The 71051-nt window shown below is 43.2% G+C and overlaps 5 protein-coding genes, 1 non-coding gene and 1 pseudogene across 7 annotated transcripts; 2 read left to right on the forward strand and 5 right to left on the reverse strand.

Moving 5' to 3' along the window:
• Positions 1 to 10775: 10775 nt before the first annotated feature.
• On the forward strand, positions 10776 to 13709 carry Taf7 (TATA-box binding protein associated factor 7). Of its 2 annotated transcripts, XR_007208665.1 has the most exons (3): positions 10776 to 11054; positions 11170 to 11256; positions 13204 to 13709. XR_007208665.1 is itself a non-coding variant. In XM_048331383.1 (2 exons), exon 2 carries the CDS (start codon positions 11525 to 11527, stop codon positions 12572 to 12574), a length of 1050 nt encoding a protein of 349 aa, XP_048187340.1. In that variant the 5' UTR covers positions 10776 to 11054; positions 11170 to 11524; the 3' UTR covers positions 12575 to 13193. The 2 variants fall into 2 exon arrangements, 1 of the variants encoding a protein (XP_048187340.1); XM_048331383.1 differs by lacking the exon at positions 13204 to 13709 and having other exon boundaries at positions 11170 to 13193.
• A 2411-nt stretch (positions 13710 to 16120) lies between these two features.
• Positions 16121 to 16226, reverse strand: LOC125340229. The gene has a single exon (XR_007208713.1). It is a non-coding gene; the product is annotated as a U6 spliceosomal RNA (small nuclear RNA).
• A 4444-nt stretch (positions 16227 to 20670) lies between these two features.
• On the forward strand, positions 20671 to 22564 carry LOC125340005 (mitochondrial ornithine transporter 2-like). The gene has a single exon (XM_048331384.1). The coding sequence runs from the start codon at positions 20671 to 20673 to the stop codon at positions 21574 to 21576; it is 906 nt and encodes a 301-aa protein (XP_048187341.1). The 3' UTR covers positions 21577 to 22564.
• Positions 22565 to 39738: 17174 nt separating this feature from the next.
• Positions 39739 to 41106, reverse strand: LOC125340199 (annotated as a pseudogene).
• A 3617-nt stretch (positions 41107 to 44723) lies between these two features.
• Positions 44724 to 47214, reverse strand: LOC125340200 (protocadherin beta-14-like). The gene has a single exon (XM_048331645.1). The coding sequence runs from the start codon at positions 47085 to 47087 to the stop codon at positions 44724 to 44726; it is 2364 nt and encodes a 787-aa protein (XP_048187602.1). The 5' UTR covers positions 47088 to 47214.
• Positions 47215 to 54709: 7495 nt separating this feature from the next.
• Positions 54710 to 57464, reverse strand: LOC125339871 (protocadherin beta-14-like). The gene has a single exon (XM_048331185.1). The coding sequence runs from the start codon at positions 57335 to 57337 to the stop codon at positions 54941 to 54943; it is 2397 nt and encodes a 798-aa protein (XP_048187142.1). The 5' UTR covers positions 57338 to 57464; the 3' UTR covers positions 54710 to 54940.
• Positions 57465 to 64940: 7476 nt separating this feature from the next.
• LOC125339865 (protocadherin beta-5-like) lies at positions 64941 to 67712 on the reverse strand. The gene has a single exon (XM_048331166.1). It carries the CDS (start codon positions 67563 to 67565, stop codon positions 65172 to 65174), a length of 2394 nt encoding a protein of 797 aa, XP_048187123.1. The 5' UTR covers positions 67566 to 67712; the 3' UTR covers positions 64941 to 65171.
• Between the last annotated feature and the right edge of the window lie 3339 nt (positions 67713 to 71051).

A 71051-nucleotide genomic window follows, 5' to 3' on the forward strand; every position in this document is an offset into this window, starting at 1 on the left:
TTCCTTCCCTGTCTGGTACTGAGGATCAGCCCAGGGCCTTACACATGTAGTGGAGCCACTGTTGGAATCCATAGATGTAATTTAAAATTATTTAAGGATAATGCTCAGTGGTAGAGCATTTACCTAGCATGTTGGACGCTCTGGTTATCTCAGGCACTGCAATTCATACTGAAGTACCAGACTTTGAAGTCAGGCCCCATTTTACCACGGGAACCCCACTTTACCACGTGAACCTGAAAATAAGCAGGCCCTGTGAGCAAACCCAGGACAAGCTTATTAGGGCCCAGCTGGTTGAGAACTCTAACAACTGGGAATGCTTAACTCTAACCGCCCCTGGAATACCTCGAGCCCTGAGCCAATCAGATTTGTACCCGTAATCTTGCTTGCTTAAACACCTGATTGCTGTAACTTTGTCTTTTGGCCTTTATAAGCTCTGTGTAATCACAGCTCGAGGCTTCCTCCTAACCTCCGCTGTGTCGGTGGGTAGGACGAGGCACGAGTTGCAGCTTGCTTGAATAAAGCCTTGCCTTGCTATTGCATTTCGGAATGTCTGAGTCTCAGTGGTCTTCTTGGCGGTGGTTTCCCAACTTGGCACAACATTTGGGGGCTCACCCGGGATGGCCTCAGAGACATCCGAGACCCCAGACTCCGAAGGTAAGAAAATAGCGCTGTTCATTCTGTCTGTCTGTGTCTGTGTGATTTGTAGTTTTGTTTTCTGTTTTTGGCCAGCTGCCTGAATCTGAACCTGTAGGTAGTGAAGGACCAGCTGGGGTGGACACGCTCATATGCGCAGAACTGGAGGACTTGGGGGACACCTCAAGCCCTCCATAGGGGGCTCAGGTTTCCCACTACCACCCTGAACCTGAAGGGCTGGACCGGGAGGCCCTTCTAACGGGTGCCCATCCAGTCCACTCTATATTTGGGGTTGTCTGGTCTGCTCCTACATGGGAATGGGAGAGAGAGAGCCTCAAGCCTGTGTGGTCTGCCACCTCACAGGGGCAGGAGAGACACAGTGAGACTGTGTGGTCTGCCCCCTCACAGGGGCAGGAGAGACATAGTCAAGCCTGTAAGCCACGGCTCCCTCCCTAAGTCTGTCTGTAAGTGTTGTCTGGTCTTTGTGCCTGTGATTAATTTTGTGTGTTTCTTTCTTGCGCTGTGCCTGACTGACAAACGGATGATGGGGAACGTTCCTTCCACTCCCCTGGACTTGACTTTAGCTCACTGGAAAGATGTACAGGTGACAGCCCACAATCAGTCAATCCGTGAGAGTGTCCGCAAAAAAGAACTCTAGGTGGACCCCCACCCAGCCTTCTTAAGCAGAAAATTGTTTGGTGTTCTAAAATGTTTTACTAAGACTAAAAATGTTTTACTAAAACTATTAAGCCCTGAAAATGAGGCTGGAGAATGCTAAAATCATTTGTTAAAGGTTTTTGTCTTAAAATGTATGGCCGGTGCTTATTCAGCGTGCTTTAAGATCTTTTGAAAATGTATGTGTGTGTGCATGTGTGAGTGTGAACATGTTCAAGACTGCAGTATGATGCAAAACTAACTTTAAGTTTTAATTTAAATGGTCATCAAGTTTGGGCATTACCAAATGCTTTAAAGGTGTTATTGCATTGTTTTAAAGAGGAACTAGAGCCTTTCTCTATGCTAATGACCCGAAGACCGAGGCTGAAATCAAGAAAGCAACTCCTTTTGCAATAGCTCCAAAAACATAAAATGCCTGGGAATAACCTTAACCAAAGAAGTGAAAGACCTCTTTGATGAGAACTTTAAAAGCTTGAAAAACGAATTTAAGACAGAACTATGGAAATGGAAAAACCTCCCATGCTCCTGGATTTGGAGGATTAATATAATCAAAATGGCAATATTGCCAAAGGCTATCTACAAATTCAATGCAATACCCATTAATATCCTAACACCATTCTTTAATGAAATAGAGGACGCAATCCAGAAATTCATATGGAACAATAAAAGAACTAGAATAGCAAAAACACTCCTAAGCAGAAAGAACAGTGCTGGAGGAATTACAATACCCAACTTCAAGCTGTATTATAAAGCTATAGTAATAAAAACAGCTTGGTATTGGCACCGGAACAGGCCTGAAGACCAATGGAACAGAATTGAAGACCCAGAAATGAACCCACAGAACTACACCTACTTAATCTTTGATAAAGGAGCTAAAACAATAGTATGGAAGAAAGATAGCCTCTTTAACAAGTGGTGCTGGCAAAACTGGCTCAACACATGCAACAAACTTAAACTAGATCCTTATATATCACCCTGCACCAAAATCAATTCCAAATGGATTAAAGACCTTGAAATCAAAACAGACACCCTGAAAACACTAAAGGAAGGAGTAGGAGAAACACTTGGGCTCCTTGGCGCAGGACGGAACTTCCTTAACAAAGACCCAGAAAGGCTACAAATCAAAGAAAGGTTGGACAAATGGGACTGCATCAAACTGCAGAGCTTCTGCACGGCAAAGGACATAGCTCGCAAGATAAACAGAAAGCCCACAGACTGGGAGAAGATCTTTACCGGACATTCAACAGACAATGGCCTCATCTCTAAAATATATGCAGAACTAAAAAAATTGCCTTTTTCCAAAACAAAACCGCAAAGAACCAATAGCCCCCTCATCAAGTGGGCTAAAGACTTACAAAGAGACTTCTCTGATGAGGAAATGAGAATGGCCAAGAGACATATGAAAAAATGCTCTACATCACTGGCCATAAAAGAAATGCAAATCAAAACAACATTGAGATTCCATCTCACCCCAGTAAGAATGTCATATATCAAGAAAACTAACAATAACAATTGTAGGAGGGGATGTGGCCAAAAGGGAACCCTACTTCATTGTTGGTGGGAATGTAAACTGGTTCAGCCACTCTGGCAAGCAGTATGGAGATGCCTCAGAAGGCTAAATATAGAACTCCCCTATGACCCAGCAGTCCCACTTTTAGGTATCTATCCAAAAGACCACAAACAAAATCACAGTAATGCCACCAGCACAACAGTGTTCATTGCAGCACAATTTGTCATAGCGAGAATCTGGAACCAGCCCAGATGCCCCTCAGTAGACAAATGGATCAGGAAAATGTGGTACATATACACAATGGAATTTTATGCCTCTATCAGAAAGAATGACATTGTCCATTTGTAAGGAAATGGAAGGACTTGGAAAAAATTATACTAAGTGAAGTGAGCCAGACCCAAAGAAACATGGACTCTATGGTCTCCCTTATTGGGAATAATTAGTACAGGTTTAGGCAAGTCACAGCAGAGCATCACAAGGCCCAATAGCTATACCCTTATGAACACATAAGATGATGCTAAGTGAAATGAACTCCATGTTATGGAAACAGTTGTAACTACTTTCAATGTCCTATGTGTATCTGTAGCTTCTATTATTGATGATGTTCTTGTATCACCTTCCTGTAGTTGTACCTACACTATCTCTGTAATCTTATCTGAGTATATTGGAAACCGTGTATACGGGTATTGGAAGTAGGAAATTGAAAGGGAATACCAAATTTGAGAGACACAGGGTAAAAAAAGACAAAACTACAAAAGCAATACTTGCAAAACTGTTTGGTGTAAGTGAACTGAACACCTTCGTGGGGGGGGGGGAAGGAAAGGGGGAGGAGGGAGGGGGGTATGAGGGACAAGGTAACCAACTGTACAAGAAATGTATCCAGTGCCTAACGTATGAAACAGTAACCTTTCTGTACATCAGTTTGATAATAAAAATTTGAAAAAAAATAATAAAATAAAATAAACAATGCAAATGAAAAAAAAAGAGGAACTAGAGTTAAAAAGGATTTCTCAGGGTTCTTTAATTAAAATTAAAAAAAATCAGAGCTAAGTGTCAGAAATTTGGATTTAAAAGGATATATATATATATATAAAACTAATGGGGATAGAAGTAACCTCTCATTAACTCTATCTATGTAGGAAGAAATGGCAAAATGGGCCAATGTTTCTCACTAATATATTGGAAAGCTGAATGGATAAATATTTCCAATTGTAATTCTTGCATTAAGGAAAAATTCACAGGTCTTCATGCCATGCAGTAACTGGGAATGAAGAAAATTAAAAAAAGAGGCTCTTTTGAAACAAGCAGCCCATAGGCAAAGGGCAGCACCTGGTTTCAGAATGCCTGTGAGCTTCAGTTTTTCCGATGCAGATAAAAGCTAAAGTGTTGTGTTAGTGTTAAAAAGGCTTTGGAAATCAAGAATACATTTCTAGATAAGAAATTTGGAAGTAAAATTGTCCTAAATAATTATTGCAAAGTGAGAAAAGGAGAATTATGGCTACCAAAATGTTTAATTGTGGGCTGGGGATATAGCCTAGTGGCAAGAGTGCCTGCCTCAGATACACGAGCCCCTAGGTTCGATTCCCCAGCACCACATATACAGAAAATGGCCAGAAGCAGCGCTGTGGCTCAAGTGGCAGAATGCTAGCCTTGAGCGGGAAGAAGCCAGGGACAGTGCTCAGGCCCTGAGTCCAAAGCCCAGGACTGGCCAAAAAGAAAAGAAAAAAAAAAAAGTTTAATTGCCATTCCAGCTTCTTTGTAGGTTTTTTTTGTAACAGTTTCCAGCAGGCCCACAGAGAAGCACAGGTGATTCCTACAAGTTTGTCAATATGTAATACTGGCCCTTAATAAGTTCCAGGTAAGAGATCAAGCTTTAAAACTACTTCTGTGTGGACCACCTTGTTGCTTCTAATTGGAATAAAGTGGCCTCTTGTAAGACTCACTGATCTGAAATCTGCGGTTCAAAGCCAGCCCCGGCAGAGAAAGTTCCCTGTGAGAGACTTGTCTCTAATCAGCCAGCAGAGTGCTGGGAACGGAGTTGTGTGGAGCTCAAAGTGGTAGGGTGCTAGTCTTGAGCTGGAGAGCTGGGGGACAGTACTTAGGCCCTGAGTCCAAGTCCAGTGGAAAGTCACTCCTCCTGGGACAAAAGTGATGGAGCATCCAGAGGCAGTAAGCCGCTGCTTGGATGGCAGAGATGGTGTCAGATCCTAGAGTCACTCCTGTTTGGCCTTTCAAAAGTTAATCAAAGCCGGGAAGTCCTAGAAGAATAGTTCATAAGCATGCCTTTCTAATGCCCATGTCTGTCTACTGGGCAGGAACTTGCCAGTCATCTGTAATAGTGGGTAGTAAGGGTAAGTTTGTCAAATGAAAGGAGAGTTTAAAATCCCAACCCCCTGCATCTACTCAAAGCTCTGACTGGCAGTGAGAATTTTAAGCTGATACATCTGTTCAGGAAAGAAAGCTTGTAGACCTGAGATTGTGTCCTTATTGAGATCTGTTAAAGGCCTGCAAAGGTCATCAGAGATCAGTTCCCCAGCCAGTCAGGTAAAAGCTTTTACAAACTAGAATGTTAAAAGGCTACACTGAGGTAGCCCAAAAAGAAGTTTGTATAGTTGAAAGTTAAAATGTTGAATGTAATTTCCAGTTTGGAGTAAAGCTCCTAATGGATATCTGATCCTGCAGCCCCTTGGTAAAGTAGACTAAGGTTATAGGTTCCTGGCTAGGTAAGGTCAACACCCCTGAGTCAACCTGAAGAAGTTATAGAAGATGGATGATCTTCGCCCATCAGCCTCCCCTTTTAGGACCAAGGGACCAGGGTTGTTTTTGGAAAGATGAGGCAGGATAAACTAGAGGCATGGAAAACAGAGGTAACAGTATACAGAGACTGCATTTGTGAGAAATGGTTACAGGCCAAGCCGCCTATGTTGGCTTTAAAAAAAAATCCTAGCCTTATTGGAAATATCTGATTTAAACTTATTGCCCTGGCAAAATGACCCAAGGGCCATTGATTGCCTGAAGCTGTCTTGAATTTCAGTAATGTGCCAGCCTGCAAAAGCTAGTGTGCTTAAGAAGGAATCAGGAAAATACTAGGAAATTTGACTAAAGTTAGGCTTTAGGTTAACTTAGGTTAAGCTTCTCTAACCAGTCTATGGAGAAAGTTGCAGGTAACCCAGAAGGTGTGACATTCTACTGGAATCACTGGGAGCCACTGCTGCCTGACACCACCATGGCCCCTGCCCATTGCATTTGAGTGAGGATCAAGGACAGAGTCAACAGTCATCTGGAAGAATCTACATCTTCAGATGAGACTCTTATCACACGCAGCTGATTTCTGCTGGAAAGTGTTTTGGATCTGCTAAAATTTATTGTAAGAAATTTTCAAGCAGACTGGCCTGCTGCTAAATTCAAAGCATGTATAACAGGCTGGAGAGTCACTTCAAGGCAATGCCTGGGGTGGAGGTATGTCCAAGAGTATTAAAATGTGTCCAGATGGATTAGGGTGTGACCTTAGAAGAGAGGGAGGTAACTGCCATCAGGTGTGCTGGGTATCAAGGTAACTGGACAGAGATTTAAACTAGCTGGGGGCATCTTCATGGAGCCCTCCTAGGGGTGGATCTTGCAGATGCCACTGGCCAACCTTAGGCACTTGGAGGAACTGGAAACTGGAGAAATCTACTCTAGAATAGTTGGCTCATGATATAGAATATAGATATAGAATATGGATATAGAATATGGACATAGAATATGGATATAGAATATAGATATAGAATATAAAGGGCTGGGGATATGGCCTAGTGGCAAGAGTGCCTGCCTCACATACATGAGGCCCTGGGTTCGACTCCCCAGCACCACATATACAGAAAATGGCCAGAAGTGGCGCTGTGGCTCAAGTGGCAGAGTGCTAGCCTTGAGCAAAAAGAAGCCAGGGACAGTGCTCAGGCCCTGAGTCCAAGGCCCAGGACTGGCCAAAAAAAAGAATATAAAATATAGATATAGAATAGTTGGCTTATGATAGTTGACTCTGGTCTGGCTTCTGTAACTGTAACCCCTCTATACTTCACTTAAACAAAAAAAGCTTGACATAGTGGTTCACAGCTCTAATTTCAACTAAGTGATAGAAGTAGATAGGAGTGTCATGGTCCAAGGTGAAGCCCAGGCAAAAATGTGATATCTATCAAAAAAGGCAGACCGGGCTGATTCAAGTGTGAGAGTGCTTGCTTAAGAAGCACAAGGCTCAGAGTTCAAATCCCTCAAATCATGAAGGGTTTTATACACACACACACACACACACACACACACACACACACACACACACCCCACATAGTGATTTATGTATGCTTGCTCTTTAGGGAGAATTTTCTATCTCTGAAAAATAAGAACTTCTCTCATCATGATGTTTTACCTCTAACATATAAGCAAAAATTAATAAACTTGAAAGGGGCTGAGGACATGGCCTAGTGGCAAGAGTGCTTGCCTTGTATACATGAAGCCCTGGGTTCAATTCCTCAGCACCACATATACAGAAAACGGCCAGAAGTGGTGCTGTGGCTCAAGTGGCAGAGTGCTAGCCTTGAGCAAAAAGAAGCCAGGGACAGTGCTCAGGCCCTGAGTTCAAGCCCTAGGACTGGCAAAAAATAAAAAAATAAAAAAATAAAAAAACTTGAAAATTTATTAAAGAGAATTACCAAGTACATGGGACTAGTAGTAGCCGGACTATCATATTCATTAATTCTATAGGGGAAGCCTTGGAAGACTGGTGACCCTATTGGGGAACTACTTTCTCTCTGGGTATTATAGGTATTCAATTGTATGACCACAAGAATGTAATTGTTTTCTGCATGTCCAATTGATTTAGAAAAAAACATACCTGGATTTACCAATAGACATTGAGATCATGGCAATGTAGCAGAGACTTTATTAGGGTCAACCTGGTTTCCATCCAGAAAACAGCAATTAGAAAATGTGTTAAATTCAAAACCAAATAATATGTTTTCGAACTGAAGTAGGCAGATGTTGCAGGAAAACTTTAGTAAACCCTTTTAATTGTATCTTAAATCTTTCATTTGACAACTTAATAATTAAAACACATCACAGTATTGGCCAATAAACATTATGTAGAATTTACTCTGTGACAAGACTATTTGAGTAGCTAGGTATTAATGACTCATGCCTGTAGCCTTAGAGCAAAAAGGAAGATACCATAAAATTCCATAAAATAGGAAATGAAAAAGAATATTTAGAGGGCTGGGAATATGGCCTAGTGGTAGAATGCTTGCCTCATATACATGAAGCCCTGGGTTCGATTCCTCAGCACCACATATATAGAAAATGGCCAGAAGTGGCACTGTGGCTCAAGTGGCAGAGTGCTAGCCTTGAGCAAAAAGAAGCCAGGGACAGTGCTCAGGCCCTGAGTCCAAGCCCCAGGACTGGCAAAAAAAAAAAAAAAAGAATATTTAGATTATTTTCAGGTGTAACACGATCTCACATTTTACCATTTAACTAACTATGCAGAGGTTAGCATGTTAAACTCTCATACTATAGAAAAATTAAAATCAGGTACAATTAAGGAAAAACTGAACATTTCAAGTATGAGTAAGAGAAAGTAGGTTATCTTGGATATTAGAGATGAAAAAGAATATTCTTTGGTATATTATAAAACAAAGAAAAATATAGTTACCTGGAAGGGCATAATTTTTCCTTTAAAATTAGTAGAAAATCAAACTATTCACAGGCATTTTAATTAGCTACAAGCATAACAATGTTTTTAGCTTTTAGTCATTGTCACAACGATACCATCCTAAAGCAAAATAAAACAACACAATTCAAAACAAAACAAAAAAACCTTTAGAAATATTTATTTTTGTGCCAGTATTGGCCCTTGAATTCAGGGCCTGGGCTCCATCTCTTAGCTTTTTTGCCCCAGGCTAGCTCTTTCACTCCATCCATGGCTCCACTTCTGGTTTTTGAGTGGTTAATTAAAGAGAAGAGTCTCATGGACTTTTCTGCCAGGGCTTGCTTTGAACTCTGAGTTCAGCCTCCCAAGCAACTAGGATTACAGGACTGGCTATGGGTGCCTTGCTGGAAAGATTTATTTTTGTTATGATTTCAGTCTATGGTTGCTTGGCTCTGTGTTTCTGGGCTGGATGTGAGACAGAACATCATGGCAGAAAGTGGTAGCAGGAAAAAATTTTCTCAGAGCTTAGTGGCCAGAAAGCAGAGAGAGGGAAACGGGCCAGAGGACAAGAAATGTTTTTACAGAGCACACTGCCAGTTCCCTAATTCCTTCAAGTTAGGCCCCACCTTCTACTTTCACCACCTCCCAATAATACCCACAATGATAGACCATGAATCTATCATGGGATTATTTCGATTAGTTCAGAGCCCTCGGAATCTATTCACTTGACAGATTCCCATCAGCAGGCAACCAAGCTGGTAAAACATGAACCTATTCAAACTATATCACACACTTCCCATACCACAGTTGACACTGAAAGAATCTGTCCCAGCCATCCCAGAGGACCATGCGGAGGTAGTCCCAGACAGGAGAAGAAGGTTTATACAAGGAGGTTTACTAGTGGGGCCATATCTCCCATGGGAGAGGGAGCAATATGGTGTCTGCACCTTAACCCAGGTGGTGGCTTTATATAACTCTGGGGCTAAAGGGGAAGTAGGTAGGTCTGAGTGGTGAGTGGCCAATTATAGCTCTAGGGCCGGGAGTTCAGGTATGGGTGAAGCTTGGGGCTAGTGGGAGGGGCTAAGGAACTGAGGTGGGGAAATATAGACACTATCCTTAACCTGAAATAAGAATAAGGTGGCTGTATCTCATCTTAATGCAACATAGATTTTCTTTCATAAATTATTATAGGACCTACACTATATTTTTCTAGATGGACCATTTTATTCAGTTAATAATTTGTGCGTGTGTGTATGTGTGTGTCCCATGTTCTCATACTGGGCAGAATAAGACAGAATAAGACAAAGGCTTCAAAGTAGGGCAAGAAGATCAATAAGTACCCCAAATGTTGAACTTTGGAAATGGTAGTCGCATCTGAACAGAGTTACCTTCAATTAGATGGTTATTAATATGAATCACATTAAATTATAAACGACCCCAGTGCTCCTATGAAGAGATCCAACTTTAAGAAAAAAATCAGTGAAAATGAGCATAAAGAAATGTCACTTGTTACACGGCTATGTCCAAGTTCTATAAATACATATTAGTGAATACTGGACCACAAATAGAACCGAGAGAGCACAGCAAAATGGTAAAGTTGAAGTGAATAAAATTTCGGAGTCATTTAGAAATTATTTGCAAGTGAGAGGCAGGGCATACGGTTTCAGCTTGGTACTCTGCAGTTTGTTCAGACAATTTGTCCACCAGACAATTCTGTCCTAAAAAGAACCCGTGTCTCCAGAAGAACCCGCATTTCTCGGTGCATTTTGATGTAGTCCCGGACGTTAAAAAAAAAAAAAAAAGAAGAAGAAGAAGAAGAAAAGAAGGAACCCCCTTTCTCTGAAGTCCTCCAAAACAGAACCAAACCCAGAGGCTCGGCTCCCTTCCAGGCACCCTCATAGTTTGCAAGGTGAAGACCTGGGACTCCGTGGCGGGACCCCTCGCTTTTTTGACTTGGATTTTTTACAGTCCACGTAGCTGAGCGAGATCCTGCGGCGCTGCCAGATGCAGAAGCGGCTGGAGCTTTACAAACTTCCCGGAATCCCCCGCTTCAGCCAAAGCCGTGCGTTCACGGCGACCTGGGGGCCTTCACCTCTTTATTTTCAAATCAAAGGCTCTGCAGGAAACACGGCCCTTGTAATTCGAGCCCATTTAAACTCCGCGGGAAGACAAGACCACGCCCACAGAGCGATGTGCGCAGGCGCGAGCTCGTGAGGCGGGACTTCCGCCCGGCTTGGGCTGTCACTCATATCCCCGGCCTCCGCCCCACCCCCGCCGTGACGTAATGCTTGCAGCAGCTTTAGGTTTCCGCGGGCTCCGGCGGCGCGCGGGCCCGTGGGCGCGCGTTCGATCGGACGCGCCGGGCTGCAGTCTGGTGCCGGGAGCCGCGGGTCTCGGTGATTCTCCGAGCTGCCTGGGCTGGGTGCTTTTACTGGCAGCCGGATCGCTTTGCAAGGCAGCGAAAAGAACAAAGGACTCCCGGGCTGCATTCGCTGATCCGCCGGCTTCCTCTTCCGTTCCGCTCCGGCCAGGGAGAGCTGACTGTGTAATCCTCACCGGGTGGTAAGTCCCCGAGGCGGAGAGCGCTCACTGCGCCCCGGCCCTTTGAACGTCTTTGTTGGGGAGTGTGTGGATTGTCTGCTGAGTCTTAATTCCTGTGCCGAAAATCTCTCCGCAGGAGCCATTTGCTTTCCTGCTCTCATCCGCGGCCTTGCACGGCAGCGACATCTAGAGGTTGAAACTTGGTACTGCAGCTAAGAATCAAGTAAATGAAAACAAATGACCAAGAAGCTAGTGTTGTTAATAATGAATGCTGTTTCCTCAGTCATTTAGAGACAGGACTTGGGATTCAGTAAACGATAAGCCGAGATGGACGCCTAGCTGCTATTCTACTTTGCTGCTGTCCTACTTGGAACTCTTTGCAATTAAAGATAACAGTCCATAGTACGTTGGCCTTTGTAACTGTTGCAGTAGCTGGCACTTTTTAATGCCACAAGTGTTTGTTAGGGAAAGTGAGTCGCAAAGAAGTAAAGATGAGTAAAAGCAAGGATGATGCTCCCCATGAACTGGAGAGCCAGTTTATTTTACGCTTACCTCCTGAGTACGCTGCTAACGTGAGGAGAGCAGTACAGTCTGGCCATGTCAACTTGAAGGACAGATTGAGCATTGAGTTACACCCTGATGGGCGTCATGGAATTGTGAGAGTGGACCGGGTCCCTCTGGCAGCAAAACTGGTAGATCTGCCCTGTGTTATGGAAAGTTTGAAGACCATTGACAAAAAAACCTTTTACAAGACAGCTGATATCTGTCAGATGCTCGTATGCTCGGTCGATGGTGATCTCTATCCTCCTGTGGAGGAACCAGTTGCTACTGCTGATCCCAAAGCAAGCAAGAAAAAAGATAAAGACAAAGAGAAGAAGTTTGTCTGGAACCATGGAATTACTCTGCCTCTAAAAAATGTTAGAAAGAGAAGGTTCCGGAAGACAGCAAAAAAGAAGTATATTGAATCCCCAGATGTGGAAAAAGAAGTCAAGCGATTGCTTAGTACAGATGCGGAAGCTGTCAGTACTCGGTGGGAGATCATTGCTGAAGATGAAACAAAAGAGACAGAAAATCAAGGCCTTGATATCTCCTCTCCAGGTATGTCTGGCCACAGGCAGGGTCATGACTCATTAGAACATGATGAGCTTCGAGAGATATTTAATGACCTCAGCAGCAGCAGTGAAGATGAAGATGAGACACAGCATCAAGATGAAGAAGATGTAAACATCATCGACACAGAGGAAGATCTAGAGAGACAGCTACAGGATAAGCTAAATGAGTCAGATGAACAGCACCCAGAAAATGAAGGAACCAATCAACTGGTTATTGGGATTCAGAAACAGATTGACAACATGAAAGGCAAGCTCCAAGAGACCCAAGACAGGGCAAAACGACAGGAGGATCTCATCATGAAAGTGGAAAACCTGGCTCTGAAAAACAGGTTTCAGGCTGTGCTAGATGAACTCAAACAGAAGGAAGACAGAGAGAAGGAGCAGCTCAGCTCTTTGCAAGAAGAGCTAGAATCACTTCTAGAGAAGTGATCATTTCAGTCCTCAGACTGATTAGCATAAAAAAAGAACTTTCCTCACTTGGACTGGGTATTAAGATGTTGCAATAATTCCTATTTCCTTTAATGCTAAAAGTCTTGTTGAATGATCACAGTCAATTTTCAGAACCACATTATGGGGTTGTATACATTGTTTAGGATTGTAGGATTGCATAGGCAGAATAATGCTTGTTTTAAGTAGGCTTGCATCATGTGATATTAGTGAAATAAAAGTGATAAGATTAGTGGAATGAATAATTGTAGGACTGGGGAAAGTTGTAAGATTAGTGAAATAAGCAGCTCAGCCGTAATCAGAGCTTCCCTGAAAGACTTTGCTGTTTTCCTGTGTTCCTGAAGTTGCTCTTGCTACTCTATGTTGCCATGTAAGATCAGTATAAAAAAACTAGTCTGGAGACAATAGAGCTAGTTTTAAATTATCTTTTGTCATATTATTGCTATTTGCTACTTAAAGCTGATTCTCATATATAGAGATGTGAATAATATTTTTATAACATTAAAAGCAAATATTTTCACTTTGTAATATATCTTGTTCTTTTATGGGTAGTAGGAGTTGAGGTGGATTCTTGGCACTTTAATTATTGAAAATGTGGTTTTGTTTTGCAGGTAAAGCAGATCTGTTGGGTTTTCAAAAACAGAGGAGTACTGCAAGGACAAAGAAATTGAGAAGTGTCATCTTTGCATTCTATTAAGGTCCAGTGTACCTGCTCCAATTAGAGGTTGGGAATATTAGCTGGAGGTTTTTTCTATACTATTCTTAATTTTCCTAAATGAAAGCCATATATTTGTGCCTTTTCAAAAGCACTAGCTTATCTGCATAAATATATCGGAAGCAAAGAAATCAACGATAGCTGTCAAATACAGTTCAGTGAACTGTCCCATTAATTTAGGTTAAGATTATATTTCTGATTATTTTTAGTTTCTGCACTTATTTAGTATTCTAACGAGTGAAGAGATATATCTATACTATTTCCAAAATAGCACATCAAGCAATACATTGGTACCATGGGCTGATATTTTCATTTCTCTTTTACTGTGTTGGTTGGTTGGTTGGCTGGTTGTGGGGCTTGAACTTGGCCTGGGAACTGTTCCTGAGCCTCTTCGTGCTCAAGGCTAGTGCGCTACTACTTGAGCCACAGAACCACTTCTGGTTTTTGAGTGGTTAATTGGAGATAAGAGTCTCATGGAGACTTTCCTGCCTGGGCTGGCTTCAAACCACAATCCTCAGATTTCAGCTTCCTGAGTAGCTAGGATTATAGGCGTGAGCCACCAGCACCTGGCTCTTTCTTTTAATAGTAGGGTAACAGTTTATTTAACCAAGCAAAAGTTAAAGCTGCTCAGGAGAATGAGCAGCAGGAACCAGAAATCATTTGTCTTTCAGTTTCATGTTCTTCTAAACTTAAGATTCTCTGAAGAATTTAATATTTCCTCCCTGGGAGCTGTTTTTGAAAAGCCAGTTATATGATCTTGAGTTGCAACTCATTTCTGACTGATTAATTAAATTTCAGTTTGAAAACAGTTTCATGAAGTAAAGTTAAGGCTTATCTTTGTTTTCTGTTTGACAGGAAACAGTCATAAAGTGTTTTTAAAAATCAATTGTCAAAAATTAACCTATAATAGTACTTGTGACTACTTGGAGGTTCTGTAATAGTAATTTTTTCCTCACATGTGATCATTACATTTTACCAAAATATTTTCACAAACTTAAGATTTGAAAATAGATGAAGCTATGTTTCCTGTACTATCTGGTGTTGGAATATTTCTTGAGGTTTGGAAAAAATAAAAAGCAAGTTTTCAGAAGCGGAGTTGTGCTGGCGCTGGTGCCTCGCGCCTGTAATCCTAACCATTCAGGAAGCTGAGATCTTAGGAGAGCTGTTTGAAGGGAGCTGGGCAGAAAAGTCCCTGTGGGACTCTTCTTTCTAATAAACCATTCAAAAACTGGAAGTAGCACTGTGGCTCAAGAGGTAGAGCGCCAGCCTTGAGCACAAAGAGGCTCAGAGACAGTGCCCAGGCCCCGAGTTTAAGACCCACAACTGACAAAAAACAGAAGTAGAGCTGTGGCTTATGTGGTAAAAATACTGGCCTTGAGTGAAACAGCCAAGGGACAGTGCCAAGGCCCTGAGTTCAAGCCCCAGTATCAGCACCAAAAAAAAAAAAAAAAAACCCATCAAGTTTTCTTAACATGTTAGGGTGGCTCTTTTTCTATACTTAAAAGATTGACACTGAACAGTTAAAATCATATTTGATAGTGCAGTGGGTCATTTATCAAAATAATTGTTCTAGGGCTGAGAATGTGGCTTAGTGGTACAGTGCTTGCCTAGCTTGCATGAAGCCCTGGGTTTGATTCCTCAGTACCCACATAAACAGAAAAAGCTGGAAGTGGCACTGTGGCTCAAGGGGTAGAGCGCTAGCCCTGAGCACAAAGAGAGGCTCAGGGACAGAGCCCAGGCCCTGAGTTCAAGCCTTAGGACTGGCTAAATAAATAAATAATTTATTCTATCAGGCTCCGAGCCCTGGTGATGGCTGAGTTGTAGTGATAATGAAAAGGAAAGATTAGCTAAGTACACTTGACAGAGCAGCCTCCTGATCTCATTTCATTACTCCTTGTTTGCTCATTTGCTGTTTGAATTCTTTTTTCTTTTGCCAGTTGTGGGGCTTGAACTTTGGGCCTGGGCACTGTTCCTGAGCTCAAGGCTAGCACTCTAACACTTTGAACCACAGCACCACAGCCAGTTTTCCGGTGGTTGGTTGTAGGTAAGAGTCTCACAGACTTTCCTGCCTGAGCTGGCTTTTTTTAATTTAATTTATTTATTAATTGAACACAAATTTTTTTGACAAGGTGTTGTGCAAAAAGGGTACAGTTACATAGTAGGGTAGTGTGTACATTTCTTGTGAAATCTTACTCCCTGTTTTTCTTTCCCTTCTCTAAGTCAGGTAGACATATATACAATATACAATGTATCAAGAACATATTCAGTAGCCACATGGCCAAGCCCAAGAAAATTCGCCTAGGGCTTTAAATGTAATGTCGATATTAGACCATATGTCGACAGTAGTCGTATATGAACGTACATACATAGCTTTTGAGCTGTTGTATTCCACTGAGAGGTCAATTTTTGACCTTTATATGTTGAGTAGTTGTTTGGTTTTAGTTACATACTGTTGGGTCGCTGCCCCAATCCTGTGGGAAATACCATTTGACAAGCAGTTTTTGGTTTCACAGACCTGGTCTCTACTGTCTCTCCGTCTCCCTTTCTTAACAGTCATATATCAGGGAGATCATGCCCCTTTGTTTTCTGTGTTCTTGGCTTGTCTCGCTGAGCTGGCTTTGAACCACAGTACTGAGATCTTGGCCTCCTGAGTAGCTAGGATTACAGGCGTGAGCCACTGGTGCCCGGCAGCTGTTTGGATTCTTAAGTCCATATTTTAGGCATAGATTTAAAACATTTTAATGAGCATACTTTCCCAATAAACAAAACTGACTTGCTTTTAATCTGAAGCTGTTATGGCATCAGGGGTAAAAAAAAATATGGAAAGGTTCACAAATTTGCATGCCATCCTTTTACAGGGCCATGTTACTCTTCTCCGTATCATTCCAATTTTAGTGTATATGCTGCCGAAATGAGCACTGAATTCACATTTTAAAGCCATTTTGTCTGGGACTTAGGTTTAGTTTATTTACGTATGTAGTAGAAATTTGTACTTGGAAGAACTTCCCAGGCAGCTCAACTCAGTATTCAAAATGAAACTTGTCCTCATTCCCCAAAACTTGCTGATCTTCTGGGCTCTTCCTCTTGTGTTTTGGTGAAAATAATTGCTACTCCACCACAAGCTTCAGCTATTGAAGCCAGAAACTGGGCTGGGGATATGGCCTAGTGGCAAGAGTGCTTTAAGCCAGAAACTTGAACCCTAACTTTTGACCTGCCCCTTTCCTTCCCTACAGATTCTGCATGTAAAAAGCTGTTTCATTCCTTGCCTAGCTAATGGCAATAGCTTCCAAGCTGGATTGTGTAAACATTTTGTCTTTATCAAATTTGGTTTTTCTAGTATCTACTATAGTGATCGAAGACATATTTATTCATGTTCCTCCATGCCTAGAATTCTTCACTGGTTTGCCACTGCTCCCAGAATTGTTTATATTTCTTGTGTAAAAAGGCATGATTATCACAGTTCCACTTTTTTTTTTTTTTCTGGCCAGTCCTGGGGTTTGGACTCAGGGCCTGAGCACTGTCCCTGGCTTTTTTTGCTCAAGGCTAGCATTCTGCCTCTTGAGCCACAGTGCCACTTCTGGCCGTATACTGTATATGTGGTGCCGGGGAATTGAACCCAGGGCCTCATGTATACAAGGCAAGCACTCTCGCCACTAGGCCATGTTCCCAGCCCCCCACAGTTCCACTTTTTCACCCTCAGCACACCACATCCCCTCACTGATTAATCCAGCCTAAGCCTAAACACTTATTCAAAGTGTTTAATCCTCTTCCTCCTGGCCCAAGCCTTTATTATATTATATGGTATTATATTTTATTTTTTGCCAGTCCTGGGTCTTGAAGTCAGGCCTGGGCTTCTTTTGCTCAAGGCTAGTGCTCTACCCCTTGAGCCACAGCACCATTTCTGGCCTTTTATACGTTTGTGGTACTGAGGAATTGAACCCAGGGCTTCATTCATGCCAGGCAAGCACTCTACCACTAAGCCACATTCCCATCCATGTCCTTAATGAATTAAGGTATAAAAGCACTTGATGAATTAAGGCATAAAAGTGTTCACAAGGAAACAATTATATATCTTTCTTTGGGGGGGGATCTTCAAGTCTCTGCCAGTTCTGGGACCACCACATCAAGCTCAACAAATACTTTTAAATATGGTTGATTTGTTAAGTATAACTAGTTTTCTAAATCAGTGCTTATAATTTGTCACAGAATGTATTTATTTCAAATACATTGTGTTTAAATGTAACAATGTATTTCACATATAGAATGTATTTGCTTCAAGTACATCTATAATTCAAACAAATCAAAGCAGCTTTAGTAGGTTTATGGACAGCTTTGAATTCATATTTGAAATACTTGTATTAGCGGGGTTAACTATTACACCTTTTTTTTTCTTTTTTCTCTTTTTTTGGTGCTGGCCTTGGAGCTTGAATCTAGGGCCTTGACGCTGTGCCTGAGCTTTTGTGCTCAAGGTTAGAGCTCTATCTCTAGTACCAGAGCTCTGCTGCTGGCTTTTTTAGTAGTTAATTGGACTTTTCTCCCTGGGCTGGCTTTGAACTGCAATCCTCAGATCCCAGCCTCCTGAGTACCTAGGATTATAGGCCTGAGCCACCAGCCACCAGCTGTTATACATATACATACATATATATATATTATAGTTTAAATGTATGTCCAACCAAAAATAGCATCTATATCAATCTTACATAGCTAGTGGAGTTATTTACTATTATACAGTACAAATTATTGAATTCTCCAGCTAGGGAAGTGTAAAACTTCACTAATTCCTGAAGTGTTTACCAATTTGATTTCATTATTTATTTACTTATTTATTCATTTATTTTAATCCTGGTACTGGGGCTTGAACTCAGAGCTTGAGTACTGCCCCCTAGCTTTTTTATTCATAGCTAGCACTCTACCACTTGAGTCACATCTCCACTTCTGACTTTTTATTTGGTTAGTCGGAGATAAGTTTCATATACTTTTCTGCCATGTCTGGCTTTGAACTGTGATCCTCAGATTTCAGCCTCCTGAGTAGCTAGGATTATAGGCTTGAGCCATTGGTACCTAGCCCAGTTTGATTTCTGATAAAAATATATAAGCTAATACAAAAGCAACTGATTATGTATCTCGTACTTTTTTAAAAAATGTCCTGTGTATGCGTTATAAAATAATGCACCAGATAATATTAATGGACATTTATGTTGTGATTATTAAAATGCTAAGTGTACATCTAGGTAATGATAGGCCTTTCCTGATAAGCATTCAAATGTACTTGCTTTTCCTGAGGGTGAAATCAACACATAAAATGAAATTACTCAAATATGGCATGAAGGACTTAAACATCTTGAGGTTTTCTAATTTGGAATGGCAGATATTTCTTTTTTGGTTGGTCCTAGGTCTGGCACTCTGGGCCTGGATGCTGTTCTTGAGCTCTTCAGCTCGAGGCTAGTGCTCTAGCACTTTGAGCCACAGCACCACTTCCAGTTTTCTGGTGTTGGTTGGAGGTAAGCATCTCACAGCTTTTCCTGGCTTTGAACCACAATCTTCAGATCCTTTCTGAGTAGCTAGGATTATAGGTGTGAGCCACCGGCACCTGGTTTGGCAGGTATTTCTTACACATTTCATTTCCTTGTCAAAAAGTCTGTTCAAATTATAGTTCAAGAAGACGTTACCTGCAATGACAGTAGATGAGAACAGTGAACATTAGCACCGTTTTTGAAGACCAGTGAAGATGGAGAAATAGGTGAATTCAGAGATAAGGAAGTTACATGCTACATAGGTTATATTGGAGTCAAATCCACTTGATACAGAACCTGTGAGGTGAGCTGGGTGCCGGTGGCTCACACCTGTCATCCTAGGTACTAAAGGGGCTGAGATCTGAGGATCATGGTTCAAAGGCAGCCAGGGCAGGAAAGTCCTTGAGACTCTTATTTCCAATAAACCTCAGAAAAATGCAGAAGTGACACTGTGGCTCAAGTGGTAGAGAGGTTAGCCTTGAGCAAAAGAAGCTCAGGGACAGTGCCTAGGCCCGAGTTCAGACCCCAGAGCCAGCAAAAACAAACAAAAAGCAAAAATATAGAACCTGTGAGGTAACATTTCTTTTAACAGAACATTCTGGGAAAGTGTGAGGCTGGAGACGTGAGACTTACGAAGTCTGAGCCCAATGTGGTTGTAAGTCCAGTATCCCTACACTGTCCTACGAAGCTATGTGACTTCCCTGTCTCTAGAGGACAGTTTATTTTCTGAATTTCTGTGTGGAGATATAACAATGAAGTTCCCTCTCCCACTTCAATAACTGATACAAGCTAAGATTGGAGAAGTATGTCAAGATATATGTAATTATTCCAACATGCAGAACATTATTCCAAACACTGACATTTAAGGATTCTCCAGAGACAGGCTAGGTCACCGTTTGCTGTCATGAAGACTACCTGTTTGTTGATGGACTACACAGAAGCCTCCTTGTAGCACCTCCTTTTACAAGTCAACCAAAGGTGGGGGAGGGGAAGGCTTTCTAAATGAAAGATAATCACTTCCAAATGTCTTCTGTTCCTCAGATTTGTTTACCTCCAACGTAAAGCAGTTCACCTGCAGAGCTGAGAGGCTCCTCAACCCCACCCAGAACAGAATTGCAACTGATTAAAACCATTCCTTTAGCCAAGTGACTCACGGCTGGTAATTCTAGCTACACAGGAGGCTGAGATCTGGGGACTGAAGTTCAAAGTTAGCCTAAACGGGGAAAGTCTGTGAGACCACAATCACCAATGAACCAGCAAAGGGCCGGAAGTGGGCATGTGTCTCAAGTGGTAGAGTGCCAGCCTTGAGCCCCAAAGGAAAGCTGAGGGCATAGTATCCATCCTGACCAGGAGTTCAAACACCAGTACCGGGAAGAAGCAAGCCATACAGGCAGTAGGCCCTGAGTTCAAACTCTGGTGCCAGCAACAAGAAATAGGAAGCTAGGTACTTGTGTTTCACACCTTCATCCTAGTGACTCAGGTTTGAGGATTGTGGTTTGATGCCACCCTGGGCAGGCTGTCCTTAAGCTTCTTTCTCTCCAGTTCACCACCAAAAGTCTGGAAGGCGGGGGGGGCCGGGGTGTGTGTGTTCCCAAGTGGTAGAGCGCTAGCTGGAGTGAAGAAGCCCAGGGACTGAGTTCAAGCCCCAGGACCGGCCCGTGGCCACACCCCCCCCCCCCCCGGGCCCCGCTTCCGGTGGCGGGGATGGCGGATGGCTGGTGGCCCCGGGCCGGGCGCTCGTGGGCCCCTCGAGGCCGTCCGCTGCCCGGCCTGGAGTTGAGCGGCCTGGGTCGGGGCCGGGGGGGGGGGGGTCCGGGGGGCAGCGGGTGGCGCACCGCCGGGCGGGCGCCATGAAGTCCAGCCCCCCGCTCCAGGCCGCCATCGACCTCACGGCGGGGGCCGTGGGCGGCGTGGCGTGCGTGCTGACCGGGCAGCCCTTCGACACGATGAAGGTGAAGATGCAGGCCTTCCCCACCCTCTACCGGGGCCTCACCGACTGCTTCCTGAAGACCTACCACCAGGTGGGCCTCCGCGGCTTCTACCGGGGCACCAGCCCGGCCCTGCTGGCCTACGTGGCGCAGAGCTCCGTCCTCTTCATGTGCTACGGCTTCTGCCAGGAGACCGTGCGGAAGGCGGCCGGCCTGGGCCCGGGGCAGCCGCTGAGCGACCTGCAGAACGCGGCCTCGGGCTCGCTGGCCTCGGCCTTCGCCGCGCTGGTGCTCTGCCCCACCGAGCTGGTCAAGTGCCGGCTGCAGACCACCTACGAGATGGAGCTGGCCCGGAAGATCGAGCCTAGCCCCAAGTCCATCTGGCCCGTGGTGAAGAACATCTTCATGAAGGAGGGCTTCCTGGGCTTCTACCACGGACTCTCCAGCACGCTCACGCAGGAGATACCCGGGCATTTCTTCTACTTCGGGGGCTACGAGTTAAGCAGGTCCTTCTTCGCCTCCGGGGGCTCCAAGGACGAGCTAGGCCCTGTCCCTCTCATGCTCAGCGGGGGGATAGCTGGGGTCTGCCTCTGGCTCATCATTTTCCCCCTGGATTGTATCAAATCCAGGATCCAGGTCCTCTCTGCCTCTGGAAAGCAGGCGGGGCTGGTGAGAACCTTCTTAACGATCGTGAGAGACGAAGGCATATTGACCTTGTATTCGGGACTGAAAGCCACCATGGTTCGGGCGATCCCTTCCAATGCGGCGCTCTTTGTGGTCTATGAGTACAGCAGAAAGTTGATGATGAGCCAGCTGGAAGAAGACTGAGGAGGGGTCTTGGCCAAGCCGCCTCTTAAGCGTATGAACTTGAGGGCCACAGGTGGGGGCTCCGTGAATATAAAACCCACGTGAGATTGTTTTTAATGGCATGGGAAATTTGGTTTCGTCTTGCAGCCTTCTACTTTAAACCTCCAACTTGATAGCCCTGTATTTATATCACCTGAGTTCTGCCCACAATCACATGGAAATAGAAGATTTGCTGCTCTTGATCAGAGTAGGATATGGGGAGTAAGACTTGGCTGTGTACCTCGTCTGACAGGCTGAGTACAATTGTGTCAAGATTTTGTGTAAATCTATATGTGTACATGCCATGTAGGTAGCTATATGTTGTGAGAGAAACTCTGTTGGGTTCTCTTATTATTCTCATATATCGCCCCAAATACCGAGAGTTCGTCAGGTTTCATGCAGATAGGTACAAATGATGACTCCTTCAAGATGCCAGGTCTATTATTAAACCTGCTTAACATATGCACCACATTGAGTTGTTTAAGGTTTTTTTTTTAATTTTTTGAAGTCTTCATGTGGTGCTGGTGAACTAATATATTCATGTAGATTTTTAAAGAAAAAAAAATGTACTTGCACACTGGTGAGGCTGCCACATGGCTAAATAAACTTTTAGTGTAAGTTTCCAGGATTTCCTACTCTAGTCTTAAGATAGTACCATTCATTTTTCAAAGCAGGATCATACTCTGCACTGTGATGATACTGTTAGGTGTGGCTTTGAATGTCAGACCTCGGGGAAGCAGCACAGCCCGCACCTGCACCAGCTTGCCTCCTCTTCTCTGAAAAAGCTCAGTTTAGACCAAGGATGGCACGTGGCTATTTTGCTACACTTGTTGAAGACCCATGTGTGTAAAAAGCAGTTGCTAGCTTCTGATCTCTGGGTCCTAGCCTGCGTTACGACTGCAGAGTGTTCTGTTGGTTCCTTTAGGGATAGTTGGTTCATTTTAGTTCACTCACTGTTCTCTGGGCAGCAGAGATGAGGAACTTTCCCAGGGAGCAGAAAGTGCCAAAGTCAAGGGAAAAGCTGTTATTTTGTTTATTGATAGAGGGACAGACGTTCTGAGTGAAGTCATTCCCTCTCAGGAAGAACTAAAAAGAACTTCATGCTTTCATATCACAGTGGGTAATGTCAGGGCTGACCTATTCTTCAAATTTACCTTAATGTCCTAACTCCTTGTCTTGCTTTCAGTGTTAGAGCCTTCTAAATTTGTCACAGGAAATCAGTCTATACAGTGTGATGATATATGATGAAACATAGAAAAGCAATTTTATTAAGCTGTACCTTATGTACTGACAACCTCACTCCCCCCCAAAAAAATCCCCAATCCCCTCACACACCAAACAAAATAAACAGATCCCAACAATTGAACTGTTAGCAGCTGTTCTTTGACCATGTAGCATGAGGGTTATTCTTAACAATGACAAAACAAGCTTTATCATTCTGTGTTGCTCACATTGTGTATGTATTCCATATTTTCTTGATTCATTCAGGGGAATCTGGGTTGGTTCCATATCTTACATGGCTCTATATCTTTCTTTTTTTTGCCAGTCATGAGACTTGAACTCAGGGCCTGAGCATTATCCCTGGCTGCTTCTTGCTCAAGGCTAGCACTCTATCACTTGAGCCACAGTGCCACTTCTGCTTTTTTCTATATATGTGGTGCTGAGGAATTGAACCCAGGACTTCATGTATGTGAGGCAAGCACTTTACCACTAGTCTATATTCCCAGCTCTGGTTCTGTATCTTATATATGGTAAATAATGCTATAGTGAACATAGTTGTACTGGTAGCTTTAGTGAGGCCTCGTGATCATTTCAGTAAATGCCCAGGAGTGGGATTGTTTGATCATATGGGAGTTCTGTTTAGTCTTTTGAGGAATTTCTATACTACTTTCCAGAGTGGTTGAAACAATTTGAATTCCCAATAACATTCTTTAATGAAGTGGAAAACAAAATCCAAAAACTCATATGGAGGGGCTGGGAATATGGTCTAGTGGTAAAGTACTCGCCTCATATACCTGAAGCCCTGGGATCAATTCCTCAGCACCACATATATAGAAGAAGCCGGAAGTGGCACTGTGATTCAAGTGGTAGAGTGCTATCCTTGAGCAAAAAAGAAGCCAGGGACAGTGCTCAGGCCCTGAGTTCAAGCCCCAGGACTGGCAAAAAAAAAAAAACAACACAAGTGGTAGAGCCTCTAACAAGCACAAAGCCCTGAATTCAAGACTTTGTACCACTAAAACAAACAACACAAATAAAATATTAAGGCAAAATGTACATCATTATTTAAAAAAAAAAAACTCATGGAATAAGAGAAGACCCTGAATAGCAAAAATGATCCTTAGCAGGAAGAACGGTGCTGGAAGAATCTCAATACCAAACTTCAAACTCTATTTTAAAACTGTAGTTATAAAAACAGCTTGGTACTGGCACATGAATGGGACTGAGGACCAATGGAATAGATTAAAGACCCAGACATGATCCCACAGACCTATGGCTACCTAATCTTTGATAAGAGAGCCAAAATTATCAGATGGAAGAAAGATAGCCTCTTCAAGAGGTGCTGGCAGAATTGGCTATACACATGTAGAAAAGTGAAGTAAGATCTTTACATGTTGCTGTTTTGAGTAATTCTCCACTGCCTTTGGCATGGCCTTGCTGCAGTACATAAGATCAATGTAAGCCTTGACACTTGTGTTAACTTCCACCTGGTATCTTTTCTTACCACTTTTAGGTTTAACACTGACAATCCAGCTGGACTACGGAAGAATTTTGCCTCATAACTTGGACCTTCTGGGATCTAGTCAAAGTCCAATATTTCTTCATATGGAAAAATCTCATCCATTTGTGTGGCTTCAGGTCAAATTTTCAGTAACACTTAATATTTTATCCTGGGTGGGATATTCTTCTTTAAACTATTGTCATTATAAAGTGATGCACAGAGGGATTACAGTTACATAAGACAGGTGATGAGTACATTTCCTTTCATACAGTGTCATCCCTTCCCTCATTCTCTCCCAGTCCCTCCCTCCCATCTCCACTTGTGAGTTGTGCTTTTAACACAGTGCCCAGTGAGAATCACTGGTGTACCTTTTTCACCCTTTTTTAGGTGGGATATTCTTGATCACACAGAACTTACTGACATGGCATACCCTTGAATAGTTACTTACCTGCCAACCTCAAGTTCATGTGTCCTCGAAAGACTTCCAATTTAGTAACCATTTTTGTTTACCTAGTACAATTGACAGATCATTGATAGTTGTAAACATGATCATATTCAGAATATCCCGATGTCTTTAGACTGTCTTAGAGATAAGATGAGGGAGAAGATGGTTTTGGTCAAAGATGAGGCCGAGACTGTTAGATGTATGGGAAGATGGTGGAGGTGCGGGGAGGTACTGGGATCTACGTTCTGCTGCAGCATTTCCAGTGCTATCCTCACTGCCCCGTGTTGAGTACAGGTGTGATGGAACTCCAGGGGAGCAGTGGCCGGGAGGTACAGGACCTCCAATACCTCACCCTCAGATCAGCAAAGGCGCCCCAATTCCAGTTCTGCTTCTTGAGATGTAGTATTGCCAGGGTCCAGCTGCAGCATAAGCAAGGGCACTGAGGAGGAAAGGGATGGTGATGAAGGAGATGGAGAGAAGGATGATGGCACAACTCTGTTTATTCCAGCAAAAGCCTTAGCTATATACACCTTCTAGATTTGTCACATGCTTGCATAATATTGTCCTAGGACCCACTACCGTGAAAAGGGCAGACAGGAGCCACTACACTGAAAAGTGCATCCTTCCTCATTCCATTTCACACTTTGTCCACCATGTTCCCTCAGATAAGCCCACAGGCTCAGAAGATGAAAGAAACACTTCCCCAAACAAAAAGGCGAGTACTTGTATCCCTGAGGGTTGGAGCCAATGGGGTGGAGCCTCTGCTCACACCTTGCTAGCTCCTAGCATCTAAGGGTCTGCAACATTTCCCCCTATTTAATTTTTTTTTTTTTTGCTAGTCCTGGGCCTTAGACTCAGGGCCTGAGCACTGTCCCTGGCTTCTTCCCGCTCAAGGCTAGCACTCTGCCACCTGAGCCACAGCACCCCTTCTGGCCATTTTCCATATATGTGGTGCTGGGGAATCCAACCGAGAGCTTCATGTGTAGGAGGCAAGCACTCTTGCCACTAGGCCATATTCCCAGCCCCCTATTTAATTTTTTTAAATGAGCAAATGTATATCAGCCTGGACCTGGAGAAAGAAGTGGTCCATACCTCTGAGGAGGAATGGCAAAGAAAGGAACACCAAAATAATGAACAGGAAAATGCTTAATACAAAAAGGAGTATTGTAACCCATCCTGGGTTAAATCCCTGTAGGTAATGGAGAACTGATGCAGCTAAGATCATGGGATATTCATATATCTGCCCTTGAAGCTGCATGATGTCAAAGTTCAATTATCATAGGACCAGATTCCTCAAATATGTCACTGCATGTGGCCTAGTGGTAAAGTGATCGCCTCGTATACATGAAGCCCTGGGTTCGATTCCTCAGCACCACATATATAGAAAAAGCCAGAAGTGGCGCTGTGGCTCAAGTGGTAGAGTGCTAGCCTTGAGCAAAAAGAAGCCAGGGACAGTGCCCTGGCCCTGAGTTCAAGGCCCAGGACTGGCAAAAAACAAAACAAAACAAATATGCCATTGGATATTGGTCTAAGTCACATTTCCATCATATTTAAGAGGGCAACACAAATGTACTGATAATTAGCATGGCACATTGTTATTAACTAGGTCTTTACCAGTTCTACCTGCTTATCAACATACAATATGGCTGTTTCCAAAGCATTCAGATGTCCCATATTTTTTTTTATCTACTTGCATGTGTGTTCCAAGGGCACCAGAAACATTTTTAGCTAAAGTGTTAACATGTAGTGCTGTATGTATGGTTTGGCTAAGGGCCCTCGTGGAAGCAGTGGTGCTAGCAATAAGAGTTAAGGTAGCAATAATGCTGCCAACCAATATTCCAAAAATCTGTGGGAGCTGCTGAAAGCCTCTGGACCTCAGTAGCAAACAGAAGCTCAAAGTCACTCTACCATGGTTCTATCAACTTACCAGGAAACATAAGATATGGGGGTTGCATAGTTACAAACACTGTACATGCTCCAGGATGACCAGGATTGCTTATGCAGTTAGTGAAAACACAATTATTCCTTCAAGGGGCACGAAACGTATCCCCATCCTTGACAATGGCACCTGACCCAACCACCAGCATGTATGGATGCATAACGCAAGCTTGCACAGTAAATGATACAAATCCATGGGATGGGATAGGTCTCTGGAACAGAGGTATGGCAAGGTGAGAGGCATTAGTCCAAGCAGGCCTCAAGGCAGCAGCCAGTCTCCAGATGCCAGGAAAAGTTTGTCCATGTCGGCCGGCCAAGATGGTGGCTGGCAAGGTCTCGTTGATGACGTCACTCCTGTGAGACCAGGCCTGCAATGCACAGTGGGGGACTCCTGAAAGGATATGTCCCGGCCATCCCAGGGGACCATGTGGAGATAATCACAGACAGGAGAAGAAGGTTCATAAGGAGGCTTATTAGTGGGGCCATAGTTCCCACGGGAGAGGGAGCTACATGGCGTTTGCACCTTATCCAGGTGGCAGCTTCTCTCTGGGGGTAAAGGGGAAGTAGGTAGGTAGTGAGTAGTAGTGGCTCATTAGGTATGGGTGGATCTGGGGGCTAGTGGGAGGAGCTGAGGGCCTGAGGCTAGGGAAATGCTAACATTCCCCCATTTGTTGTTTATTTATAACAGAGGAGGAGTGCCAGGCTGGGAGTATGGGTGGAGGTTTCTTCTGGAGCTACTTCCTGCTGAAAAGGGGCAAAGTAGGCAGGGGTCCCTGATTCGTCATTTGGCCTGGTACTATCCAAGAAGTATTTGTTTGGCAGTTTGGCTGGTAAAGGTCCTCATCATTTCCACGAGAATATTTATCAGGGCCAATGGGTGTCATGGTCTCCTCTAGCTACCTCCTGCAGCTTGGGCACATCAAGGAGTCACTGGGGCTGGGGTCTTCAGGGTCCAGATCTGCACTGGACAGAGCAATGTAGTAAGAGGATGGCCTTGAACTGCAAGTTCCCAGGTGGTGTGCTGGGTGAGGGATGTTATCCTGTTAAAGACAAGGTGTCCAATCCACAGGCCCTCCAAGGTGGAAAGCATGGCAGCTGCGGAATCTCCAGGCATAGTGGATCCAGGTGGGGTGTGTGGCATCTCCTGTCACAGCAACTCTCAAAGTGCTATGCACAAGTGCCATCTTTTTCCATTCACATGTCTTTTCCTCCAGGAGGAAGTCAGAGCTACAATCTATCCCTGAATAACTTACCATACGTGTGCATTCTGCCACACTAACACACCCATGTATGCTGTCTGTCCATGGATATGCAAATGGGAAGGCTAACAGACAGCCCAGTCCATTGTATTGGCTTAGAATATGGCTCCAGAAATCCAGCACTCTCCCCAAAGGAGCACTGTGGTATTGGTATATACTCTCAAGGATGGCTCCTCCCACGACACCGGGCAGGCAAGAGGAGGGTGGGGGGTCAGGAAAGTAGGTCCATTGGACTTGGGTTGACACTTGGGCACAGGTTATCAAGGCTAGCATAGCCACAAACAGGGTTTCAGGTTCTTCCCTGACCCTTCCACTACCTCCTGACCCTTGGAGGTTAGGGCCTTTATCTGCCCCCAGGTCAGGAATGGGGCCCTCTAGCTGTGCGTCCTAAGCACAAGCTCATTTTCAGGAACAACTGAGGGGGTCTCAGCATGGAGGATGAGCCAGCCTGGAATCCACCTTGGTGCTTCCGCGTCCTGTGGAAAAACACAAGCAAATCCTCAGCCCCATTGTAAGAGGGGATGGGGACCATTCCAGACTCCCGTCAAAGGGTCTTTCCATTGCACACTTGCTGTGGGCAGGGCAGCTGTGTCCCATTGGTGCCGGGCAGCAGTGAAGCCATCCTCGGAGACATTGAAGAAACTTAAAAATAGATAGGGATAGAATGGTATGTGGCGAGACCTTCTAGGTAGCTAATTACCCTTTTTAATTTTTTGCAAGTTCTTGGGCTTGAACTCAGGACCTGAGCACTGTCCCTGGCTTCTTTTGCTCAAGGCTAGCACTCTTCCACTTGAGCCACAGCGCCACTTCCAGCTTTTTCTATATATGTGGTGCTGAGGAATCCAACCCAGGGCTTCATGCATCTAGACAAGCACTCTACCACTAGGCCATATTCCTAGGCCTTGAATTTGATTTTTTTTAAACATCATGGGCTTGCTCTACAATGGCTTGTCCTTGTGGATTATAAGGGATGCTGGTTTTAAGGGTAATATGTAGGGGCTGGGTATATGCTTCATTTTTCCCCTCAGACAGGAATTTTATAGAAACAATTTCAATCTGGTGATTGGGATCAAGATTCTCTCAAATCATGTTCCAAACAAAGAACATCTGAGGGGGGAATAGCATGTTTTCCTTTTATTTTTTATCTGATTAATTGTTGGCCCACCTTTTGCCGTACAGCCAAGTCTACAGTTCCCTCCTTGGGGAACCAGGGACAGAGATTCTCTACAATCTCAAAAAATTACTCTAGGGCTGGGAATATGGCCTAGTGGCAAGAGTGCTTGCCTCCTACACATGAAGCTCTCGGTTCGATTCCCCAGTGCCACATATATGGGAAACGGCCAGAAGTGGCGCTGTGGCTCAGGTGGCAGAATGCTAGCCTTGAGCCGGAAGAAGCCAGGGAAGGTGCTCAGGCCCTGAGTCCAAGGCCCAGGACTGGCCAAAAAAAAAAAAAAAAAATCCTCTAGCTCCTTTGAACTAATCTTACAGTCCTTTTGCCTCAGAAGGGCCCCAAGGGCCATCAGAAGCAGTTGCCTCTTTTGCTCTGTTTTGCCTCCATGTTACCTCTCTTTTCCCATTCCCATACTGCACTTCGAGGTCCCTTTACCTGATTACTTCTCTTTCCTTCCATTGATTTCCTTGGGCCTCTGTTTGGGTACCAGTTGCCACAGTCTAGCCCCAGCATGAGCAGGGCCTCCGAGGAGCAAGAGGATGATAATGAAGGAGACAGAGAGAAGGCTCATTCTAGATTTGTCACATGCTTGAATAATATTGTCCTAGGAGCCACTGCACCAAAAAGTGCAGACAGCACACATCCTTCCTCATTTTATTTCAATCCATCTTTGTCCACCATGCTCCCTCAGATAAGCCCCCAGGCCCAAAAGCTGAAAGAACCATTTCCCCAAACAAAAGGGCAAGTACTTGCAGCCCTGAGGTTGGAGTCAACGGCAGTGGAGTCTTGGCTCACACATTGCCAGCTCCTGGTACCTCAGGGTCTGCAACATAGTATAGTGTGATTATGTGAACACCGATGCCTTTCAGGTACTTACTAGCCCTCTACTCCTTCAGTCATCACAAACATAGTGCAGCAATTGCTCACGTTTGCCTAGCACCAAAGGAAGGAAGTGATGCTCTTTGTACCCTTCACCCTGGCCACTTGAATTTTGTATAGTGGTGGTTGCCTTTTTCGTTACTCTATAGCACATACCCTGTTGTTGTGATGTCAACCAAAGTTTTCAAAAAGAATACTTTAGAAAGTACAGTGTTTCCTGTAGTGTTTCCATGGAAACAGTTTGAATGAACAGGAATGTGAACAACATCTTAGTACATTTTCACTTTGAAGCTCCAACTGGTGCTGGAAATTTAGTCCTCTGAACTCAATGCCAATTCGTAAATAAGAGCAGTGTTCTTAGAAAAAAAAGGAAAGAAAGCTTACTGAGTTTACCAGGCAAAATGAGGACTGTACATATAGCTATCTCAGAAAAAAATAGCCTTCTAGTCCAGTACTGGGATTTGAACTTAGGCTCTTACACTTGCTTGGTTTTCTTGTTCGTGGCATCTCCAGCCTAGCACTTTTCTGGTTGTTTGGAGATATAGTCTCTCAGATTTGCCTCCCTGAGTTGGCTTTGAAGTGCAATTCTCCTGGTCCTGACCTCCTGAGTCACTAGGATTAAAAATGTGAGCCATTGGCACCCACAAGGGCAAGCTTTTAAATGGAAGACTATTCCAAGTACACATGTGAAGGCATGACTTCCTTCTGGATGGAAGCCTTGGGACTGCTTCTTTCCTGATGTGTTGACATTAATCTCCGGAGGTGTATTTCTTGTTCTCCTGGATGTTTCTTCATGGTTATGGTGGTCAGTGAGATAGCAGGAGAAACATAGTGACCTGTGTAAAGCTGTAAAGACATTCTTTTTTTCTACATATGTGGTGCTGAGGAATCGAACAGAAGGCTTCATGTATACAAGGCAAGCATTCTACCACTAGGCCACATTTCCAGCTTGCTTTTATTTTGTACTGATCCTGAGGCTTGGACTCGAGGCCTGGGTGCTGTCCCGACCTTCTTTTGCTGAAGACTAGAGCTCTATCACAAGAACCATCTCTCTGCTTCCAGTTTTTTTGGTAGTTTTAGAGGAGATAAGAGTCTCACAGACTTTACTGCTTAGACTGGCTTTGAACCATGATCCTTAGATCTCAGTTTCCTGAGTAACTTGGAGTATAGCTATGAGCCACTGGTGTCTGGAGTTTGCTCATATGGAGAAATAAAATGATGAGAAAGAAAATTATCTTTTTTTTTTTTTTTTTGCCAGTCCTGGGCCTTGGACTCAGGGCCTGAGCACTGTCCCTGGCTTCTTCCCGCTCAATGCTAGCACTCTGCCACTTGAGCCACAGCGCCGCTTCTGGCCGTTTTCTGTATATGTGGTGCTGGGGAATCAAACCTAGGGCCTCGTGTATCCGAGGCAGGCACTCTTGCCACTAGGCTATATCCCCAGCCCAGAAAATCATCTTTTTAAAACTTGCATAGCTGAAAGCTACCTGATCAGTAAAGTAAGTTACTAGACTAAAAGTACATATTTAGGTTCCTGTTCCTGTTACCGAATCATTGCAAATACTTATCATTATAAAAATAAATCTCTTTAGTTCTCTGTGTGTGTGTGTGTGTATGTGTGTGTACTTAAGAACTTTTACACACTCACTTTGTTATGCCCAAATTCTGAGACCCCAGAGACCACCGAGACTGAGATTGATGGAAAAGCAAAGGTGCCATTTATTAGCAAATGTGCATTCTGGCCAACGAGCTCACCAGACGCAGCTGAGAGACCAGGGCCCTGAGGAAGGGGGTTGCATACTTTTTATACAAGTGAACAAACTTCAGGGGCTTCCCATGTTGGCAGCTATCCTAGTGGTCAACCTTCAGCAATGGCTGATAGGATCCAGCTGCACATTTCAAAACAGCAACGGTTTATTCTTGACCAGGTCAGCTTGCCCCCATCTGTTGTTTTCAGTGTGCCCTTAGTTAAGGTCTTTTTCCCAGCAACTGCACTCTCGTCTTCTCAGAGTCAGTTTTAACTCTAGCATAGCTGTTTCTTTTTCAAAATGGAATCACTTTGGTCTTTCAACTTTTCCCCAAGCCAAAATGCTTCTGGATTGGCATCTCTGGCGCTAGAAGTTTTAGAACTTTGTGAGGCAATAGAACGTTACTTAATTTCAGAAAAAAATGGAAAATGCTGGGTTATTTCAAGTAAACAGGGTTTGCTATACTTTAGTTCATCTAAACTTAATTAAAATTTGAAAAACTCTTCATTTGCCACATCTTTTGTGACAACAGTGCCCAATAGGTTTTGGCTGGGGACAGCTTTGAGAATGAATTTGATTAAATAGGGGGAAAAATGAAGCATAACTCAAGCAGTGGCCTTGGTTCTCAGAAAATAAAAACCATGTAGAATGTGACATTTTAAGGATTACTCTCTTGATCTCTGATTTTAAAATATATTTTAAGAGATGAGAAGTTTTTGTTATGTATATTTGATTAAGATAAACTAATTGAGTCCTTTTCTTTCTCTTTTTTGGCAGTACTGGTGTTTGAACTCAGAACCCTGTGCTTGCCAGGCAATTGAGCCATACCCCAGACATTTTTGCTTTGGTTATTTTGGACATATGATCTCACTTTTATTCCCTATCCAATCTAGATCTTGATCCCATTTATGTTTCCTAACTTACTGGGGTAAAAGTACCATTGTGACCAATATTGATTGTTGAGATAGGACCTCATGAAATTTTTGCCTAGGCTGGCTTAGAACCATTATTCTCCCAGCATCTGCCTCATAAGTAGCCAGAATTATAGGCATGAATCACTGTGGTTAGTGAGATATTTTTTCTTTTGGGTTTTTGAAACATGGTCTTAAGCCTCCTATAACACAACCAGTGTAATTACCATCTTTAGCTTTCCTTCTCATCGTTTCAAGGTTTCTTTTCAATTGAATTGCTGTGTCCTACTTGAAATACTAGAAAAATATTAAAGATTACATAGAACTGTTCTTTTCAGGGCTGGGAATATGGCCTGGTGGTAAAGTGCTCACCTCGTATACATGAAACCCTGGGTTCAATTCCTCAGCACCACATATATAGAAAAAGCTGGAAGTGGTGCTGTGGTTCAAGTGGTAGAGTGTTAGCCTTGAGCAAAAATAAGCCAGGGACAGTGCTCAGGCCCTGAGTCCAAGCCCCAGAACTGGGGGAAAAAACAGAACTGTTCTTTTTAATTACTTTGTATATTTTTTTTTTTGGTTGGTTGTGGAGCTTGTATTCTGGGACTGGGCGCTGTCCTTACACACTTCAGCTCAAGGCTAGCACTCTACCAGTTGAGCTACAGCACCACTTCTGGTTTCCTGGTGGTTAATTAGAGATAAGAATATCACAGACTTTCCTGCCCAGGCTGGCTTTGAACTGCGATCTTCCAATCTCAGCCTCCTGAGTAGCTAGGATTATAGGCTTTAGCCCAGCTACTTTATACAAATTTTATTTATAAAATTTTAATAAGAAGAAAATAAAACAGAGATTTTGGGGGTTGAAGTGTGGTTCTGTTGGCAAAATGTTAGCCAATCAGCTAAAGCAGTAGCTACCAAGTTTGAATCCCAGTCTTGGACAGAAAACAAGAAATCTGTAGATATGAGCAATGAATCAATATTCAAGAATAGGACACTGGTAAAATATCTATATACTTACATTTTAAAGACTTCTTTCCCAGGGCTGGGAATATGGCCTAGTGGCAAGAGAGCTTGCCTTGTATACATGAAGCCCTGGGTTCGATTCCCCAGCACCACATATATAGAAAATGGCCAGAAGTGGTGCTGTGGCTCAAGTGGTAGAGTGCTAGCCTTGAGCAAAAAAAAAAAAAAAAAAAACAGGGACAGTGCTCAGGCCCTGAGTCCAAGCTCCAGGACTGGCCAAAAAAAAAAAAAGACTTCTTTCCCAAATCAACGTCCTACATATGAGAAATGTACCTGAAGGTTTTTCCACATTGATTACATTTCTTCTTCTTCTTGTTGTTTTTCACAGAGAGTATTCACCTGGAATGGAGGCTGTTTTGTTTGTGGACATGTTGGAGTCTCAAGGCTGTAGAACTAGGAGCTCAGATGTTCATGGATAGGAGAATATTGGTGTCCCAGTTGCAGGGAAAAAAAGTCAGGGAAAAAATGAAAGGATTTTCCATATTCTTGATAATCATATTTTTCCAGTAGGAGTTCTTGATTTCTGACTCAGAAATAGGGAAGATATACCTACATTTTTCATATTTATATGATTTCTATATAGACTATATATCACATGAACTCTGAAGTATAACGAATTATACTTTATACATTTTTACTGAAAGAAATATGAAGTATGAATTTTAAGTGTCTTTAAAAGAAACAGAAACAAGTTAGGACTTTCATGCATTCTTTATTTTAACAGGATTTTTCTTTGAGTATGAGTTCTCATGTGTTTCATCACTGATAAAGTTCCACTGAAGAGCAATTACTCAGGCTTTTTTTCCCAGTGAGTCCAAGACAGAGATGGATCGAGGAAAGGAAGGAAAACTTAAAAAGGTCAATGGAAGGAAAGGAGGAGAAGGAGGAGGAAGGAGGAGGAGGAGGAGGAGGAGGAGGAGGAGGAGGAGGAGGAGGAGGAGGAGGAGGAGGAGGAGGAGGAAGAGGAGGAGGAGGAGGAGGAGGAGGAGGAGGAGGAGGAGGAGGAGGAGGAGGAGGAGGAGGAGGAGGAAAGAATGAACTTATTACAGTGATTGTCTCATATATTTGAGGGTGCTGAGAAGTCCCACAATATGCCATCTTCAAACTGAAAAAAAAAACAGCTAAGCTGGTAGTGTTCAAATTTCAAGTTGAATGTTCTGAGAATTTTCAGTGTGTTTGTGTGGGGGGAGTATTTTTCTTGTGAAAGTTCTGGAGTCTGAAGATGGGAGAACCTGGAGTTCTGCTGTTCAGAGGCAGGAAAATATTGGTGTTCCAGTTACAGAATACAAAGACAATTCCTTTCTGATGTGTCTTTGTTCTACCCATGCCTTCAACTAATGACCAACCTCTGCTCTCACTGGGTAAATGTGGATCTTCTTTAGTTGGTCTACTGATTTGAGTACCAATTCTCTTCTAGTAACACCCTCATAGTTACAGTCAGAAATAACTGCTTTTTAGATCAGTCATGGAACTTGAACTCCAGGCCTGGGCACTGTCCCTGAGCTCTTGAGGTCAAAGCTAGCACTCTACCACTTGAGCCACAGTGTCATTTCCAGTTTTCTAGTGGTTAATCAGGGATAAGAGTCTCGCAGACTTTCCTGCCTGAACTGGCTTTGAACCAAGGTCCTCAAATCTCAGCATTCATAGTAGCTAGGATTATAAGCATGAGGAACTTTACACAATTTATCCAGCATTTGTACTCATATGTTTATTACAGGTGGTAAGGAAACTACAAACAGTTCCTCATGGAAAAGTCTGCATGGAAAAGGGCACAGAGGCCCCTTTTCTTATTTTTTCTCATTTGTAATTTAAGTTTGAGAAATAAATGAAGCTTTTACCACTTTGTAAAAATATCTTTTTTAACATTAGATCTTATATATACATTATTTCTATAAAGGCTTTTGTGTATCATGTTCTATTCATAGAATATAAATTCACTATGAGTTCTCACCTGTGCCATAAAGCATAAGAAATAGTGGGAGGTTTTCCTACAAATTTTACATTCAGGGTTTTCTCAAAGAGATCAAAGAAAACAGAAGAGACTTAAAATTTCTTAAATTTCTGTCTGCACTATATTTGTTACATATACAGCAATAAATGAAGAATCAATAAAAATTTCTACATTTTGTTTATTTATAAAATGTCATGAGGGACTGGGAGTGTGGCTTAGAGATAGAGTGCTTGCCTAGCATGAACAAAGACCTGGGTTCGATTCCTCAGCACCCCATACACAGAAAAAGCCAGAAGTGGTGCTGTGGCTCAAGTGGTAGAGTGCTAGCTTGAGTAAAAGAAGCTCAGGGACAGGGCCCAGCCTCTTGAGTTCAAGCCCCAGGACTGGCAAGAAAGGAAACCAGAGAAAAAATGTCATGATTCCTAAGACACAAAATATTTTAAGGTTTCTGTACATTCTTTACATTTTTTTCCTTTGATGTAAAAAAAATCCATGAATACTATTTCACATTCACTAAATTTCTACAATTCCTTTCCAGCATGAGTTCTCTCTTTCACATCTAGATTTTGATTCTGGCTGATGGTCTCTCTACATCAATTACTGTTAATATATTTTTTAGTTTGGAATATATTCTATATTGCAGATGCTAGAGTCTTTTTGAAAGATTTCACAGTTTGATTACATTTACAGAGGCTTCCTATCACATGAATTCTCCAATATTCTATTGTCTTGTGTCAGTTTTTTCTGTCATAGCATAAGGGATTAGGATTACATATCTGGAAGTATACATTTTAGGTGAGGAATTTAAGTATTAAGTTAAAGTAGAGTGTAATAATTGTAGTGTTATCCTCAGAAGAAAAACCTCTGAAAATGTGATCATGGAAAAGTCTGCTAAGCATATAAAATGGATCATTATTTGTATATACAATCCAAAAGAAGACAGAACATTAGAAATAAGGGAATGAAACGATTATATGAATACAAAATGAAATAGACACAACCACGCAATTATATTGTATATAAATGAAATAACTTTCTTAATTTATTAATATACATTTTTTCTTGGTTGTGGGGCTTCCTTTCAGGGCCTGGGTGCTGTCCCTGAGCTTTCTTGCTCAAAGCTTGTGCTGTACTACTTTGAGCCACAGTGCCACTTTCAAACTTCCTTAATTTTAATGGAGAAAGAGTAATACTTGAATAAAGGAAAATCACATTCTATGTTTCCTACACAAGATATAAAGAGGTTAAAGTAAAACTATGGAGCTTCAATATATAAAATCCTAAGAATAAGAAATGTGGGACAACTATATTGATATTAGACAAATAGTAACCTGAAACTCAATTAGTCATTTCATAATGATGCATGTTAACTCGAGAGAATAAAACAATCCTATTTATGTGTACATCTAATAACAAGACTTCAAAATATACGAAGCTAAAAAAACCACACCTGAAAGGAGATCTAGACAAATTCATAATCCGTAGGATTCTAGCATCCTTTTCTTCTAGCAATTAAAGAACAGAGAAAAATATTTAAGAATAAAAATTAATCAACATTATCAAACAACTTGTTTTAGTTGAGATCTATAAGCCACTGTACTGGGAAGCAACTGAATAACACACATTTCTTTTAAGAGTATATAAGAATCTCACCAAGATAATTTGTATTTTGGACACAATATTCTAAATTCAATACATTTCCAAGGACTGAATTCATACAAAATGAGGTTATTTGTGGTATCAAAATGACATTTTCATCAGTGCTGGGAGTTCACACATATAATCACAGCTACTCAAGATACAGGATTTTATGGATTACAATTAAAAGTCAATGCAGACAAAAGTCTTTAAAGTTCCATCTCCAATTAACAAGCAAAGAGCTGGTTTGGAAATGTGGCTCAATTGGTAGAGTGCCAGCCATAATCAAGAAAACTCAGTGAGATTAAGTCACCTGAGGTCTCAGAAAAATAAGATATCATAATATATTTAGAAATTAAATAACTTGTATTTGATCAAAGAAAAAACAGTGAAATCATATGTAAGTTTAAAATGGATGTTATTAAATATCTACTAGGAAAATCTATAAATTATAGCTCAAATAATATATAGAAGTTTAAAGCTTTCATTTATATTTTCAAAATGTATACTCAGATTATATTAGAAAAGGAACTGTTGCCAGGTTCTGGTGGCTCATGCCTGTAATCCTAGCTACTCAACAGGTTGAGATCTGAGAATCAGAGTTGGTAGCCAGCCTGGGCAGGAGAGTGAGACTCTTATCTGTAATTATCCACAGTCACCTGGAACTGGCACTGTTGCTAAGACTTGTAGAGTGATAGACGTGAGCAAGAACGCTCAGAGATAGTGCCTAGGCTCTGAGTTAAAGCCCCATGACTGACACACAAAAAGGAAGGGTTTATTTTTGTTTGGTTAGTATTTTTAGTGTTGGTCCTGGGGGTTGGATTCAGATCCTGAGCATTGTTCCTGACCTGTTTTGCTCAAGGCTAGCACTCCACCAAAGCCACAGCTCCACTTTCAGTTTTTTGGTGATTAATTGGAGATAAGAGTCTCATGGATTTTCCATCTTGAGAGTCCAGGCCCTGAGTTCAAGCCCCAGGACTGGCAAAAAAGAAAGGGAGGAAGGGAGGGAGGGAGGGAAAGAGGAAGGAAAGAAAGGAAGGAAGGAAGGAAGGAAGGAAGAAAGAAAGAAAGAAAGAAAGAAAGAAAGAAAGAAAGAAAGAAAGAAAGAAAGAAAGAAGAAAGAAAGAAAGAAATTCATTAGACAAAAAAATCAATTCATAGTTCTTTCTTGAATAATTCTATATTCTGAGTTTCTATTGAGATGGGCTGGTCATAGGTCTGTTCTTATCAAAGGGTCTTCTCATGCTTTCAAGACACTGGAAGAAGGTTTTACCACTACACCTTAGTTTTCTCTCCAGAGCTCACATTCCTACCAAGGAATCTCCTAAAGTCAACATTGTTGCAATGTGAATAGGCTGAGAACTTCCCTAGTCATCAGATCCTGGTTTCTTCATATTCAACAGTTCTTTGCCCAACCGAATTCTTCTCATACTTTTCCTTTCACATTACTACAAGCAGAAAAAAACAAAACAAAATCATTCAGAATGTATTTTAAATACTTTGGTTGGAAATGTTTTCAACTAAACAGTTGACATTCACATAAATTGCCTTCTACCTTGATTTCTAATAATGTGATCTCTTCACATTTCAATATTCATGAGCAGAAAATTTAAATGCCCAATTTTCTTTTTACAATCTACTTTAAATGATTTATATATTTAATAAAATATATTCTTCTATGTCATACATTTTATTCTAAGTCATCACTAGCACATTAGCTTTACATCTCTACTGTCTCTCCAAAGAAATCTAGGCTCCTTCTATCATCCTTTTCCAAAATTTTCAACCTTTTGCCCACTGTTCAAGAGCTGTGTACATAGTTTTTAGTATTTGTTACCATGACAATCCATACCAGGTACCAAAAATCTGTATCAGTCAGGATTCAGCTAGAGAAAAAAAAAAACCAGAAAGAAATATATGGAAAGATCTATTGAAGATAGTGACTTATCCTATGTGGGAGCTATCTAAAGCATTCCCAGATCTGTGTTATAAGCAGTTAAGGGTATGCTAGAATATTGAAACACAAGGCAAACATGCTGTCCTTATTTGGAGTTTCTACTTGGCCTCGGGGAACACTCAACTCGACTTGTACAACCTTGTGTATGGCTGAATCCGGCCTATCCCATTACCTCGGATCTTCTCTTATGTGAAGCTTAGCTGGAAAGCAACCCTGATTTTATTTTCACCTCAATTCATTTTCACAATATAAGTTGACACATTCACAGGTTGCAGGACTAGGATGTGGACATAAGTGAGGATATACCATTTCTAACCAAGATCCGTTTCTCATACCCATATTATTTGGACTGGATAGATTCGCCTCTAAGTTCCTCCCAGGACTCCGGTTTAGAATACTGGGGATGACAAGCTTCAGGAATCTGAGCTCTTGGCTCCCAGTCCCTCCCTGCAGACACACCTCAGACTGGGAGTCCTGGGACTCTGAGTCCTCGCAATTCGAGTACTCCAGGTTACTGGAAAAGTGGCACTCCGGGATCGACCAGTTGCCCAGAGAGCATGACCTGTTCCCTTTGCACATACACACGGCCACCAAGAGCACCAGACACAGGAGGAGGAAGGCACACGTGGCCGCCAGCGCGATGAGCAGCGAGGCGCGAGGCGTGGATGGACACGAGCGCGTGGGGCCGCGTGGGGCCCGGGCTGCGGGCCGGGCGTCTCCGTCGGTGGCGTGGCGCGCGCGCGGTGCCGAGGTGCGGGGCGCGGCTGCTGTTCTTTATCAGCGCGTGGAAGTTCTCCACGGAAGGTTCCAGCGTGAACGCAACGTCATCCTGCACGGAGCAAGCACACACCCTCCGTCCAGGTCCTCCGCGCTCCCGCGTCCTAAGCAGCGCCACTCGCGTCTCGGGGATGGGACGGGCAAGGGATGAAGTCGTTAGCGCTGGGTGATTATCCTTAACATCCACCGCCTTAATAGAGGCGGACCATTTTCCAGAAGGCTCTCCGCCATCACGGGCCTCTATATGTAGCTCAGAGGAGGATCTCGCCTCAAAATCGAGCTCTTTTTTTTGTCTTGCCTATCTCCAGAGAACTATTAAAAAAGAGAATATGCTATCTCTCCATTTGTTCCAGAATCGAAATCCCTAGCCGAGACTCTGACCACTAGGGCACCCACGGGACTGTTTTCTGGGGTCCGCGCGTCATAAAGCTCCTGGGCGAACGCCGGGGCGTTGTCATTGACATCCAAGACCAGAACCGCCCTCCCAGGCGGTCAGGATGAATCTGGACTCAGCACAAGCTCTGGGTGCCTCCAGCCATCGCCCCCCCCCCCAGGGGTTTGGGTGGAAACATGGAAATACACATTGGGACCCACAGTCTAGTTTTTTACCATCGTTGTTGCCCAGGTCCCAGTCCTGAGATCTTTTCAGAGGGAACACAGTAGCAGCAGGGCTAGTCCCCGGTATGTTCAGGGCCGTTTCTCTTTCAGGAAGCTCAAGAGGAGGATCGTTTCTATCTCCCACCGGTTGCTCAGCCCGGAATCCTTTCAAGGGCCTTTGCAGGGGCATTTGGAAAGGCTCTGTGCAGGGCTCCGTGGGGCCGCCCAGCTCCTCCCGGTGGAGGTTCTCGTTTAATATCAATTTTCCCGTTTGCTGGTGAAGCCGCAAGCGTGATGGCGCGTCCTCAGAGGCCCCCCGACCTCCCCGGGCCGCTAGCTCCCTCACTCGGGGCCCTAGGTCCTTAGCCAGGTCGGCCACAAAGGAGCCACTCTGGCTTTCCTCTGTCACCAAGTAGCGATGGGGTTCCAGGCCTGCCCCGACCACTCCCAGTAAGACAAAGACGATGAGGACTTGCCTTTGGTGGCGCTCCCCTCCCTGGTCCATTTCTGCTTCTCCTCACGCCTTTCCAGGGACAGGGGCAAGCGGTGACCTCCCAGGGCCCGGAAACCGAGGCTAAGAGCTCCCTTTGATAACTCTGATATCTGGTAACCTCTTTAGAAAGGTAGATAAGCAGCACAATGGACTTTCTGCTGTGACTTCTGCTGTTCTCTTCCTCCCCAGCGCAGAACAGTTCTGCCATTTTCTTTCTGAAGCCTTGGCTTGCAGCGCCATGCGTTGTTTTAGCCTCTCAAGGAATTGCTACTCTTTCCCCATTCTGTCATCAAAAGCTTGGATATTGTTGTAATGACGAAATCGTACAATTTCAATTACTCATTGCTTCATTCAGTGATTATTCTCTGTGTGTCAGGATCGGGGAAATGAATGTGTAAACAACTCAGACATCCTCCCTCTCTTCTAGAGCCTGTATTCAGGGTGGGGGTACCCTGGGGGAAACCGAGAAATGGAAGCAGATATAATCGGCTCAATCATCTTGTAAAATTAATAACACATAGCCTTTGATTTATTAAAATGCTGCAAAAGGATTAATTCCTCCAAATTTTATGCAACTATTTACCAGAGTTGTGGTCCCCATTGTGGTTGAATTACATCATGGGAAAAGATTCAGGTTAATTTTGGATTATGATAGAATTTCACATGTCATAGAATTATAATTTTATGAAGTGTTTCAGCTATAGAAAAAGTCCAATGAAGAGACTTCTGGTATTTCTTAACCGTGTTTTTATTCTCCATAGCATTTATTAGCTGACAGAGAAAATACACATTATTTCTTTTCTGTCACCCAGTAAGTGCTAAAATGTTTAGTTTACTGCCTCATCTCCAGCAGCTAAAATAATCTAAATAAAATAAAGCGAAAATAATCCTTGGCACAGAATAAATGCTAAATACATGTTTGTTGGATGGATCAGTGGATAAAATCACAGCACAAACTTTCTGGTGTATCTTTCTCCTACTTTTTCCCCTTTAACCCTAGTGTTGGGAAACCAAATGCAGGGCCCCAAGATTGCTAGGCAAGCACTTATTTATTTATTTATTTATTTTTGCCAGTCCCAAGGCTTAGAATCCTAGCCTGAGCACTGTCCCTGGCTTCTTTTTTGCTCAAGGCTAGCACTCTACCAATTGAGCCACAGCATCACTTCTGGGTTTTTCTGTTTATGTGGTGCTGAACAATTGAACCTAGGGGCTTCATGCATGCTAGCAAGCACTCTACTGCTAAGCCACATTTCCAGCCCCAGAAAGCACTTTTTTAAAAACTGAAGCTAAATGCCCAGCCCCTACATGCACCATCTTTAACCATGATGTCAGTTCATTGTACAAGTTGAATAAATTAGACAGCATGTTTGCAAGTAGCTGTTTGCTATGCTCTTTTGAGTAGTAGTTTCAAATAACTCAGAATGATATAATTTTTTAAGGTACCAAGAGATCCTTCTGCTCTCAGCTTGCTTGGCTGATGCTCTACTACTTGAGAGATAGTGATAGAGCCCAGTTTGTTTTTTTTCCCCTGGTCATCTGCTTTTGCTGGCTTTGGATAAAAGTCCTTCAGATCTCAACCTCTTGAATAGCTAGGATTACAGAGGTGAGCAACTGATGCTCAACTTTAAAATATTTTTTTCATTGAACATTATACCACTTCCAATCATAGAGATACATAGATTTTTTTAAGGGAACAATATGACAAAATGTTTTTACTGTCCAAATATGGTATACATCGTTATTAGGGACACATTTTTATAATATTAATGTTATTTCACAACGATGCCTCTGTTGACACTAACTTGTGTAGCAGAATTTCCTCCTTATCTTATTTCTTTAAATTTTTAATTTTTATTTCATTGAATAACAGTTATACAAGAGTGGGCATTTCATTGTTACTTCTCCACACGTTTACATTGTGCTCCAATCAGTCTACCCTCTCTATCACACACTTTTTTCTTTCTTTAATGGTACTGGGGATCAACTCAGGGCTTATTTCCTGCTAGGCAAGTGTTCTACCAATGAGCTCTAGCCTCAATCCTTAGGCAAAGAATTTTCTAAAAATTTCTACTAAGTACTATGAAATTGTAACACTGGGAACATCTTGAATTCCACTCAAAGTTATACCATTTTTTTTTAGATAAGATCTCACTATGTAGTCCAGATTGGCTTCAGACTCCAAGAGCATTTTGCCTTCTGAATGATAGACTTACAGACATGTACCACCACATCAGGTTTTCAAAAATACACAATTTAATGAAAGTTTGGGAACACTAGTAATAGTCTATAAGCCTCACAAAAGAGTAATCACATAATATAAATAATTACATTAACATGAAAACTGTAATAAAATTCCAATAATAAGGGTAATTTACCAGTCCATGCAACAATATTTAAATGTGCTTTTCTAACAAAGAAACTCCTCAGCAAGTTAGCTTAGAAAAATTAAAAGAGTAGATTGATGATCAGTGCCCCAAAATCCAGGTAAGAAAGCAGACTTGAAAGGATCTTGAATATTGATAGCAGGAAAATCTGAAACAAGGTTCAACCTGGAGTCTCTGTCCTTTCTATCTTTCAGTGGACTTTATGAGCTCCTGTCCATGTATCCAGTGAAAGACACTAATTTCTGGGTAACTTAGTTGTTTTTTGTGGCAATCCTGGTACTCGAACTAAGGGCTTGGGCTCAGCCCTGAGTTTTTTTGCTCAAAGCTACTTCTCTACCACTTGAGTCACAGCACCACTTCTGGCTTCTTGGTGGTTACTGACAGATAAAAGTCTCATGGACATCGACAGGCTGATTTCAAATGGCAATCCTCAGATCTCAGCCTCCGGGGTAGCTAGGATTACAGGTCTGAAACATTATAACCCAGCATTTGTGTTAACATTCAATTAGAGACTATACTATACCAGGTTTGGTGTCCATTTTGCAAAAGATAAACCATCCAATTAAACATAGGATCAAATTGCTTGAGATGGGATTAACAACATCTACTACCACTTCCAATTTTCTGAATCCACGAAGCTGGAGCCTATGAAGTAAAATCAGCTTCAGTAGTACATACCTCTCAAAGATAGGTTTTTAGAAAACAAATGGGGGTGGCTAATCCCATCACAGAAGGAATCTAAATTTGTTAGTTGATATAAGTGAAAAGTTTTTCAGCAGTACACATTTATTGCATAGGAAAGGTTGATAGAAAAGCAGGAAAACTTTAACTTTAGGAGAAGTGGTAATATTTCCTATTTAAGGCTACTGTAAGAACCATGAGTTTTGCATGCATTTAACCGTTTAATCAGTCCAGAAGCATAGTATCAGAATAAACAGAATACATATTTGCATTATGCTTGTCATCAAACTATTAAAAGTTGAGAAAGCAATTTCTGGTCAGCAAAGAGCAAATAAGGTCATTATTCTCAACTGATGTTGAGAAGTTCATAAGTGAAACAAATAGTTGTGACTTTACTGCAATAATGATGGAGGATTGTCTCCATCAGACAAAAATGACTTTTAAAAAAGAAATTTTCTAGCCTAAACTAGGAAAATAATGGCAAGTATTAAAATTATTATACAACAAAAGGATAATGAAATCGCTGGATATTTAGAAACACCGTATATTCGCATACAAAACCATTCACAGCGGTGGATTTTCGTCCATACCGTTCACTGCGCCTTGATGGTTGAGAATAACAGACTTCAGGAAGGTAAACTCGCTCCTCGCCGAGTCTCCCCGCAGCGCCCCCTGGTGGCGGCCGCCGCGCGCCAGCGTCCCCGCGGGCCCCGCGTCCAGCAGGCGCGCAGGAAACGGGGGGTCGGGCAGCGCGCAGCCGCCCCGCGAGCGCGCCCCGCGCCTCCGGCACAGCCTGCCGGCCACGAAGAGCAGCAGCGCCGCGAGGCCCAGGGCGGCCAGGGCGGCCAGCGCGACGAGCAGCGAGGCGGCCAGGCGGTCGGGCTGCGCGCGCTCGGGCGGCGCGGCGGGCGGCGGCAGGTAGGCCTGCGAGAAGCCGTCGACCAGCAGCACGTGCAGCGCCACGCTGGCCGAGCGCGGCGGCTCGCCATGGTCCTGCACCAGCAGCAGCAGCCGGTGGCGGGGCGCGTCGCGCTCGCTCAGCGGCCGCGCGGTGCGCACCTCGCCATTGTGCGGCGCCACGCCCCACAGCCCGGGCTCCGTGGCCTGCAGCAGCCGGAACGACAGCCAGGCGTTCTGGCCCGAGTCGCGGTCCACCGCCACCACCTTGCTCACCAGGTAGCCCGGCTCGGCCGCCCTGGGCAGCAGCTCGGTGCAGGGCGCAGACGCGTTCTGCGGCGGGTACAGCACCCGGGGCGCGTGGTCGTTGGCGTCCAGCACCTGCACGCGCACCCGCGCCTGGCTGCTGCGCGGGGGCGCGCCTCGGTCGGCGGCGCGCACGCGCAGCTCGAACGCCGGCAGGGCCTCGTAGTCCAGCGGCCTCAGGGCGAACAGCTGCCCGCTGTCGGCGTCGATGGACACGAGCGCCGCCGCGTCGGGCCCGGGCTGCGGCCCGGCCAGCAGCGAGTAGCTCAGCTGCGCGTTGCTGCCCGCGTCCCTGTCGGTGGCGCGCACGCTGCCCAGGGCCAGGGCGGGGCTGTTGTTCTCGCGCACGCGCAGCGTGTAGCAGGCCTGCGTGAACTCCGGGGCGTTGTCGTTCTCGTCGCCCACGCGCACGGCGAGCGTGTGCTGCGTGCGCAGCCGGGGGCTCCCCGCGTCCGTCACGGTGATGGTGATGTTGTACTCCTCTCTCTCCTCCCGGTCCAGCGGCCGCTCCGTCACCAGGGTGTAGAAGTTCTTGACGGTGGGTTTCAGGATGAAGGGGAGATCTTCTTCAACAGAGCAAACCATTCTTCCATTGTCTCCAGCATCGCGGTCTCGAACACTAAATAGAGCGACCAGGGTCTCGGGAGCATTCTCCTTAATAGTCTTTGTAACTGAAGACATTGTTATTTCGGGTGGATTATCATTGACATCCAGGACGTCAACTCTAAGAGTGCATTCTTCTGAAAGACCCCCACCATCTGTTGCCTGAACAGTTATACCATAGGACTGCACTAGTTCAAAATCCAGTGCTGATTTCAAGTGAACTTCCCCAGATAATGAGTCCATTTCAAATGTTTTACGAATACCTTCAGATGCGTGGAAAAATGTGTAGGATATTTTCCCATGGTTTCCTGCATCCAAGTCCTTAGCAGACATGGTGATAATCCAGGAGCCAATGGGCGTGTCCTCTGGCACCTGCACCTCATAGAGACTCTGAGCGAACTTAGGAGCATTATCATTGATATCCAAAACCTCCACAAGAACCAAAGTTGTTCCAGACCTGGGGGGAGACCCACCATCCAGGGCTGTGAGTGTTAATCTGAGCTCCGATTGCTTCTCGTGATCTAGGGCTGAATCCAGAAGCAGCTCTGGGTATATCTTCCCATCGACATTGTTTCGAACTTTAATGTGGAAGTGGGAGTTGGGGCTAATTGTGTAGTTCTGAAGACTGTTCTTTCCTATGTCTACATCTTCAGCGCTTTCCATTGGAAATGTGGTTCCGATGGGAGTACTTTCTGATATTCTCAAAATGATTTCCTTGTCTAAGAATGCAGGGGAGTTATCATTTATGTCTTTGACGTGCAGTTCAGCCTGAAAAAACTGTAAAGGATTTTCCAATACCACCTGCAAATGCAGCACACAGGGCTCTGTGGAGCCGCACAGCTCCTCTCTGTCCAGTTTCTCATTTAGAAGCAAATCTCCCGTCAACAAATCAAGGCGCAAATGCTTTTTGTTATCATCAGACACAACCCTGGCTTCCCGGGAGGACAGGTCCTCCACCCCTAGACTGAAGTCCTTCAGAAGATTAGCCACAACAAAGCCCGTTTCGGTTTCCTCTGACACAGAATAGCGCACCGATTCAGTGCTTGCATGAGACAATCCCAATAAAACAAAGAAAAGCAGGACTTGCCTTTTCTGCAGAGTGGGTGCCTCTCGGATTCCCATGGCTCTTTCAGGGCACTTCTTCTGTGAAAATTTCAGTTCACCCTTAATTTTGAAAGCTTTACCTCTAATTTTTAGATAGGAAATCTCCGATAAATGTGTAGCCCTCCTGCAGCTTGCTAGGTGAAAGCTCCTTTAACACACTGCCCTTCAGTGGGTTAGATATTCTTTGTAATGGGGCTCACAGTACTGGGAAGAGTGGTTTCTTCTTATCCTGTAGCGCCACCATGTGTCTCTATACATATTTTCAGTCTTTGAAAAAGAAAGGCGGCAATACACTTGGAGTGAATAACCATTTTCCTATTTTACCCCTAAATACATCTCTAATTGATTAAGCCTTTGAAAATACAACAAAATAACTCTTCTGATCAGACAATTTACCAGGAATTCCTTGAAATAATTTATACTCCATCTGTTTGGTTCACTTCAGTTCTCTCCAAAAGGCATCTTATTTTTCATTTGTTTAATTCAGAATCCAAACAAGGTGCATATTATGCATTCAATTACCATTGCTTTGGAAACATCAAAGAAAGGATAACATTTCATTTCAGGCAATTTCTTTAGTAGTTACTGTAATACTCTCTTCTCCATTGAGTTCAGTAATTGTAGTTAGTAAACTCCCTTTTTCTCATATGTATATATTATTAGGAAAAAAGAACCATGAAGTTTATCATGTGCCCAAGGCATGGTATTCAGTTTTGTGTTTTAAAAGATAAGCCTGCAAGTCATGACACAAATAAGATAATCTTTACGGAGATTTAGGACCAAATATTGAGAGCATTAAAATAATAAATTAACATGAAAAAATACAAAAGACTTAGCTCAGAACTCTGAAAAATAATTCCTTTTGTAATTGATTTACTCTATTGTTATTATAGAGGTGATGTACCGAGGGATTACATGAGTCAGTTAATGAATACATACAGTGTCTTTGGTTTCCTTCTTGAGAAATGAAAAGAACCATGTTAAAAGCAGCGAATGTCCAGAGTTAAAAATATCATGAAACCAAAAGTACATATAGATCTGAGAACCAAAGGCTCATGTCTGTAATTCTAGAATCTCAGGAAACTGAGATCAGGAGAATTGAGGGTCAAGTCCAGCTCAAGTGTATGGAAGGTGCCTTCTCAACAAAAAACTAGGTCTGCTGATACACACATATCACCCCAGGTTTAGGGGAAGTGAAAAAATAGGAGAATTGGGGTCCAGGTGCATGTGTAGCCAGTAATTTAGATCCTGCATAAAAATACTAAGTGCAAAAAACAAAGGCATGTCACAGTAGTACAGTGCCTGCTTCTGAAATGGAAGGTCTTGAATTTAAACCCACATTTTAAGAAAAACAAAAGACATAAAAAGGAAATGAGAAAAAACAAACGCAACTGGTACTTCAGAAAATCAAGAGAAAAAGCAAGTTTTGAAACAGTCTATTGGATTTAAGAAGATGGTCATTATGCAGGACTCTGGGCGATATTTGACAACATCCATACTTCCTTTCTTCTGTCATAAAAGAATTGCACCTAAGCAAACAGCTACTATGGTAGATTGCCTGCCAAAAAGGTGTTTTTTGTTGGGTTTTTTTGATGTGTCACCTACTCAACTAAGTTCTTGCAGATGACCTGTAAGCAGGATTTTTGTTTATCTTTCCAGATCTAGAACAGAACAGAACCGGACCTGCCTTTTCTCTTCAAGCCAACTATAACTAATGTATGTTAGTGAAGAGCTACAGGCAGGCAGATTATGACATTGGCATAAGATATACTGGAGTAGTTACTTGGAACAAGTTGCTTCCAGAGGGATTGTAAATGACAAAGCTTCTCTGTCCCATCATTTATACACAGGGTGTTGCATCAAAGGGATATGCACTTCTGCAAGCTTGTGTATCTATGCCTTTATACTTCAGCAACATGTTACTTAAATTATACAGAAATCTTAGAAGATATTACAATAACATTTTCAGTAGAACGAAAATTGGATTTCCCATTTTTGAAAAGTGCGAGGAGTCATAAAAATAAGACAAAGATAAAAATGTTTAATACATATAATGGAAGAAAAAGCTGTAAAAGGAATGAATTTATTGCTACTTGGAGGATGATTGAGGTTATTTAAAGACATTTAAATGCTGATGTTCAATATATGAGAGAATCATGGTACATGCTTGTAATATTAGATATGAAAGAGGTATAAGTGTGAGGTTCATTGTTCCAAACCACCTCTGAGGAAAAGCACGAGACCCTATCTGAAAATTAACAAAGCAACCAGGGGCTGGAAATATATAGCACAAGTGTTATAGTGCCCTGATTTCAAAGTTGTTTGTGCATTGTCAGTCCAGGGACTTGAACTCGGGGCCTGGGGCCTGTCCTTAAACTATTTTTTTTTTTTTGCTCAAGGCTAGCACTCTCCAACTTTGAGCCACAGTGCCACTTCCACCTGTCTGTTGACTAATTGGAGATAAGCGTCTCAAGGATTTTCCTGCCCATGCTGGCTTCGAACCGTGATCCTCATAGTTCAGCCTCCTGAGTAGCTAAGCTTACAGATATGAGCCACTGGCACCCAGATGGTTTCAAACGTTTCATGGTACAGTCGAGGCATTCGATGTGGGGCTGGGGATATGGCCTAGTGGCAAGAGTGCTTGCCTCGTACACATGAAGCCCAGGGTTCAATTCCCCAGCACCACATATACAGAAAATGGCCAGAAGTGGCGCTGTGGCTCAAGTGGTAGAGTGCTAGCCTTGAGCAAAAAGAAGCCAGGGACAGTGCTCAGGCCCTGAATTCAAGCCCCAAGACTGGGAAAAAAAAGAGGCATTCGGTGTGAGGCTCCTAGACTCTCTAGATTGGACGTTTAGCCCTCCCTACAGGCAGTAAAAGATTGGACTCAAGAAACACATGAAATGTTGAATTAAGGTGGGAAAAGCCTCATTAGGAGAAAAGTATATTTACAGCTGCTCTCAGAGGTGTAGACTTGGGACAGGAAATGGAGGTAATTTCTATCTGATGAGTTCTTTCTATCTCTGGAAGATATTTGGCAAGTTCAGTTTTTAAAAGAAAGTAGGCTGAAAAGATTAGATTATCTACAAAGTTTAAAATATTGTGGAGAAGGGCTGGGAATATGGCCTAGTGGCAAGAGCGCTTGCCTCCTACACATGAAGCTCTCGGTTCGATTCCGCAGCACCACATGTATGGAAAATAGCCAGAAGGGGCGCTGTGGCTCAGGTGGTAGAGTGCTAGCCTTGAGCGGGAAGAAGCCAGGGACAGTGCTCAGGCTCTGAGTCCAAGGCCCACGACTGGCAAAAAAAAAAAAAAATATATATATATATATATATATATATATATATATATAGAGAGAGAGAGAGAGAGAGAGAGAGAGAGAGAGAGAGAGAAAGAGAGAGAGAGGAGACAAAAAGAGAAAGGTGATAGGACACATTTGAAAAAGATTTCTTGACTCTAATGTCCAATTAAATTTGGGTATTCTGAATTTATACTAGCACTAGCACTAATGATTTCCTAAGTTTTTTCTCACTTGTGCAAGCAGCACAAGTATAAAAAGTAGGGAGATAGTTGTGCTCATTCTGAGTAAAGCTTCATCAGGTGATTTTAGTGAAGGACTATTGAATAGGGAAAGATATGAGCATCATAGTGAATGAGAATAGACAACCAAGGAACTGGCTATCTGGAAAGGAATGGTCGATACGTTGTATCAGCATCATGGAATGGATGTTCCCAGTGTCAAAGATGTTTAGGAAAGATCAAATACAGTAGACACAGTGGCACAAAAGGAGTGAAGGCACAGAAAATTGTGTTCTCGTGTGAAGTTTTATACTATCCAAAGATAAGTGCTGGAGAAGAAAAAGTATAGTGCATAATCCAGGCAGTAACCGCCTGGATTTAGGAGACTGCTCAGTAACTTGTATTTTTGGTGGCCTATGAGCTTCTGAAGGCTTGGTGACTCTCCATGAGAGTGAGGAAACATACAGTTTCTCCCACAAATAGGGCAGTCCTGCTGCTCATCTACCCGGAAAAGAATGAAGACAAAGTACCTGTCTCTGCATCTGTTAGTTTTCTGTTATGGCTGTTTTTGTCTCCATTACAGATAAGAGAAGATTTAGCTTACTCAAGCTGCTGAAGTTACTCCACCTTTATTGTTAGAAGGTTTATTGAGGTGTAATATGAATGCCATATATATATTAGCCCATTTAAAATGTACAACTTGATGATTTCTATTATGTTTAGAGTTTTGAAATTGTTACGATAATCTAATGTAGAACATTTCATCAACCCTGGAACAGGTCTTTTACTCCTACCCCTTGCACTTACTCTCCATCCACATTTTGCTAGTCTTAGGCAACCATTAATCTGCTTTTGATTTCTACAGATTGCTCCATATGACTATTCCTACAAGGGAATCATACAATCTGTGAAATTTTATAACTAGTTTCTTCCATTTTTTTAATTTTTGAGAATTAGCCACCTTGTAGCATGTACCAGTACTTAATTCTATTTCATTTCTGAATAGAAACAATTCAATTATATGGAGTTCAAATTTTATTAATCCATTTATCAGTTGACAGACATTTGGCTTGGTTTCACTTTTAGTTATTAGGAATAATTCTATTGTGAATATTTGTGTTGTTTCTAGTGGACATATATTTTAACATCTTTTTGGTACACAAATAGGGGTTGGGGGGGCTGGGGATATAGCCTAGTGGCAAGAGTGCCTGCCTCGGATACACGAGGCCCTAGGTTCGATTCCCCAGCACCACATATACAGAAAACGGCCAGAAGCGGCGCTGTGGCTCAAGTGGCAGAGTGCTAGCCTTGAGCAGGAAGAAGCCAGGGACAGTGCTCAGGCCCTGAGTCCAAGGCCCAGGACTGGCCAAAAAAAAAAAAATAATAAGGGTTGAATTACTGAGACATAGGAAATAGTATGTTTAACATTCAACAAAGTTCTATATCACTTTACATATCCACAAGAATGAAGGTTTCAATTCCTATACAACTTTGCCTATACTTTGGATTGTCTCTCTTTGTTGTAGTTATTCAAGTATTCCAGAAGTGACCTTTTTAGGTTCACTTTCATTAGTCTAAGTATCTTGTGTAACATGCTGTAGTATCTTACATATGTATGGGCCCCGTTCCCTCTGTCTCTTATTTAAGATGAAATAATTAGAGGGGAAATGAGGCAGGATGTATAAATGAGGCGATCAAAAAGGCATATTATTTTTTGCCAGTCCTGGGACTTGAACTCAGGGCCTAAGTGCTGTCCCTGAGTTTCTTTTGCTTAAGGCTGGCGCTCTACCACTTGAGCTACAGCCCCACTCGCAGATTTTTCTGGGTATGTGGTACTGAGAAATTGAACCCAGGGCTGCATGAATGCTCAGCAAGCACTCTACCACCAAGCCACATTCCCAGCGCATATTATTTTTAAGAAATACAAAAATGCTGAGCTCAGACGTAATCAGAAAAATACTAAAGCTCCCTTAACACCATTCTTAAATATTAAGAGATTCTTTAAATATTCTTTAAATTCTTTAAACATTCTTTAAATATTAAGAGATTAGGAGAAGGAAGAGGGACTGTTTAAATATGCCTTCTCCTTTAAAATAAAAAAGAAATAAAATAACAATCTTCCGATAATGAATAATTAGTAATTCGACTAATATCCTATAGGTTTTGTATCTTATGTAAAGAAACTTCCGATTAGGGAAGAACTTATCCCTAGTTTAACTTTTGAAAATAGATAATTAAAATTTAATTGGCCTGTATTAACACAGTTGACTTCTGTTTTCCCTATTTCTCTTGCATGTGAAAATCCATATCTACTCTACGCAACTCAACAGTTATAGTAAAATCATAGTTATAAAATGTATATATATTGGTTATCTTTTTTATTTTTATTTTTTTTGCCAATCCTGGGCCTTGGACTCAGGGCCTGAGCACTGTCCCTGGCTTCTTCCCGCTCAAGGCTAGCACTCTGCCACCTGAGCCACAGCGCCCCTTCTGGCCGTTTTCCATATATGTGGTGCTGGGGAATCGAACCTAGAGCTTCATGTGTAGGAGGCAAGCAAGCACTCTTGCCACTAGGCCATATTCCCAGCCCCAATATTGGTTATCTTATGTGCTAAATAAAAGGCCAGGAAATATCACTTGGCAACATTTAGCTCCTTGAGAGTGCTAAGAGAGGTTACACATACCTCAAAAGGTGGGTTTTTGATTTTTTTAGCACTGACTCTGTGACAGTTGTAATCATCCTCACTCATATTTCTCTCTCTCCCTATCCTTTCCTTCATTCCTCACCCCAATTTCTTCTCTGTGATTACTGGTTCCTAATTGTCTACAATTATGGGGCTTTTGTGGAGATTTTTCTTGTAAAATTCATCATTAAAGTTAAGAATAATTGCTTAGTCCCTATGCAAAGTAAGACAAACGTATCTCCTAAAATAGATTTAAGAAACTTCTTAATCTTCCACATGTATCACCCAGAAAAGTGGTATTAAACCTTAGATTAGTAGGTCAACCCATTTAGTGAATTGTAACCACATCTGAAAGTTTAAAACCATAGAATAATATTGGTGATCATGAGTTGCACTATAAAAGACTAAGTATTGTTAGAAAATATTGTCCTATTACTTGAATGTTGTAAAATGGCTGAAATATAGATTTGAAATTGGTGTGGTAAAAATAAGTGGGAAAATAAGGGCTCAACTGGAAGAACGCAGGCAAAAAGTTGCATTTATTGTTCAGGAATATATGTGCAAAGGGATTAAATTCTGGTTTTGTAATGTTAGTGACACATCTGGAAAATCAAAGGCTTAACTGCCAAGATTTTGTAAGTAGCCAAAATATTAATATGCCTTCACAATCACTTTCCAGGATAAATAGGGAATGGCTAATAGGAAACTGATCTTACCCCTTCCACTTTTTCGGAGTAAGATTTGCTGGGCAATATACAACTGAGTCTTATCTAAAACACTTCTACTTTTCTTTGACAGTCCTGGAGCTTGGACTCAGGGCCTGAGCACTGTCCCTGGCTTCATTTTGCTCAAGGCTAGTACTCTGCCACTTGAGCCACAATGCCCACTTTCAACTTTTTCTGTGTATGTGGTGCTGAGGAATCGAACCCAGAGCTTCACGCATGCTAGGCGGGCATTCTCTCACTAAGCCACATTTCTAGCATCATTTCTACATTTTTTTAAACGAAGTATTTAAATGAACATGTCCGAGTACATATTTCAAGTGTGTACCCAATAGTAATAAACTTTTTACATATTGAATATGGAGTAGATTTAAAAGAAATATTTGTGAATTGCATTCATTACTAAAGAATGAACAAACGAAAACAAGACTCAAGGGGTTGGAAATGTGGCTTAGTGGTAGAGTGCTTGCCTAGCATATATGAAGCCCTGGGTTCGATTCCCCAGCACCACATAAACAGAAAAAGCCATAAGTGGCGCTGTGATTCAAGTGGCAGAGTGCTAGCCTTGAGCAAAAAAAGAAGCCAGGGACAGTGCTCAGGCCCTGAGTCCCTGCCCAAGGATTGGCAAAATAATGAAAAATAATAGCAATAATATTAATAGTCAGCTGAGAAGTGAATGAAAATTTAAACTAATTCCAAAGTGATGCATCTCATTTCAAGGTTTCGGGAAAGGATACAGACACGAAGTGATTTTGGCTTGATAGAGGGAGCAAATTATTTACAGACTAATAACTCATTAGTGTGAGAATAAATTCCCATCTCGCTAATCCATCACTAAAGCCAAACTTTGCTATAAAAGTAAAGCTAAGGAGCAGAGACCATCAGCGAAATGCAAATTACATGCAAATTGGGCGACACCAACATTTTTGTACGAAAGGCATAATTAGTACTACTGACTATTGAACCCCAAACTATTGCGGAAGCTCGGCGCTCCCTCTATCTCGTTCCCAGGAATCTGGGGAGACAGGTTTGGAAAGATTGGCTTCAGCGAGTTGACCTCGGTGGCGCCGGTCGCGCCCCGCAGCGCCCCCAGGTGGCGGCCGCCGCGCGCCAGCGTCCCCGCGGGCCCCGCGTCCAGCAGGCGCGCAGGAAACGGGGGGTCGGGCAGCGCGCAGCCGCCCCGCGAGCGCGCCCCGCGCCTCCGGCACAGCCTGCCGGCCACGAAGAGCAGCAGCGCCGCGAGGCCCAGGGCGGCCAGGGCGGCCAGCGCGACGAGCAGCGAGGCGGCCAGGCGGTCGGGCTGCGCGCGCTCGGGCGGCGCGGCGGGCGGCGGCAGGTGGGCCTGCGAGAAGCCGTCGACCAGCAGCACGTGCAGCGCCACGCTGGCCGAGCGCGGCGGCTCGCCATGGTCCTGCACCAGCAGCAGCAGCCGGTGGCGGGGCGCGTCGCGCTCGCTCAGCGGCCGCGCGGTGCGCACCTCGCCATTGTGCGGCGCCACGCCCCACAGCCCGGGCTCCGTGGCCTGCAGCAGCCGGAACGACAGCCAGGCGTTCTGGCCCGAGTCGCGGTCCACCGCCACCACCTTGCTCACCAGGTAGCCCGGCTCGGCCGCCCTGGGCAGCAGCTCGGTGCAGGGCGCAGACGCGTTCTGCGGCGGGTACAGCACCCGGGGCGCGTGGTCGTTGGCGTCCAGCACCTGCACGCGCACCCGCGCCTGGCTGCTGCGCGGGGGCGCGCCTCGGTCGGCGGCGCGCACGCGCAGCTCGAACGCCGGCAGGGCCTCGTAGTCCAGCGGCCTCAGGGCGAACAGCTGCCCGCTGTCGGCGTCGATGGACACGAGCGCCGCCGCGTCGGGCCCGGGCTGCGGCCCGGCCAGCAGCGAGTAGCTCAGCTGCGCGTTGCTGCCCGCGTCCCTGTCGGTGGCGCGCACGCTGCCCAGGGCCAGGGCGGGGCTGTTGTTCTCGCGCACGCGCAGCGTGTAGCAGGCCTGCGTGAACTCCGGGGCGTTGTCGTTCTCGTCGGCCACGCGCACGGCGAGCGTGTGCTGCGTGCGCAGCCGGGGGCTCCCCGCGTCCGTCACGGAGATGGTGATGTTGTACTCCTCTCTCTCCTCCCGGTCCAGCGGCCGCTCCGTCACCAGGGTGTAGAAGTTCTTGACGGTGGGTTTCAGGATGAAGGGGAGATCTTCTTCAACAGAGCAAACCATTCTTCCATTGTCTCCAGCATCGCGGTCTCGAACACTAAATAGAGCGACCAGGGTCTCGGGAGCATTCTCCTTAATAGTCTTTGTAACTGAAGACATTGTTATTTCGGGTGGATTATCATTGACATCCAGGACGTCAACTCTAAGAGTGCATTCTTCTGAAAGACCCCCACCATCTGTTGCCTGAACAGTTATACCATAGGACTGCACTAGTTCAAAATCCAGTGCTGATTTCAAGTGAACTTCCCCAGATAATGAGTCCATTTCAAATGTTTTACGAATACCTTCAGATGCGTGGAAAAATGTGTAGGATATTTTCCCATGGTTTCCTGCATCCAAGTCCTTAGCAGACATGGTGATAATCCAGGAGCCAATGGGCGTGTCCTCTGGCACCTGCACCTCATAGAGACTCTGAGCGAACTTAGGAGCATTATCATTGATATCCAAAACCTCCACAAGAACCAAAGTTGTTCCAGACCTGGGGGGAGACCCACCATCCAGGGCTGTGAGTGTTAATCTGAGCTCCGATTGCTTCTCGTGATCTAGGGCTGAATCCAGAAGCAGCTCTGGGTATATCTTCCCATCGACATTGTTTCGAACTTTAATGTGGAAGTGGGAGTTGGGGCTAATTGTGTAGTTCTGAAGACTGTTCTTTCCTATGTCTACATCTTCAGCGCTTTCCATTGGAAATGTGGTTCCGATGGGAGTACTTTCTGATATTCTCAAAATGATTTCCTTGTCTAAGAATGCAGGGGAGTTATCATTTATGTCTTTGACGTGCAGTTCAGCCTGAAAAAACTGTAAAGGATTTTCCAATACCACCTGCAAATGCAGCACACAGGGCTCTGTGGAGCCGCACAGCTCCTCTCTGTCCAGTTTCTCATTTAGAAGCAAATCTCCCGTCAACAAATCAAGGCGCAAATGCTTTTTGTTATCATCAGACACAACCCTGGCTTCCCGGGAGGACAGGTCCTCCACCCCTAGACTGAAGTCCTTCAGAAGATTAGCCACAACAAAGCCCGTTTCGGTTTCCTCTGACACAGAATAGCGCACCGATTCAGTGCTTGCATGAGACAATCCCAATAAAACAAAGAAAAGCAGGACTTGCCTTTTCTGCAGAGTGGGTGCCTCTCGGATCCCCATGGCTCTTTCAGGGCACTTCTTCTGTGAAAATTTCAGTTCACCCTTAATTTTGAAAGCTTTACCTCTAATTTTTAGATAGGAAATCTCCGATAAATGTGTAGCCCTCCTGCAGCTTGCTAGGTGAAAGCTCCTTTAACACACTGCCCTTCAGTGGGTTAGATATTCTTTGTAATGGGGCTCACAGTACTGGGAAGAGTGGTTTCTTCTTATCCTGTAGCGCCACCATGTGTCTCTATACATATTTTCAGTCTTTGAAAAAGAAAGGCGGCAATACACTTGGAGTGAATAACCATTTTCCCATTTTACCCCTAAATACATCTCTAATTGATTAAGCCTTTGAAAATACAACAAAATAACTCTTCTGATCAGACAATTTACCAGGAATTCCTTGAAATAATTTATACTCCATCTGTTTGGTTCACTTCAGTTCTCTCCAAAAGGCATCTTATTTTTCATTTGTTTAATTCAGAATCCAAACAAGGTGCATATTATGCATTCAGTTACCATTGCTTTGGAAACATCAAAGAAAGGATAACATTTCATTTCAGGCAATTTCTTTAGTAGTTACTGTAATACTCTCTTCTGCATTGAGTTCAGTAATTGTAGTTAGTAAACTCCCTTTTTCTCATATGTATATATTATTAGGAAAAAAGAACAATGAAGTTTACCATGTGCCCAAGGCATGGTATTCAGTTTTGTGTTTTAAAAGATAAGCCTGCAAGTCATGACACAAATAAGATAATCTTTACGGAGATTTAGGACCAAATATTGAGAGCATTAAAATAATAAATTAACATGAAAAAATATAAAAGACTTAGCTCAGAACTCTGAAAAATAATTCCTTTTGTAATTGATTTACTCTATTGTTATTATAGAGGTGATGTACCGAGGGATTACATGAGTCAGTTAATGAATACATACAGTGTCTTTGGTTTCCTTCTTGAGAAATGAAAAGAACCATGTTAAAAGCAGAGAATGTCCAGAGTTAAAAATATCATGAAACCAAAAGTACATATAGACCTGAGAACCAAAGGCTCATGTCTGTAATTCTAGAATCTCAGGAAACTGAGATCAGGAGAATTGAGGGTCAAGTCCAGCTCAAGTGTATGGAAGGTGCCTTCTCAACAAAAAACTAGGTCTGCTGATACACACATATCACCCCAGATTTAGGGGAAGTGAAAAAATAGGAGAATTGGGGTCCAGGTGCATGTGCAGCCAGTAATTTAGATCCTGCATAAAAATACTAAGTGCAAAAAACAAAGGCATGTCACAGTAGTACAGTGCCTGCTTCTGAAATGGAAGGTCTTGAATTTAAACCCACATTTTAAGAAAAACAAAAGACATAAAAAGGAAATGAGAAAAAACAAACGCAACTGGTACTTCAGAAAATCAAGAGAAAAAGCAAGTTTTGAAACAGTCTATTGGATTTAAGAAGATGGTCATTATGCAGGACTCTGGGCGATATTTGACAACATCCATACTTCCTTTCTTCTGTCATAAAAGAATTGCACCTAAGCAAACAGCTACTATGGTAGATTGCCTGCCGAAAAGGTGTTTTTTGTTGGGTTTTTTTGATGTGTCACCTACTCAACTAAGTTCTTGCAGATGACCTGTAAGCAGGATTTTTGTTTATCTTTCCAGATCTAGAACAGAACCGAACCGGACCTGCCTTTTCTCTTCAAGCCAACTATAACTAATGTATGTTAGTGAAGAGCTACAGGCAGGCAGATTATGACATTGGCATAAGATATACTGGAGTAGTTACTTGGAACAAGTTGCTTCCAGAGGGATTGTAAATGACAAAGCTTCTCTGTCCCATCATTTATACACAGGGTGTTGCATCAAAGGGATATGCACTTCTGCAAGCTTGTGTATCTATGCCTTTATACTTCAGCAACATGTTACTTAAATTATACAGAAATCTTAGAAGATATTACAATAACATTTTCAGTAGAACGAAAATTGGATTTCCCATTTTTGAAAAGTGTGAGTCATAAAAATAAGACAAAGATAAAAATGTTTAATACATATAATGGAAGAAAAAGCTGTAAAAGGAATGAATTTATTGCTACTTGGAGGATGATTGAGGTTATTTAAAGACATTTAAATGCTGATGTTCAATATATGAGAGAATCATGGTACATGCTTGTAATATTAGATATGAAAGAGGTATAAGTGTGAGGTTCATTGTTCCAAACCACCTCTGAGGAAAAGCACGAGACCCTATCTGAAAATTAACAAAGCAACCAGGGGCTGGAAATATATAGCACAAGTGTTATAGTGCCCTGATTTCAAAGTTGTTTGTGCATTGTCAGTCCAGGGACTTGAACTCGGGGCCTGGGGCCTGTCCTTAAACTATTTTTTTTTTTTGCTCAAGGCTAGCACTCTCCAACTTTGAGCCACAGTGCCACTTCCACCTGTCTGTTGACTAATTGGAGATAAGCGTCTCAAGGATTTTCCTGCCCATGCTGGCTTCGAACCGTGATCCTCATAGTTCAGCCTCCTGAGTAGCTAAGCTTACAGATATGAGCCACTGGCACCCAGATGGTTTCAAACGTTTCATGGTACAGTCGAGGCATTCGATGTGGGGCTGGGGATATGGCCTAGTGGCAAGAGTGCTTGCCTCGTACACATGAAGCCCAGGGTTCAATTCCCCAGCACCACATATACAGAAAATGGCCAGAAGTGGCGCTGTGGCTCAAGTGGTAGAGTGCTAGCCTTGAGCAAAAAGAAGCCAGGGACAGTGCTCAGGCCCTGAATTCAAGCCCCAAGACTGGAAAAAAAAAAAGAGGCAATCGGTGTGAGGCTCCTAGACTCTCTAGATTGGACGTTTAGCCCTCCCTACAGGCAGTAAAAGATTGGACTCAAGAAACACATGAAATGTTGAATTAAGGTGGGAAAAGCCTCATTAGGAGAAAAGTATATTTACAGCTGCTCTCAGAGGTGTAGACTTGGGACAGGAAATGGAGGTAATTTCTATCTGATGAGTTCTTTCTATCTCTGGAAGATATTTGGCAAGTTCAGTTTTTAAAAGAAAGTAGACTGAAAAGATTAGATTATCTACAAAGTTTAAAATATTGTGGAGAAGGGCTGGGAATATGGCCTAGTGGCAAGAGCGTTTGCCTCCTACACATGAAGCTCTCGGTTCGATTCCGCAGCACCACATGTATGGAAAATAGCCAGAAGGGGCGCTGTGGCTCAGGTGGTAGAGTGCTAGCCTTGAGCGGGAAGAAGCCAGGGACAGTGCTCAGGCTCTGAGTCCAAGGCCCACGACTGGCAAAAAAAAAAAAAAAAAATATATATATATATATATATATATAGAGAGAGAGAGAGAGAGAGAGAGAGAGAGAGAAAGAGGAGACAAAAAGGAGAAAGGTGATAGGACACATTTAAAAAAGATTTCTTGACTCTAATGTCCAATTAAATTTGGGTATTCTGAATTTTTACTAGCACTAGCACTAATGATTTCCTAAGTTTTGTCTCACTTGTGCAAGCAGCACAAGTATAAAAAGTAGGGAGATAGTTGTGCTCATTCTGAGTAAAGCTTCATCAGGTGATTTTAGTGAAGGACTATTGAATAGGGAAAGATATGAGCATCATAGTGAATGAGAATAGACAACCAAGGAACTGGCTATCTGGAAAGGAATGGTCGATACGTTGTATCAGCATCATGGAATGGATGTTCCCAGTGTCAAAGATGTTTAGGAAAGATCAAATACAGTAGACACAGTGGCACAAAAGGAGTGAAGGCACAGAAAATTGTGTTCTCGTGTGAAGTTTTATACTATCCAAAGATAAGTGCTGGAGAAGAAAAAGTATAGTGCATAATCCAGGCAGTAACCGCCTGGATTTAGGAGACTGCTCAGTAACTTGTATTTTTAGTGGCCTATGAGCTTCTGAAGGCTTGGTGACTCTCCATGAGAGTGAGGAAACATACAGTTTCTCCCACAAATAGGGCAGTCCTGCTGCTCATCTACCCGGAAAAGCATGAAGACAAAGTACTTGTCTCTGCATCTGTTAGTTTTCTGTTATGGCTGTTTTTGTCTCCATTACAGATAAGAGAAGATTTAGCTTACTCAAGCTGCTGAAGTTACTCCACCTTTATTGTTAGAAGGTTTATTGAGGTGTAATATGAATGCCATATATATATTAGCCCATTTAAAATGTACAACTTGATGATTTCTATTATGTTTAGAGTTTTGAAATTGTTACGATAATCTAATGTAGAACATTTCATCAACCCTGGAACAGGTCTTTTACTCCTACCCCTTGCACTTACTCTCCATCCACATTTTGCTAGTCTTAGGCAACCATTAATCTGCTTTTGATTTCTACAGATTGCTCCATATGACTATTCCTACAAGGGAATCATACAATCTGTGAAATTTTATAACTAGTTTCTTCCATTTTTTTAATTTTTGAGAATTAGCCACCTTGTAGCATGTACCAGTACTTAATTCTATTTCATTTCTGAATAGAAACAATTCAATTATATGGAGTTCAAATTTTATTAATCCATTTATCAGTTGACAGACATTTGGCTTGGTTTCACTTTTAGTTATTAGGAATAATTCTATTGTGAATATTTGTGTTAAGTTCTTTCTAGTGGACATATATTTTAACATCTTTTTGGTACACAAATAGGGGTTGGGGGGCTGGGGATATAGCCTAGTGGCAAGAGTGCCTGCCTCGGATACACGAGGCCCTAGGTTCGATTCCCCAGCACCACATATACAGAAAACGGCCAGAAGCGGCGCTGTGGCTCAAGTGGCAGAGTGCTAGCATTGAGCAGGAAGAAGCCAGGGACAGTGCTCAGGCTCTGAGTCCAAGGCCCAGGACTGGCCAAAAAATAATAATAATAATAAGGGTTGACTTACTGAGACATAGGAAATAGTATGTTTAACATTCAACAAAGTTCTATATCACTTTACATATCCACAAGAATGAAGGTTTCAATTCCTATACAACTTTGCCTACACTTTGGATTGTCTCCCTTTGTTGTAGTTATTCAAGTATTCCAGAAGTGACCTTTTTAGGTTCACTTTCATTAGTCTAAGTATCTTGTGAAACATGCTGTAGTATCTTACATATGTATGGGCCCCGTTCCCTCTGTCTCTTATTTAAGATGAAATAATTAGAGGGGAAATGAGGCAGGATGTATAAATGAGGCGATCAAAAAGGCATATTATTTTTTGCCAGTCCTGGGACTTGAATTCAGGGCCTAAGTGCTGTCCCTGAGTTTCTTTTGCTTAAGGCTGGCGCTCTACCACTTGAGCTACAGCCCCACTCGCAGATTTTTCTGGGTATGTGGTACTGAGAAATTGAACCCAGGGCTGCATGAATGCTCAGCAAGCACTCTACCACCAAGCCACATTCCCAGCGCATATTATTTTTAAGAAATACAAAAATGCTGAGCTCAGACGTAATCAGAAAAATACTAAAGCTCCCTTAACACCATTCTTAAATATTAAGAGATTCTTTAAATATTCTTTAAATTCTTTAAACATTCTTTAAATATTAAGAGATTAGGAGAAGGAAGAGGGACTGTTTAAATATGCCTTCTCCTTTAAAATAAAAAAGAAATAAAATAACAATCTTCCGATAATGAATAATTAGTAATTCGACTAATATCCTATAGGTTTTGTATCTTATGTAAAGAAACTTCCGATTAGGGAAGAACTTATCCCTAGTTTAACTTTTGAAAATAGATAATTAAAATTTAATTGGCCTGTATTAACACAGTTGACTTCTGTTTTCCCTATTTCTCTTGCATGTGAAAATCCGTATCTACTCTACGCAACTCAACAGTTATAGTAAAATCATAGTTATCAAAATGTATATATATTGGTTATCTTTTTTATTTTTATTTTTTTTGCCAATCCTGGGCCTTGGACTCAGGGCCTGAGCACTGTCCCTGGCTTCTTCCCGCTCAAGGCTAGCACTCTGCCACCTGAGCCACAGCGCCCCTTCTGGCCGTTTTCCATATATGTGGTGCTGGGGAATCGAACCTAGAGCTTCATGTGTAGGAGGCAAGCAAGCACTCTTGCCACTAGGCCATATTCCCAGCCCCAATATTGGTTATCTTATGTGCTAAATAAAAGGCCAGGAAATATCACTTGGCAACATTTAGCTCCTTGAGAGTGCTAAGAGAGGTTACACATACCTCAAAAGGTGGGTTTTTGTTTTTTTTAGCACTGACTCTGTGACAGTTGTAATCATCCTCACTCATATTTCTCTCTCTCCCTATCCTTTCCTTCATTCCTCACCCCAATTTCTTCTCTGTGATTACTGGTTCCTAATTGTCTACAATTATGGGGCTTTTGTGGAGATTTTTCTTGTAAAATTCATCATTAAAGTTAAGAATAATTGCTTAGTCCCTATGCAAAGTAAGACAAACGTATCTCCTAAAATAGATTTAAGAAACTTCTTAATCTTCCACATGTATCACCCAGAAAAGTGGTATTAAACCTTAGATTAGTAGGTCAACCCATTTAGTGAATTGTAACCACATCTGAAAGTTTAAAACCATAGAATAATATTGGTGATCATGAGTTGCACTATAAAAGACTAAGTATTGTTAGAAAATATTTTCCTATTACTTGAATGTTGTAAAATGGCTGAAATATAGATTTGAAATTGGTGTGGTAAAAATAAGTGTGAAAATAAGGGCTCAACTGGAAGAACGCAGGCAAAAAGTTGCATTTATTTTTCAGGAATATATGTGCAAAGGGATTAAATTCTGGTTTTGTAATGTTAGTGACACATCTGGAAAATCAAAGGCTTAACTGCCAAGATTTTGTAAGTAGCCAAAATATTAATATGCCTTCACAATCACTTTCCAGGATAAATAGGGAATGGCTAATAGGAAACTGATCTTACCCCTTCCACTTTTTCAGAGTAAGATTTGCTGGGCAATATACAACTGAGTCTTATCTAAAACACTTCTACTTTTCTTTGACACTCCTGGAGCTTGGACTCAGGGCCTGAGCACTGTCCCTGGCTTCATTTTCCTGAAGGCTAGCACTCTGCCACTTGAGCCACAATGCCCACTTTCAACTTTTTCTGTGTATGTGGTGCTGAGGAATCGAACCCAGAGCTTCACGCATGCTAGGCGGGCACTCTCTCACTAAGCCACATTTCTAGCATCATTTCTACATTTTTTTAAACGAAGTATTTAAATGAACATGTCCGAGTACATATTTCAAGTGTGTACCCAATAGTAATAAACTTTTTACATATTGAATATGGAGTAGATTTAAAAGAAATATTTGTGAATTGCATTCATTACTAAAGAATGAACAAACGAAAACAAGACTCAAGGGGTTGGAAATGTGGCTTAGTGGTAGAGTGCTTGCCTAGCATATATGAAGCCCTGGGTTCGATTCCCCAGCACCACATAAACAGAAAAAGCCAGAAGTGGCGCTGTGATTCAAGTGGTAGAGTGCTAGCCTTGAGCAAAAAAAGAAGCCAGGGACAGTGCTCAGGCCCTGAGTCCCTGCCCAAGGATTGGCAAAATAATGAAAAATAATAGCAATAATATTAATAGTCAGCTGAGAAGTGAATGAAAATTTAAACTAATTCCAAAGTGATGCATCTCATTTCAAGGTTTCGGGAAAGGATACAGACACGAAGTGGTTTTGTCTTGATAGAGGGAGCAAATTATTTACAGACTAATAACTCATTAGTGTGAGAATAAATTCCCATCTCGCTAATCCATCACTAAAGCCAAACTTTGCTATAAAAGTAAAGCTAAGGAGCAGAGACCATCAGCGAAATGCAAATTACATGCAAATTGGGCGACACCAACATTTTTGTACGAAAGGCATAATTAGTACTACTGACTATTGAACCCCAAACTATTGCGGAAGCTCGGCGCTCCCTCTATCTCGTTCCCAGGAATCTGGGGAGACAGGTTTGGAAAGATTGGCTTCAGCGAGTTGACCTCGGTGGCGCCGGTCGCGCCCCGCAGCGCCCCCTGGTGGCGGCCGCCGCGCGCCAGCGTCCCCGCGGGCCCCGCGTCCAGCAGGCGCGCAGGAAACGGGGGGTCGGGCAGCGCGCAGCCGCCCCGCGAGCGCGCCCCGCGCCTCCGGCACAGCCTGCCGGCCACGAAGAGCAGCAGCGCCGCGAGGCCCAGGGCGGCCAGGGCGGCCAGCGCGACGAGCAGCGAGGCGGCCAGGCGGTCGGGCTGCGCGCGCTCGGGCGGCGCGGCGGGCGGCGGCAGGTGGGCCTGCGAGAAGCCGTCGACCAGCAGCACGTGCAGCGCCACGCTGGCCGAGCGCGGCGGCTCGCCATGGTCCTGCACCAGCAGCAGCAGCCGGTGGCGGGGCGCGTCGCGCTCGCTCAGCGGCCGCGCGGTGCGCACCTCGCCATTGTGCGGCGCCACGCCCCACAGCCCGGGCTCCGTGGCCTGCAGCAGCCGGAACGACAGCCAGGCGTTCTGGCCCGAGTCGCGGTCCACCGCCACCACCTTGCTCACCAGGTAGCCCGGCTCGGCCGCCCTGGGCAGCAGCTCGGTGCAGGGCGCAGACGCGTTCTGCGGCGGGTACAGCACCCGGGGCGCGTGGTCGTTGGCGTCCAGCACCTGCACGCGCACCCGCGCCTGGCTGCTGCGCGGGGGCGCGCCTCGGTCGGCGGCGCGCACGCGCAGCTCGAACGCCGGCAGGGCCTCGTAGTCCAGCGGCCTCAGGGCGAACAGCTGCCCGCTGTCGGCGTCGATGGACACGAGCGCCGCCGCGTCGGGCCCGGGCTGCGGCCCGGCCAGCAGCGAGTAGCTCAGCTGCGCGTTGCTGCCCGCGTCCCTGTCGGTGGCGCGCACGCTGCCCAGGGCCAGGGCGGGGCTGTTGTTCTCGCGCACGCGCAGCGTGTAGCAGGCCTGCGTGAACTCCGGGGCGTTGTCGTTCTCGTCGGCCACGCGCACGGCGAGCGTGTGCTGCGTGCGCAGCCGGGGGCTCCCCGCGTCCGTCACGGTGATGGTGATGTGGTACTCCTCTCTCTCCTCCCGGTCCAGCGGCCGCTCCGTCACCAGGGTGTAGAAGTTCTCGAATGTGGACTTTAAGAGGAAGGGGAGATGGTTTGGAATGGAGCAAATCATCTTCCCGTTGTCCCCAGAGTCTGCGTCAGAAACACTGAAAATGGCAACCACCGTCTCTGGTGAGTTTTCCGGGATCGAGGCCTTGAGCGATGACACGGTCAGTTCCGGGGCGTTGTCATTCACGTCCAGCACCTGTATAGCCACAGTGCATTTTCCTGAAAGCCCCCCGCCATCGGTGGCCACAATTTCCATGTTGTAATATGGAGTTGCCTCGAAATCCAACACTCTTTTCAGGCGTATTTCTCCTGTCATTTCATCTATTACGAATGGCTGGGAAACTTCGTCTCCTTGGAACAGAGCATAGGACACACTCCCGTACACTCCTGCGTCTAAGTCTCGAGCATCGACAGTGACCACGAGAGCATCAAGCGGGCTGTCCTCAGGAACCTGCGCCTCATAGAGCGACTGTGTAAACTCAGGGGCGTTATCATTGCTGTCCACGACTTCAATGCGCACGGTGGAGGCCCCAGACCGGGGCGGAGCCCCACCATCCAGCGCAGTCAGGGTGAGGCTGAGCTCGGCCTGCGCCTCCCTGTCCAGCGCCTTGTCCAGCACCAGCTCTGGGTATTTCCTGCCATCCCCGCGGTTATGAGTAGCCACGTGAAAATGGAGGTTGGGGCTGATGGTGTAATTCTGGACACGGTTGCTTCCTATGTCGAGGTCCTGCGCTGTTTTCAGAGGGAACACTGATCCCGGCTGGGTGCTCTCTGGGATCTTTAGGAGCATTTCTCTCTCCAGGAATTTTGGAGAATGGTCATTTACATCTGTGAGGTGCAAATAGGCTTGAAAAATCTCTACTGGGTCTTCCAGTAAGACTTGGAAATGCAACAGACAGGGTTCTGTCACCCCACACAGCACCTCCCGGTCTAGTTTTTCATACAGAAGCAAATTGCCTGTCTCTACATCAAGCTGCAAGAGCTGTTTGTTGCCTTTGTGATGGATTCGCGCGCTTCTAGAGGCCAGCTCCCCAACCCTGAGCCCCAGATCTTTGGCCAGGTTGGCCACAAAGTAGCCACTTTCCATTTCTTCTGGAATGGAATATCGAATTGTCTCACAACTACACCCACACACAAGCAATAGCAGAGCAAGAAAAGCAACTTGCCTTCTCCCTGGCGTTTTTGCTAGCGCAGTCTCCATTGTTCAGACCCGGTTCCAGAAGGTGCAGTTTCTCCCACTCCGTGTACAATTCACTCAGGAGATTTCGCCCAGTAGTCCCGAACTGAATCTTACTCACTGTTTTATTCTTAGACCTGGGCCTTTCCTAAAGATCTGTCCCTGGGTTCTGACCCAAATGCGTCCTTCTTTTAAGGAACAGATTTCTGATTGTCAGCCTAATGACGCTCCGGGTATCAGCAGAGCTTAGTTATTCTCATTCTTAGCCTGCAGCACCACCAAGCGTCCTTAGTTATGATTACATACAACTTTTGCCATTTCAATCCAAAATTGAAATTTACTGTTTAAACAGTATCTCTTTAATTCGCAGGACTACCCTCTAATATATCTCCTGCTTTCAGTCCCTGTCCGTTTTTTCATGAATTAGTTTTCAGTTGTAAGAATTGTTTATAAGAACAATGTGATATAAGAGCACTTTTAAAATACACAAAGTATTTCTTCTTGGTTTGTGATTGGCATTTTCAATTAATAACGATGACAGCGATTTTTTAAAATTAAAGTTACTCCTGTGACTTTTGTTTGTAATATACTACATATCCATTAAAAGATACAACACTTGTACAATCACTGAATTTTCATCATGTGAAGACTGTTAAATGCAGAGACCAAAGAAACATAAATGTTACAATACCCAAGAAGTACATTTCCACCATTTTCAGCCTACTACAAGGCAAGCATGACACTGATTTTTTTTAATATTTGGTCCAAGACTGGGACTCAAATATAGTACCTTCCCCTTTCACCCTTTGGCTAGCACTCTACCAACTGAACAATGCCTCCCACTCATTGATTCTATTCTTATGGGAGTTTTTGTTTTACCCTTACTCTTTTTGGATCTTTGACAAAACATGTATTTGTGGAGTATTGACCTCTCTGTGTCTTTATCCACTTACTATGATGTTTTCAAAAGTGACTTGTGGCATTTTGTTCTAAATTTCCCCATGCTCATTGTCTTCTATGTTCTGGTGTTATTACACTTTTATTTAGTTATTATTTTAACATATTCCTAGCACTGTACAATTTCCTGTTTTGAGATTTGGGAGTAGATTTTTCATAAAACATGGTTGCACCTTTTGGAAGGGGGCGTAGTGATGACATGTATGTATTTAGGTTGAATGGATTCAGAGGAGTTGTTTTCTGGTGCATTAAGATATGCATATACATGGATATATCTTTAGCAAACATTCTGAAACATTTTCAAAGTTATTGCCCTAATACTTAAAAATCTGAGTACCAGTTGCTCTACATCCTTATCAACATTTGATGTTATCTTTTCAATTAGTGTGCAGTAATATAAAATTGCAATTTTAATTAACTGTGCATTTGTCCTTAGTGAAATTAAGCACATTTCACTATTTAGTCACCATTAGGGTGCACCCTTGTAAAGCTCATATTCAGGGACAACATATTTTGGTCAGTTATGACTCTGTGTGTGTGCACATGTGTGTGTGTGTGTCTATGTGTATGTGCACCATTCCTGGAGCTTGAACTCAGGCCCTGGGTTCTGTCTATGAGCTTTACTGATTAAGACTAAATTCTACACTTGAAACACAGATACAAATTCAAGTTTTTGCTGGTTAATTGGAGGAAAGAGACTCATGGACTTTCCTGCCTGGACTGGTTTTGAGCTGGGATTCTCAGATCTCAGGCTCCTGAATAGCTAGGATTTCAGGCTTGAGCACCAGGTGCCTAGCCCCAATAGACCCTTCATCCATTGAGCACTTACCTGGTCAAGTTTCTTGGCAATCTTGATAAGTACCTAGTTCTGAGAATTTTCAATTGAGAACTTAACAACTTCTCTCCACATAGTTCATAAACTCTCTTGTTTGAATAGCAAGAAAAATTTCACACTGCTTTTTAAGAATTTTATCCTCTGCTCTGGGCTGTCTTTGTTTTGGAGTAGGCTGGCGTTGAGCTTAATCCTCCTGTCTGGCAAAAAACTATTGAAGTCCTCTTGCTTAAACAGCTATTTTTCTCAGACTTAATCATTCTTGAGGGTAAAACTGACTCTAGAAGTCAGTTTTCATTCCTGAGGACTCCCTTCAGAGAAATACTGACCCACTCGGTTTCTTATAATGCATATCATGTGCCTTCAATTGCTTTCTTACTTTAGCAAGTTTCATTTTTTATTGTTTTCTGATTCTGAATAATTCATTTAACTGGGAGGAGAAATATATATTCCATACTTTCTTTTTATGGTACTGGGGGTTGACACCAGGGCCTCACATGTTAGAAAAGCTCAAACAACTCTGACAAAACGCACATTCCTCCAGCCCTTTGGTTTGTATTTTATTTTTGAGAAATAGTCCTCTTTTTCTGAGGCTAGTCTCTAACTTGTGATCCTTCTACTTCTGCATCCTAAGTAGCTGAAATTACAGCTGTGTACCACAACCCATGGCTCAACCTCATGCTTGTATATCCTGCTCAGATCAAAGAAAAATGTAGCAAGACCCTATTTAAAAAAAAATAAGTTGTGGTTCTCACATACAATCCCAGCTGCTCTAGTAGAGGCGATCAGAGAACTGTTGTCCCAGAATCATTTGGGTCAAAGAAAAAGGTCCTGTCTGAAAAATGAACTAAACCAAAAGGGCTTGGGGACAGAGGAAGAGGTTGGGCACACTTGAGACCTTTAGTTCAAACTCCAGTGCTGCCTGAAACAAATCAGAAACACTGAAGTAAGAGCTACTCTCTAAATGTTTTGTCTTCAGTTTTGATTTTTGTTCTGCAATACTAAAACTAGCCGATTTTCATAAGGTCTACACACTACCAAACTTCTTTGAGTCATGATTGCTGCTAAATTCTAGACATTGAACTTCAAAAATTTCACTGTAGACTCTGTGGTAACGCTTGGCTGGTCAGAATTATTTATACTTTATGGATACACATAATGATGAAGTTGGTTTTGTGTGATTATTTGGCCCATCTTATTTGGGTGTTTATACAAATTAAACTTTCTAGGAATTAACAACGTTTAACTTGGATTTTTTTCTGTTGAAGTATATTACTGGAAACCAACCAAATTCCTTACCTTCATATATGTGCTATTTGTTTGTTTAGAAAAGATCCCACTACATAGCCCAGCCTGGTGTGGAACTTAGGATTCTCCTACCTTTGTCTACTACAAGACAGGATTAAAAGACTGCCACCAGGCCTGTGTGAACTCTTTTGATGAATAGCTAATGAAAATAGGAGACGTCAGTGGAACTGACCCACACTTCTCTCTTTGTTACTTTTTAATTATTTTCTTATTTTTCTTCTTCCATACTTTAATTAATAAATTTGACAATAGCAAAAATTGTATTTCAGGAATAACAAATTGTCAGTAATTTTTCTTTGATTCAATTACATCCACAGAAAACTAGGTGAAAATGTAGCGATTCAAAGTCCAGTGTAATGACAAATGTAATGACATTTATTTCAAAATAAGTGATTAATTATGAATATTGCTCC

The sequence above is a fragment of the Perognathus longimembris genome, chromosome 22 (assembly GCF_023159225.1).
Source record: "Perognathus longimembris pacificus isolate PPM17 chromosome 22, ASM2315922v1, whole genome shotgun sequence".
Classification (NCBI taxonomy): Eukaryota; Metazoa; Chordata; class Mammalia; order Rodentia; family Heteromyidae; genus Perognathus; species Perognathus longimembris.

Excerpts from the sequence above, each read along its gene's own strand:
- Taf7 (XM_048331383.1), top strand. The coding sequence starts at position 11,525 with ATGAGTAAAAGCAAGGATGATGCTCCCCATGAACTGGAGAGCCAGTTT.
- LOC125340005 (XM_048331384.1), top strand. The coding sequence starts at position 20,671 with ATGAAGTCCAGCCCCCCGCTCCAGGCCGCCATCGACCTCACGGCGGGG.
- LOC125340200 (XM_048331645.1), bottom strand. The coding sequence starts at position 47,087 with ATGGGAATCCGAGAGGCACCCACTCTGCAGAAAAGGCAAGTCCTGCTT.
- LOC125339871 (XM_048331185.1), bottom strand. The coding sequence starts at position 57,337 with ATGGGGATCCGAGAGGCACCCACTCTGCAGAAAAGGCAAGTCCTGCTT.
- LOC125339865 (XM_048331166.1), bottom strand. The coding sequence starts at position 67,565 with ATGGAGACTGCGCTAGCAAAAACGCCAGGGAGAAGGCAAGTTGCTTTT.